Source organism: Neltuma alba, unplaced genomic scaffold (assembly GCF_004799145.2).
Source record: "Neltuma alba isolate B1F8T4 unplaced genomic scaffold, ASM479914v2 tig00012981_pilon, whole genome shotgun sequence".
Lineage (NCBI taxonomy): Eukaryota > Viridiplantae > Streptophyta > Magnoliopsida > Fabales > Fabaceae > Neltuma > Neltuma alba.
In genome coordinates this window covers 232134-304222 of record NW_021637338.1, presented here as the reverse complement: position 1 = coordinate 304222, position 72089 = coordinate 232134, and the positions used below count along the sequence as shown (strand labels likewise).

At 32.7% G+C, this 72089-nt stretch overlaps 4 protein-coding genes and 1 pseudogene across 6 annotated transcripts; 4 read left to right on the top strand and 1 right to left on the bottom strand.

Annotated features, from left to right (window-relative positions):
- The first annotated feature begins 12799 nt into the window (after nucleotides 1-12799).
- Nucleotides 12800-16456, top strand: LOC114733191 (putative calcium-transporting ATPase 13, plasma membrane-type). The gene has a single exon (XM_028920602.1). The coding sequence runs from the start codon at nucleotides 13197-13199 to the stop codon at nucleotides 16278-16280; it is 3084 nt and encodes a 1027-aa protein (XP_028776435.1). The 5' UTR covers nucleotides 12800-13196; the 3' UTR covers nucleotides 16281-16456.
- Nucleotides 16457-30069: 13613 nt separating this feature from the next.
- On the top strand, nucleotides 30070-33319 carry LOC114733190 (putative calcium-transporting ATPase 13, plasma membrane-type). The gene has a single exon (XM_028920601.1). It carries the CDS (start codon nucleotides 30089-30091, stop codon nucleotides 33161-33163), a length of 3075 nt encoding a protein of 1024 aa, XP_028776434.1. The 5' UTR covers nucleotides 30070-30088; the 3' UTR covers nucleotides 33164-33319.
- A 9712-nt stretch (nucleotides 33320-43031) lies between these two features.
- LOC114733186 (putative calcium-transporting ATPase 13, plasma membrane-type) lies at nucleotides 43032-46484 on the top strand (annotated as a pseudogene).
- A 507-nt stretch (nucleotides 46485-46991) lies between these two features.
- On the bottom strand, nucleotides 46992-51601 carry LOC114733193 (ATP sulfurylase 1, chloroplastic). The gene is made up of 5 exons (XM_028920604.1): nucleotides 50951-51601; nucleotides 49131-49536; nucleotides 48334-48594; nucleotides 48169-48255; nucleotides 46992-47515 (listed from the first exon to the last, which is right to left on the bottom strand). The coding sequence occupies exons 1-5, from the start codon at nucleotides 51454-51456 to the stop codon at nucleotides 47378-47380; spliced, it is 1398 nt and encodes a 465-aa protein (XP_028776437.1). The 5' UTR covers nucleotides 51457-51601; the 3' UTR covers nucleotides 46992-47377.
- Nucleotides 51602-63617: 12016 nt separating this feature from the next.
- LOC114733175 (cell division control protein 48 homolog C-like) lies at nucleotides 63618-70106 on the top strand. Of its 3 annotated transcripts, XM_028920582.1 has the most exons (11): nucleotides 63618-64114; nucleotides 64157-64648; nucleotides 65675-66279; nucleotides 66556-66708; nucleotides 67214-67330; nucleotides 67451-67555; nucleotides 68190-68255; nucleotides 68401-68465; nucleotides 68771-68972; nucleotides 69364-69492; nucleotides 69604-70106. In XM_028920582.1, the coding sequence occupies exons 1-11, from the start codon at nucleotides 63679-63681 to the stop codon at nucleotides 69652-69654; spliced, it is 2421 nt and encodes an 806-aa protein (XP_028776415.1). In that variant the 5' UTR covers nucleotides 63618-63678; the 3' UTR covers nucleotides 69655-70106. The 3 variants fall into 3 exon arrangements, with proteins under 3 accessions (XP_028776415.1, XP_028776414.1, XP_028776413.1); XM_028920581.1 differs by having other exon boundaries at nucleotides 63618-64648; nucleotides 69607-70106; XM_028920580.1 differs by having other exon boundaries at nucleotides 63618-64648.
- Nucleotides 70107-72089: the final 1983 nt, after the last annotated feature.

The following is a 72089-nucleotide window of genomic DNA, read 5'->3' as shown; positions in this document are numbered from 1 at the left end:
AGCCTTTTCATAATATGGGTTATTTTTTATGTAAGTTTATTTCTTTTAACCATGATAAGAATTTTACGCTTTTAAGATTTCTTCTTTTCTATTATGACCAATCTTTCATTCTTTGATTTAATATAAATGGGTTTTGGAAGAACAGTCTTCACAAGTTCAAATGTTAATGACACTTTGATACACTTGTGTTATGTAAAGTGTTCAATGAGTTCAATACGAGGAAGCTGGAGAAGAAGAATGTGTTTGAAGGGATTCACATGAACAAATTGTTTCTGGGGATCATAAGAATATCCATTGTGCTTCAGGTGGAGTTTCTAAAGAAATTTGTAGATACTGAGAGGTTGAATTGAGAGCAGTGAGGTGCGTGTATTACAATTGCAGTTATTTCTTGACTTATTGGTTGGGTGGTGAAGTTCATTCCTGTCCCAAAGAGGCCATTGCTAAGTTTCTTGAACGTGAAAAAGCAATGAATAGTGAATACTTGATTGGCGATATTAATTTGATGGGTCTAATAATTGTTGTTTATAACCTTTTTCATTTTTTTAATGTTTTCTCCCTTGTAAAAAAAATTGCTTGACTTTAAGAGGCTGGTTTTTTTTAATAATATTATTTCTTCTAGTGTGGGTTTTTATTCACAGTTTTTTTTTTCCCTAGTGTGGCTTTTTGTTTACTGTTAGGTTTTCGTGGGAAAGAGAGATTAAATCCTTGAACAATGAATACCCTTTTCAGGTTCTGGCAAAAAAAAAAAAAAAAAACACCTTTGAATTCTTCCCTCCTACGAGAATAAATTCGAATGCGAAAGTGATAATCATAAACGTGGTTTCGCTTAATTTAGTTTTCAAACTAAAGAAAAATCCAAAATTATAATTTTTTTCAGCTAAAAAAAGCCCATTTTGTTAATTAATCACCATGAAATTATTACACTGACTAATCCCCTAAAAAAAAGTGATATGTTGTAGATGATTTTGTGCCCTTTTTTCCTTATCTTACATAGCAAAACTTGTAGTTTTCTACAATCTTAATAAGATAGGCAACTTGAAGAATTTTGAATAAAAAAGATTTTTTGTACTAAATAAATTTATTTTTTTGTTATACTATTAAAATAATCTATATTATTATTTTATTTATATCCTAATGTTAGTATTTATTTTATTATCTTTATTCTATGGGTATCATAACAATTTACTCTTCTTTTACTTCGCATGAACTCAATATTTTCAACCAATCATACAGAAACTTTACATGCCAAATGTCACTTCTTTTCTTTCATGTTCATTTGGTTGAATTTTTTTTTCTTTATTTTCTGCTCATTTATAATGTGTAAACCAAATAAGCCCGAATTTGTCCCCAAAAAAAAGTGTATAAACATGGGATGATTGACAGCCAACCAGGCCCTTTGTTTCAAAATTAACAACACAAAAGGTCCTCAAATTTCCAAAAGAAATATACGTTTCAAAATATTTGACCATTGAAATAAAAAACCGTATATGTGAAAATGACTTTAGTCACTCAGTTGGCATATTTACATCCCACAAGCTTATTTTTATTGGACAATTAATTAAGGACCTTGAATCAGATTTTTTAATTGCTTGGAAGTATTTTTCTTAAAATAAGATTCAGTCTTTGGAATTATCTTCCAAAAACCCAAAACATTCAATTAATTAGGGTTTGATTCTACTTGTAATCTTATGTCATTAATTTTTGCCCCTTTAAAGGAAAAAAGGATCTCATACTGAAAATAAAGTGGGTACTAACATGCAAAAACATTATTTTGAATCCTTGAAAATCTTAAGAGCATATGTAAAGTATGAAGAAGTTATCATTACATGAGGAACTTCAATTTTATTATATTGAATATTCTATAAAAGATATGATTTTTTTTATATTTTTAGTTAATGTTCTTGTATTAGCAAAAATTACGTTCATTTTGTCGAGGCACAAGACATATTTAAAAGCTTTTTCATTTTATATACTATTTTTCAAAATTTATTAAGCACTTGATATCCTTTTTTTCCCCTAAAAATCCTCTTAATGTGGATCTAGTTGAGTGATTACAGTGAAAATAAGGATTGAAAAAGATGAACAAGATTAAGTTAGAATTGTGTTATTGCTAAATGAATGAAGAGTTCATATTGTTGTTTAATGATATGATAGTTGTCATGGAGCGTTTTACACGTTGGAATTGGAAGAGGGATAAGAGAATCATACTCATCCATTAAATCCTTGACTTTCAAATCTTACATGTGATGGTTGAGAAGGATCTGCACTACTATGAGCTTTTATTTCTATTGAATTTAGTCACTCTTATGAGTTTAATTTTATGAGTTTAGGTAATAATCCTTGGGTAATTATGTGGATGGGTTTGAGACACTAAAATTGGTTCAACAGTATGACAAGCAGGGCTCTGTGCATAAATTTTGATTTCAAGGTAAACGTGGCACGTCATTATTCTAAGTTTTCATTCTTTGATGAAGTTTTTTTTTTTTTTTTGAGATTGAAATAGAAAATCATAAAGTTCTTTTTTTTTTTTTTAATTTTAAGAAGTTAGTCTCTCATAACGTCTTAAACTAAAGTTTAAATTTTCACTTAAACTAAAGTTTAAACTTTCACTGTGAGATGTACTCACATCTAATACCCAGTATCTTGAATAAAATTGTTTCTAATAAAAGAATACCTAAAACTCATATATTGATAAGAATACACTGAAAAATGATAATAACACCTTTCTAAGCCCTTAGGTGTTAATCATATACTCTTCTGGTCCTATTTATACGGCAGAGAGGGAAAACATTTTTTGATCCTATTTACAGAGTATTGAGAGAAATTTTTTGTATTGATATACAATTTTACCCTTCATTTATTATTGTCTTCACTTTATTTATATGAGATATAATATATATTAAATAAGGATAAAGTTAAAAAGTTATTAAATTTTAAATGAGAGTTATTAAAATTTAAGATTTTTCTTTATCTATATAAAATATGTTGAAAGTGATTTATAAATAAGATCAAAAGAGTATATATATTTAGGCTTGGATCTCATACCTGCCTTTTTTTTTTTTGACCGGAAAAGCTTAATATCATTAAAACAAGAACATAATACAGACACTTAAGCAGAAACAGAAAAGAAACGAAGGCCAAAGCCAAGCGACACCACAAAACTACAGAGACAAATCGAATAAAGACAACTAGCCTGAACTTGCAGGTTGAAGGTGAGGAGGCTAGGTTTTATTCCACCATGATCAACAGAAAGAGCAATAGAGGGTGGTTGTCCAAAGACATGCTCTCCCGAGCCCACCCTCTTTGATGCCAATGCTGCAAAAACAAAAGCAGCTTCAACAGACCCCTCTATGACAGAAGGGTGAAGAGACCTCTGGAATTTGAAAACAAATACCAAAGAAACAGTGATCATGGCAGAAGTAAACCAGCATCCAGCACAAACAAAAATAACCCACAAGAAAAGGTGAGCACAGATCAAACATGACAGCCACAAAAGGAAGAACAAAAACAAGTCACAGTACTTAATCCTAAAAACAAACAGGGGAGACCTAACCACCAAATGCACACCCAGAGATCCCCCCCACCCTTGGTAGCATTGAGGAAGAACCCTCATGGTGCTTGGGTGGCTGTGAACCAGCCACCAACCCTCAGAAAGCAAGTATCAGTAGGATGAGCTTCCGTCGATCCCAGCTTTAGACCGTTCCACGGTTTCAGTGTGGTAAACTTCAGATTCTTCAGAGTCTTGATTCCAACCTTTAATGAAGCTTCACCCAGCATTATCAACTCCTCAACTACCTTGCAAGCCTTGATCCCCACCCTCTCAAAGCCTCCGAGCTGATAAATGTTAAGATCCCTGCCAGCCTTCTGAATCATTGCCGCCAAACTCAGAGCTCCTTTTTCCCGAAGCATACACCCCTGCTCCATCTCATTGGAAAGCCAGCCCCAATCTCCTATCGCATCCTTAGCAAACACCTCCCATCCCTTCCCTGACGAAATCTCGAGCATGAAACTGCCGAAACCCCAAGACGCCATTACTAAAATCTCCCGCGATGGAGAGAACTCCAACGAAGACTCCGCTTCGACAAAACCCTAGGAGAGACCCTAGACTCTCCAACGAAGACTCCGCTTCGACGGGCAATAATAATGGATCTCATACCTGCCTGGCTCTCGTTATTTACAACAAAAAAATATCTTAATTAAATATCTACATACTCTTTTTGCCCTCTTTACGGGAAGATTTTCTCGGGCAATGAACAAAAATTTCCCTGCGGAACGTTGCACAATTTTTTCTCATGCTGTTGACCAGCTGTCAATTATTGATTGCCACATATTATACTACTTTTTTGGAGCAATTAGAAAGTTGACCCATTTTATTCCAAGTCTACACTTTTTCAATAATGTTTGGTCAATGCTCCGGTTTGGGTAATCTCACTCGTACTTTTTTTCCCCTCATTCGAATAGAAAATTCATAAGCAACTACTATGTCCTTTCAATGAATTAATGGATAAGGTTGCTGACAAAACAAAGAATAATGGATAAGGACATAAAGTACCAGCACTTTAATCCCTAGTTTTTTGGACCTCCACGTGCTGCCGCTGTAAATGTTATTAAAATTGTTAAGGGGAAAAAAGAAGTATCATCCTCAGATGTTAAATGTTACCTTGATAAAACATTTCCAATACTAGCTTTTACACATAATCATCATTTAAAATTAATAATTTTAAAATTAAAAAATAAAAACATATTTTTAAATTAAGAGATCAAATTAAAATCTTATATAATATTTTTTTTGCTATGTATAGGCCTCATCCTATTAAAAACAATCATATTCAAGATATTATCAGACCCTAAATATAAATACATATACTAGTAAGAATTCAAACATTGATTTAACACGTTGTAAGAAACTAATCTTTTTTTTGCTAGATTCAAGTTTATATAAGTTTTTAAGAGATCAAATTAAAATCTTATATAATATTTTTTTTGCTATGTATAGGCCTCATCCTATTAAAAACAATCATATTCAAGATATTATTAGACCCTAAATATAGATACATATACCAGTAAGAATTCAAACATTGATTTAACACATTGTAAGAAACTAATCTTTTTTTTGCTAGATTCAAGTCCTATTATTAAAACTTATATAAAATTAAATGACCAAATATATATTTTAGTCCTGATAATAATAACAATAATAATAATAATTGATATCCATTTCTCCAGAGAATTGCTGTAGAGGAAAAGTAAAATAAAATCAACGAATACTTTGACCATTGACCATATATATATCATGCTTGAAATTATTTCTCGGAAACTTAATGTAAATCACCCCTCACACGTGGCATACGTCGTCCCCATTTTTTATTTTTCCAACATGTTGTTTCTGTTTTTTTCTCGAAAAATAATTGTTGTCTCTTAATTGAGGCTGACTTAAGCAAATTCTAATCCCGTACTTCCCTCTCTCTCTCTCTCTCTATATATATATATATATATATTTGATTTTTGGTGGTTACAATCTTTATTTTATTCCTATATGAAATTCATTACTAATTAGTCCCTTCTTTCAACTTGTTAGCGCTGGCCAAAAAAAAAAACTTGTTAACGCATAAGGGACAACACTTTTTTTCTTGGTCAAATTGTCAACTTTTTATTAATTTATTTTTTTCTTTTGGAAGTCAAATTTAAATATTAACATATCTAAATAGCCAAATAGGTTGTTGTGCCAATATATTTTGCCTTAAAAGTTTGGACTCATGAATTTACTTAAAAAAATATTAAGCTCATTGCATTCATGAAAACATTTATCGCATACTACTCCAGTCCTTATTAAGTTGTTATAAGTTATTATAAGGACCAATTTAAATAAAATAAACACACGACAAAGAAGTAAATTAATTCATATTTTCAGTGTTCAAAGATAATCACATGAATTTTATATCATATTTTTGAGAGAAAAATTCTACATTTTTCGATCCTAAATATTAAAACTAGTTGATATGTTTGTTTTGATTTTAAATATAAAATCTTAATTTATTTTATCTTTAATTTAATAATTTTTTTTTCTAAACTATCGCAATGGAATGCATATGCCAATGAAAGTTTCCATCCTTAAGGCAATATAATAAAAATATTTTTTTAAAAATCAACACATCTGTCATAAATAATTAATTTTTTAAAATAATAAATTAATTATCTAACTCAGGATGAAAATATAAACAAAAAAATTTATGAAATTTATTCCAAAATAATAAGTTTCCATGGATGAGAATATAAAAAAGTTACTTGACGTCAGGTTAATTAGTCAGTTTTTATATATTTAATAATTATTTTCTAAAAGATATGCATCATTTAAAATTTTCCTCCATTGCTATGGGGTAACTTGTAGTTATTTTCAAAACGAAATTTTATATGTACATCTTTTAATCATGTGCAAAATAACTCATATTCATGACTCAAAATAGATTGTATCAATCATCCTTGCATAATTTTAATGAAATATTTTTCTCAAAACCATAAAATTTCACGACATTATTTTAAAAAGGGCTATGCGATTGATATTTTTATTTATTTATTGTTAAACCATATGCCTAGCAACGTGGGTACTAGGTAACGTGAAGGGAAATGTGAAGAACTGAAATTTCAATATAAAAGTCATTAAGAACTAAGATATTAATAAAATTTGTAGACGTCACTTTGCATAGACATTAATAAAGTGGCAAGCATTAGGTTATCAAAATTTGTAGATGGGATTAAGTTAAATTGGTCAACATTATCGGTTTGGTCAACTGAACTTGACCAATTTTAATTTATTCATCGCCAAATGCGATATTATAATATTTAACTTGCACTTCCTCAGGCAGTTTACAAAAGGCTAATTAATCAACTAATTTCTTATTAACAAAAGAGAATTTACTTTGGAAAAAGGACAGTAAAATACCCTCAAAATTACTAAATAACAAATTAGGGTAGATAAATTTCAAAATCCCAATTCAAACCCCAGCTACCATTTTGAAATTTTCAAATCTTGTAAAATGACAACATTGTTCTTACTGTCGGTGACTACTTCCATATAGCTATTGACTACTCTATTTTAACTATTAACAACTTTTGTTTTCAAAGTTCTAATAAATATTTTTATATAGCTATTGACTACACAAGAGTAGTAAATTGCATTACTGAAGTAGTCAATAACTTAGCAAGAGTAGTCATTAGAATTTAAAAATAAATGTAGTCAATAGCTAAAAAAGAGTAGTCAATACATAAATAAGAGTAGTCATTTGAATTTAAAAATAAATGTAGTCAATAGCTAAAAAAGAGTAGTCAATACATAAGAAATAGTAGTCACCGGAACTCCGACAACCGGTCACCGGAGCTCCGGTGGTTGGAATTGCTGATGTGACAGTATTTTAAAAAAAGTAAAAAAAACAAGTAAAGGGCATTTGTGTAATTTTACAACATTTGAAAATTCCAAAATGGTATTTGGGGTCTGAATTAGGATTTTGAAATTTACCTACCCTAATTTGTCATTTAGTAATTTTGAGGGTATTTTATTGTCTTTTTCCCATATACTTTGACCAATAATTTGTACATTTTCGTCCTGAGGTTCACTTTCATTGAGCTTTTTTAAATCATTAGATTGCGATTCAATGCTGTTGAGGAGGGAACAACAAGTTTATTTTAGGAAAAAAAAAAAAAGGTCATTATCTCCATGCTATTAAATCATAATTTGATAATTAATATTACTTTCCATACTTACTAATTGTTGGCGGGATACAAGAAGAGGAGATGAAGAAAAATGTAATCCACATTGCACGTTGTTTTCAAGGCCGGTGCGACATTTTTCTTGAGCTTTAATTCGTCTCCATGTATTCTTATTTTATAGGGTGTAAGTTAGATTGACCAGCTAATTTTTTTCGAACACAATCAAGACCCTTAAATATGGATTGCATTTTTAAAATTCAAGGCAAGATAATAATAACTTTTACAAAGTGATAATTTGATTATATCTCTGCGTACACTTAAAGATAAAGATAATGTGTTTGATCTTAATATGCTTGTGTTGTATTGTATTGTGTGCAAATGAAGTGATGGTGAGGGGTTTATATAGACCATAGAGTGATGCCTTGAAGATATGCCTTTTGAAGTGATACCTTATTAAATAAAAAGTCATAATCATATGTTGGTTCATAAACCAGCATAATTTAAATAAATAAAAGATACTTAATATGTGGTGTTTTTTAGTATTATAACTTTCTATATAACTCTTCGTATAAATATATTAATTTATATGAAAACACAACTCCTCAAATAAATTCATTAATTTACATAAAGACATAACAACTCATATAAATTTACTAATTTAATAAATTTACATAAAGACATGATTTTTCAAAAACACATCTTTTTATTTTAAAAATATTCTAACACTAATTATGGATCGAATTGTTGCTTTGTTTTTTTTTTTTGGTTTTATAAGTCAGATTTTTTTTTTAAAAAAAAAGTAACTTCACAATAATCTGTACATTTTGGTGCTGAAATTATATGATAAAAACATTGTGTGAATGTAAATTTCTCATTCTCGACAAAGAATCAAATTAGAAGTGTGAACGATCCTGTTTCAGGGAATCCAGACGGTTTCATGGGGAACAGAGAATTAATTCGTAATAGAAACTCGGTTTCCAAAACCCAGTTTAAGGGATAAGGTTATCATTTTGTTGATTTAACAAGCGTGTTTTAATGGCCCAAAAAAAAAAAGCGTGTTTAAGACGTGTAAGTTTGCCACTGCGTTCGCTCGCATGTCGATATACTTAATTTATTTTGAGCACAATTTTTCTAAACAAAAAATATTTAATATTTTATTTAGATTTTTATTTTTTAACCAAAATATTTCTATATCAAGAACGAAAAATTATGTCTAAAATGTGGTTAAATTGAGATCTACTCAATCATGCAAAAATAATACTCCTCCGGTCCTTATTATAAGACCCAATTTGACTTTTTATTTGGTCCTAATTATAAGACCCAATCCATTTTGTCTCTTATATTTATGCATTTTTTTCCAAGATAATCTTTCTAATAATGATAGTTTTAGCCAATATACTTAATTAGTAAGGATATTTTAGGAATGACAACACTTATTTATTATAAATAACCAACTTAACTTACTTCCTTAATCTCATCAAATAAGTCAATTGGGTCTTATAATTAGGACCGGAGGAGTAGTATTTTTTTTTTTTTTGGGGCTGGCAATAGCATGATTTAATTAAAATCTGAAAAATGATATTCATATATAATCTTGAAAAGAATAATATTTAAATTAAAATATATTAAAATAAATGTAGCATTCATATAAAAAGCATATGTAATCGAATAAAATATAGTTAGTAAAGCACAAATTTGATAAATAACTATTCTTTTAAAATCAAAACAACATCATTTCAAGTTAAAATATTTAGTCTTTTAATTTTATATAGGGTTTTGATTTGATGTATTTGCTTTAAAATGTATATTTTTAGTCTTTTGACATTGAAATTGTTAACAAAACATAATGACATTGAGATATTAAATGTTGATAAAACATTCTCAAATGCTAATATATTAAGTTTATTTTCAAAACAATCATGATTTTTATTAAAAAAATTATCCTTTAAGTCTAACGATTTTAGAACTAAATAGCTAAAAATATATTTTTTTAAGTTAAGAAACTAAATTAAAATTTTGTATAAAATTAAAAGATCAAATATATACTTTAGTCAAAAAATAAATCCCACCTAACTGATCCAATAAAAAATCTCAAAAAATAAAATAAAATAAAACTCTCAAAAATCAAATTTTACTTTTTAATGACGTTACCAGTAAACTTAAGGTTGGGTTTTTGTTGAACTTTGGATTTGGGCCTGCCATTAATAGGCCGGACTATTTGATTGGCAAATTAGAAAACATCCTAATTAAATAAAATAATAGAGTAAGATTATATTTCGGCTGACTAGCTCAGTCCATTAATTAAAATAATCACCCAATTAAATATAATATAAATTAAATAAGTGATTTAATTTATAATATTCAGATAATATATATGTTTATAATATCTAATGGATTAAATCAGAATTTAATCTCAAAGAAATTGATATGATAAAAACTTAATCATAGTCAAAATTCGGCTACTCAACAATGGAGCGGGGACCCGAGGTCCAACATTGTGATGGGATGCTTCTTGAACCTTACAAGTCAAACAAGGCCACTCGTTTCAGGTTCTCTACACACACGTGTTGACGACCAATTTGGATATATCTTCGTGTTCCCACTGCCGCGTCATGATTTTTAACGACGAAGCGCTATTAGCGGCTGTCGACAGCCCACACCCCGACAAAACAGAACAGATTCAGCACCTACGCTGACCCAAAAAAAAAAAAATGTACAATATACAAAATAAATACTACTACCTCCGGTCCTAATTATAAAACCCAGTTGACTAATTTGAGAGAATTAAGGAAAGAAGTTAAATTAATTATTTGTAATAAATAGGTGTTGTTTTTTCTAAAATATCCTTACTAATTAACTATATTAACTAAGACTACAATTATTAAAAGGACTATCTTGGAAAAAAATACCTAAATATGAGAGATAAAGTATATTGGGGTCTTATATTTAGGACCAAAATAAAAGTCAAACTAGGTCTTATATTAAGGACCGGAGGTAGTAGTATATAAAAGAGTTTATCTTAATTTATTAAAAAAATGCTTTTAAAAAAATGTAGTAATTCAAACATCCCTGGAATCTATACTCTTAAGATATAATTTTAATAGTTTAGATTTAAAATGATAAATTTTAAATTAAAAATTATTTTTTGGAATTCACTGTTACAGCAAAACGAATGCTTTTTATTCTTATGAGAAAATTGCATTCTCTGACGCGCAACAATTTGCACTTAAATCCCAACCAAATGCCTCTATACTTTTTTCGGCCAAAAACCAAATACCTCTATATGAAGATTAACTTTTGCTATGTTGACATTGACGGCATATATTCAATCTGCCCCACAAAAAATAATACTCTTCCTGTCCTTAATATAAAACCCATTTAAATAATTTGATTAGATTAAGGAAGTTAGGTAAGTTAGTTAATTATAAGAAAAGTGACACATTTTTCCTAAAACACCATAAACATATTTTATAATACCTCCTCTCCCTCTTCTACTTGATTATACTTGAGGGAGTATTCATAGGGGTAATTAAGAGAAAATTGATAAATATGAAAAATGGATCTTATATTTAGGACTAAAACCAACTCAAGAATTGAGTCCTGTATTAAAGATCGGAGGAGTATTAAATATGTACTCTTTCGGTCCTTATTATAAGACCCAATTTGACTTTTTATTTGGTCCTAATTATAAGACCCAATCCATTTTGTCTCTTATATTTATGCATTTTTTTCCAAGACAATCTTTTTAATAATGATAGTTTTAGCCAATATACTTAATTAGCAAGGATATTTTAGGAATGACAACACTTATTTATTATAAATAACCAACTTAACTTACTTCCTTAATCTCCTCAAATAAGTCAATTGGGTCTTATAATTAGGACCGGAGGAGTACTATTTATTAAAAAAATAATTATCTCATTTTTTATTTTTAAATCATAAAATATCTATTATCTGTTTATTACCATTTGTAATCGCAATTCTTTGCTATATTTTGAATTTTATTGATGTCTTATATTTTAATTTTTATTTCAATTTTTCATATTTAATTTAATTTTTTAAAAAACTTAACTGCGATTCCACGCAACTAAAAGGAGAATCCTATTTTTAAAAGGAAGTGACGTTCAAAGGATGCTTCTCCATCGAGCAATATTTTGGTTGTTCCGATATTATTTTTGACATGGGAATTTCATTTATTGTCATTTTAGTGCTGCATGAATCATTCTCTCTCTTTTCCACATCGATCCTACCTATAACACGCGTTCATGTCGTTTGTCGTGTATATGCAAGTAAAAATTTAGGTGTGAAATTTATAAATGAAAAACGTATACTAGTATTATTATAAAATTTACCAAATAATCATCGTGCGAAGAAACTCATGCAGAATGCAGATGATCGATAGTTACAAAAATTCAAATTAATTACACATAGCAATACGTAGTAAAATATTCCTCCGGTCTTTAATATAAGACCCATTTAACTAATTTGATTAGATTAAGGAAGTTAGGTAAGTTGGTTAATTATAAGAAAAGTGATATATTTTTCCTAAAACACCATAATCATTTTTCTTAATACTTCATCTCCCTATTCTATTTGATTATGGTTGAAGAAGTATCCATAGAGGTAGTTTAGAGAAAATTGATAAATATGAAAAATGGGTCTTATATTTAGAACCAAACCCAACTCAACAACGACTGGAGGAGTATTTCTTAATATATGGATATTTATGTGAATAATATTCTTACCTATAAACTTGAATTTGAAGTCAGAATACTTTGAACCTATTTTCGAAGCAAAGAGGGACGAAAAGAGACACGCAACTCTGAACCTTCCTGCGAAACCTCGTAATTGAAACTCTCAACGTTTCTTCCTTGTTTTGTTACAGCAAATCCAGAGATTCGTATCAAATACTGTTCCGCGTGTAATAATTATTTATTTGCAAAGAATTCTTCATTTCGACCTGACTTCGCCTACAGGGAAACTTATTGCCCACATATAAATACATATCGTCATCCCATTGTATATCATATATATCCACACCCTCCATTAAGCTTTCACTTCTTCAGCTTACTCTGCATTTCAAATTCTCTGCTATCTCTCCTTCTATTCTTCAGGTACAGAAACTCTCCTGTCTTCATATTTCATATATACAGCTTTATAGATACATATAATATTAGTTCTTTTGTTCATATATATATATATATATGTATATTTCATATATAGCATCCATAAATAAGGTCTTATAGACACACACGCTATTAAGCCCTCAAGAAGCTTTCTGCATATTCACCATCCTGCTATTCATTCTTCAGTTTCAGAAACGTTACACTTTGCATTCCTCTATTTCATTGCTATACACACACACACACACAGAGCCTGAGACGTCATCTCTTAGATACATATATATGCATTTATATTATTAAGCTTCTAGATAGCCTCATAATAGCTCACTGCCCATACAGGTTTCTGAGTTTCTACCTATTAAAGCAAACATGTCAATGGCATTTTTGCCAGGTATGGAGACAATACAGACACTTCTGCCATCCGCAAAGAATCTTAGCAAATCCAACAAAAAATGGCGCTCTGCATTTGTTAGTATATATTGTTACAGAGCTCTCTTGTCTCACTTCAAATCCACTTTGCTTCCCTCCCCCACCACCATCAAGAACAAGCCTAAGCTGTCACCCTGTTCCTCCTATACTGTGATCGATTTAGACACAGATCATTCCTTCTTCAGTGTTAGCCAAAACACACTCACCAATCTCGTGAAGGAGAAAAATGAAGAGACCCTGCAAAATATTGGTGGGGTGCATGGCGTGGTCTCGGCTCTAAAAACCGACATTGAAAATGGAGTCAAAGGCGGTGATGATGATGATGATCCCAGTGACGTCATGCGACGGCGCGACGCGTTTGGATCTAACACCTATCCCAAACCACCTATAAGAGGCTTCTTTCATTTTGTGATTGAAGGCTTCAAGGACCCCACCATTCTCATTCTCTTGGTTTGTGCTGCTCTGTCTCTTGGCTTCGGCATCAAAGAGAATGGAATCAAGGAAGGCTGGTACGAAGGTGGAAGCATCTTCGTTGCTGTTTTTCTAGTTATTGCTGTATCTTCCATCAGTAACTTCAGACAGCGCAGACAATTCGACAAGCTGTCCCAGGTTAGCAATAACATCCAAGTCGATGTTGTACGAAGTGGTCGCCGACAACAAGTTTCCATATACGACATCGTGGTGGGCGATGTTGTGTGGCTGAAGATTGGAGACCAAGTTCCTGCTGATGGCTTATTCCTGGATGGCCATTCTCTGCAAGTTGATGAGTCAAGCATGACAGGTGAGAGCGACCACGTAGAGATTAATGGTGGAAAAAACCCATTTTTGTTTTCGGGGACAAAGGTGGCTGATGGGTTTGCCAAGATGCTCGTCACTTCCGTTGGTACCAACACAACATGGGGTCAAATGATGGGTTCCATAAGCAGAGACAATAATGAAGAAACTCCTCTGCAAGAACGCCTCAATAAGCTTACTTCTGCCATTGGCAAGGTTGGTTTGGCAGTGGCTTTTCTTGTTCTTGTTGTTATGTTAGTTCGCTACTTCACAGGAAACACAACTGATGAGAATGGGAATAAGGAGTTCAACGAAAGCAGCGCTAAGTTTGATGACATAATGAATGGAGTTGTGGGAATCGTTGCTGCTGCCGTTACTATTGTCGTGGTCGCGATTCCAGAAGGGCTTCCTTTGGCTGTGACATTGACACTTGCTTATTCCATGAAGAAGATGATGGCTGATATGGCTATGGTGAGGAAGCTCTCTGCCTGCGAGACAATGGGATCAGCCACAACCATTTGTACCGATAAGACTGGCACACTCACGCTTAATGAGATGAAAGTGACGAAGTTCTGGCTTGGACAACAACCTGTGGAAGAGGAACCTCATCAATCATCAGTTCATTCGGATGTCCTACAACTAATCAAAGAAGGGGTTGCCCTTAACACCACAGGTAGTGTTTACAAGTCTAAAACAAAAAATTCTGAATATGAATTTTCAGGTAGTCCAACAGAAAAGGCCATTCTTTCATGGGCTGTTCTTGATTTGGGCATGAACATGGAGGAATTGACACAAAGTTTTACCATCCTTCATGTGGAGGCCTTCAATTCAAAGAAGAAAAGGAGTGGGGTTTTGATTAAAAGGAAGGCAGACGACAAAATCCATGCACATTGGAAAGGAGCAGCTGAGATGGTGCTCAGGTTGTGTTCAAAGTACTACGATGCTTCTGGCAATATGAAAGATCTTGACGATGACAAAAAGCTAGTCTTTGAGCAAATCATTCAAGGGATGGCGGCCAGCAGCCTTAGGTGTATTGCTTTTGCACATACAGAAGTAGCTGAAGAAGATGATAGAGGAATCAAAGATGTAAGAGAAGAAGGGCTCACCCTCTTAGGACTTGTTGGTATTAAGGATCCATGTCGTCCAGGAGTCAAGAACGCTGTAAACAATTGCCAACAAGCGGGAGTGAATGTCAAAATGATCACAGGAGACAATATTTTCACAGCCAAAGCCATAGCCACAGAATGCGGCATCCTTCAACCTAATCAAGACACATCTGAAGCAGTCATCGAAGGTGAGGTTTTTCGAAACTTGTCTCTCAAGGAAAGACTAAACAAAGTGGAGAAAATTTGTGTTATGGCAAGATCCTCTCCCTTTGACAAGCTCCTTATGGTTCAATGCCTCAAACAGAAAGGTCATGTAGTTGCAGTCACAGGAGATGGCACCAATGATGCTCCGGCATTAAAGGAAGCTGATATAGGACTTTCGATGGGGATTCAAGGCACTGAAGTCGCAAAGGAAAGCTCAGACATTGTTATCTTGGATGATAATTTCGCCTCAATTGTCACAGTTCTTAAATGGGGAAGATGTGTTTATAACAACATCCAAAAGTTCATTCAATTTCAGCTTACGGTAAATGTTGCAGCTCTTGCAATTAACTTTGTGGCAGCAGTATCAGCAGGAGAAGTGCCATTAACTGCAGTGCAGCTATTGTGGGTGAACCTAATAATGGATACTTTGGGTGCTCTTGCTTTAGGAACAGAGAAGCCTACAAGGGAGTTATTGGGCAATCTCCCAGTGGGTAGAACTGAGCCTCTCATCACCAACATCATGTGGAGAAATCTCTTAGCCCAAGCTTTATACCAGATCACAATTCTATTGACGTTACAGTTCAAGGGTGAGGCCATATTTGAGGTGAGTTCAAGGGTAAATGACACTTTGATTTTCAACACATTTGTGTTATGCCAAGTGTTCAATGAGTTTAACGCAAGGAAGTTGGAGAAGAAGAATGTGTTTCAAGGGATTCACAAGAACAAGTTGTTTTTGGGGATTATAGGGATAACCATTGTGCTTCAGGTGTTGATGGTGGAGTTTCTGAAGAAATTTGCAAATACTGAGAGATTGAACTGGGGGCAGTGGGGTGCATGCATTATAATTGCAGCTATTTCTTGGCCTATTGGTTGGCTCGTCAAGTTCATTCCTGTGCCAAAGAGACCATTGCTTGGTTTCCTAAACCTGAAGAAGCAATGAATACTTTCTAGTAGATCATTATGTGGTGTAGTGATGGTCCCTTGGATTTGCATTTTAAATTTTTAACATTTGATTCATTGTAAAGAAAATATTCATTGCTTATTTTTCTTTTGCTATTATTTCGATTATTGTAATATAATAAGCATTTGACGTGAATAAGCAGATTCATATCTTGGTCAATTACAACTATGTCCTTTATGTATACTTTGCTCTTGCATCGTCTTTATTCTTTTAATACGTGTTGCTAAAAAAGAAAAAGAAAAACGTAGATTCAGCTTCTTTGCCCTGTGTTGTTCAATTTGTAGTTATTTTCTTCATTTATACTGTATATATAGGCATTTTCTTATGTAACTGAGGTACAGTACAATGTGCTAATAATATCATGACATTCAGCTTCCACATGATACAAATAACATTTTTTCAAATAACTATTCATTAGATGAACTCTATAGCAAAATGTTGTAAGCTTTGCTTTTTTTTTTTTTTTAAAAATAAACTCTAAACATCAAATTTTGAAGATAATATATGCTTCCAAGATTATGAAATACTGCTTCCAAAGTTTTCAAATAAACGCCGTCATATGTAGGAGAGTTGGGTTTTGTGTGTACGCTAAGGCATGAAGCTTGGTCAAAAGGTGGCATTTCATTAAGGGACCTTATTAATTTGGTTTTTTTTATTTCCTGAAAAGATTATGCTTTTCGTGGGGAAGAGATATGAAATCTTTGAATAATGAATACCCTTTTGAGGTTCTGGCCAAAAAGAAGGGAATAGCTTTTGAGGTCTTCCCTCAAATGAGAATAAATTCGAATGAAAGCGATAATCATAAGGGTAGTTTTGGCTAATTTAGTTTTCAAACTAAAGAAAAATCCAAAAGTACATTTTTTTCAGCTAAAAAAAAAGCCCATTTTGTTAATTAATCAACAAAAACTATTATATCTAATCCTTAATATAAAAACTATTTGGTTAATTTGAGTAGAATAAGAAAATTATTTAAGTTAGTTATCTGTAATAAATATGTGTTGTTTTTCTTAAAATACCCTTACTAATTATGTGTATCAGCTAAAATTACTATTTGATGAAAATTTTGATATGTATAATTACTAAACTCATTAAGTACTGGAGGCAGTATCATTCTCACTAATCACATAAAAATAGTGACATGCTTAAAGTGATGTTAGCAACACTTGTAGTTTTTTTTTCCCAAGATAGGCAGGTTGAAAAATGTTGGATAAAAAATAAATTTTGTAACCAAATAAATTTATTTTATTTTTTGTTATACAATTAAAATTATCTATGTTAATATTTTATTTATACTTTAGTGTTAGTATCTATTTTATTATCTTTATTCTATGGGTATCCAAAAAATTTCGTCTTTTTCTTTGCAAGAACTCAGTATTTTCAACCAATCAAACAGGAACTTGCAGTGTGTGTGTGTGTGTTTCAAAATCTTTAACCGTTGAAATAAAATATTTGAAAGTGACTTTGCTTACTCAGTTGGCATATTTACACATCCAACAATCCTATTTTTATTTGACAATTAATTAAGGACCTTGAATCAAATTTTCTAAATGCCCTGTAATCATGTTTCTTAAAATAAGGTTCGATCTTTGGAGTTATCATCCAAAAGACCAAAACATTCAAGGAAAAACATGCAATAAATAGTGAAAATTTATAATTTTTTGAAAATGAAATTTCATCTTATGAAAATTATATGATACACGCACAAATTATTATGTCCAAGTATACAAAGAAACAATTCTTTTAGGGAAAAAGCCAGTAAAATACCCTAAAAATTATTAAACGACAAATTAAGATAGATAAATTTTAAAATCCCAATTCAGGTCCCAGGTATCAATTTGGAATTTTTAAATTTGATAAAATGACAACATTGTCCTTACTGTCAGTGACTACTTCCATATAGCTATTGACTACTTTATTTTAACTATTGACTACCTTTGTTTTCAAAGTTCCGGTGACTACTTTTATATAGTTATTGACTATACAAGAGTTGTAAATCACATTACTAGAGTAGTCAATAACTTAACAAGAATAGTCATCAGAGTTTAAAAGTAAATGTAGTTAATAGCTAAAAAAGAGTAATCAATACATAAGAAAGAGTAGCCATCGGAACTTTGGTGACCGATCACTGAAGTTTCGATAACATGTCATGAGAGTTTTAAAATAAATATAGTCAATAGCCAAAAAAGAATAGTTAATATATAAGAAAGAGTGGTCACCGGAGTTCCGGCGACAAGTAACATGTTATTAGAGTTTAAAAGTAAATATAGTCAATAGCTAAAAAAGAATAGTCAATATATAAGAAAGAGTAGTCACCAGAGCTCGGTGGTTGGTCACTGGTAGGGTCGTCGGCATTGGACCTCTGGTAGACAGAATTGTTGAGGTGGTAGTATTTAAAAAAAAAAAAGTGAATGGCATTTATGTAATTTTAGAAGATTTAAAAATTCTAAAAAAAATACTAGGGTCTAAATTGGGATTTTGAAACTCAGATACCCTCATTTGTCATTTAGTTTTGGGGTATTTTAGTGTCTTTTTCCCATTCTTTTATAGATGATCAATTTCTAAGTCAATATCTATTATTTTATTTTAAGCTTCGTACGTTTAATTTTTTAAATTCATATCAAATTTAAATACTAACAAAGCATGTACTAAATATAAAAATATTATATTCAAAAAATAAAATTTAGAGCACCAAATAATTGCAAAGTTATAACACCAGATAATTACAGATTTATCATTTAAATTTAGCGCATCAAAATTTTTCATTAAGTGATACTAACGATATTAAGACTAAGAAAAAAAAAACACTTGATATACTTGAGATTAAACTAAAATTCAATGTAACCTTGGTTTAGAAGACTAAACATTTATATTTGAATTAAACAGGCATACTTGAGATTAAACATATATTTTAACCTTCACTTAGATTAAAACTACAGTCACTTTTGTTTGCTGCACAAAATTCCAGAAACAAGTTGCAATAGCTCATGATTAGTACAATTTTTGAATTTTTTATTCTTGACACACTATTTTGTATGCGGTAAAATGATTAAAAGAATTATTTTTTCTAAAAATAATAAAACCAAAGATTCAATATGAGCATTCGCGCACAATATTCCAGTAAAGCTATGTGTAATCGCTTACCAAACTTAACACGTAATTTCAAAGTCCTTTCTCATTAACTACTGCAACACTGAGGAGTGTAATTTTCTTAACTATTTGGGATTCCATACTATTCCTCCAATTTTTAATATAAAATATATTTAACTATTTTGATTGGATAAAAAAGATGATTAAGTTAGGTAATAATAATAAATATGGCACATTTTATTATGGGACTTTATTAATTAGGTTGTTTTGATTTCCTGAAAAGACTATGCTTTTCGCGGGGGAGAGATATGAAATCTTTGAATAATGAATACCCTTCTGAGGTTCTGGCCCAAAAAAAAAAAATTGAATACCCTTTGAGGTCTTCCCTAAAGTAAGGATAAATTCGAATGAAAGTGATAATTATAAGGGTAGTATCGGCTAATTCAGTTTTCAAACTAAAGAAAAATCCAAAAGTATACTTTTTCAGCTAAGAAAAGCCCATTTTGTTAATTAATAAAAAAAGTATTGCAATCATTAATCCCTTAAAAATAGTGACGGGGTTAAAGTGATGCTATAGAGGATTTTGTTTTTTTTTTTTTTTAACTTACGTAGCAAAACTTGAAGCTTTCTACTATCTTAGGGTGTGTTTAAATTAGTAGTGGTAAAACTAACTTTCATTTCATTTGATTTTTGTAAAAGTAAGTTAGTGTAATATAATTTATATCATAAGGAAAACAAATTATTATATGATTTATGTTTGGATTGATTCTTATAAAAGTCAGCTTGATAAATTGTAGCTTGTTCAGATAAGTAATGAAAAGATAAGTTTAAATGTAAAATAATTAAAAAAATACATGAGTTTTATAATATATATATATATATATAATTTGATAAGTTTAAGAAAAATAATAAACAAAAATAAAAGGAGTTAATATATTATTAAAAGCATTTAATCAAATGCATCGAATAAATTAAAATTAAAATATATGTAAATATAAAATAGATAATACTTATATCAAGTTTCTTATATTTATTATGTCAAATTGTCTAATTATACGTAATCATATATACTATTTTTAAAATATTAGCATTTAATAGTATTTAATTATAAACCCACATAAAAAAAATTTGGAACACATGTTCACTAAGAGTTTGACAAAATAGATATAAAAAACTTGACCTAAATATTTTCTATGTAAAGTTGTTTAATTTTATTAGTTAATTTTTTTTCTTCTTCTTAGAATGTGTTCATAAACATTAAATGATTACTAAAACAATCAAAATATTGGATCAAGATATAATCCACTTGAATACCTTTCTTTTTCTTTGCAACCTCTTTTTTTTTTCCTCTCCACGTTGAAAACTGAAAAGTTCAAGTTTTTGGCTTTTGATTATATTAAACAGAGAATAATATGGAATATATTTCTTGTATATTCATGATCATAAAGGGGAATTTATACACAAGAGAGGAGCTTGGGGCATTAATGGCTCATTATTAGGAGATAATATCCTATCCTATCATATCTGATTTGATCCTATATTAATTACAATATATTTACATATCTTTACACTCCCCTTCAAGTTGGAGCATAGATGTCAATCATGCCCAACTTGTTACAAAGATAGTCAACCCGAACCCCATTCAAAGCTTTAGTAAGGAGATCACCCAATTGATCACTGAATCTCACATATCCTGTTGAGATGAAGTTTTTCTTGATCTTATCTCGAACAAAATGACAATCAATCTCAATGTGTTTTGCGTGCTCATGAAACATTGGATTAGAAGCTATATGTAAGGCTGTTTTATTGTCGCGCCACAGTTTTGCTGGTAATGAGGTTTTAAGACCAACCTCCTTCAGTAATTAATGTATCTAGACTATTTCGCACACAGATTGTGCCATAGCTCTATATTCTGCCTCTGCACTTCATCATGACACCACATTCTGCTTCTTGCTCCTCTAGGACACCAAATTTCCTCCCACAAAGACACAATATCGTGTAGTAGATCTTCTTGTGACCTTTGAACCACCATGATCAGCATCACAAAAGCACTCAATATCTGTATGACCATGATTTCTACATAATATCCCACGACCTAGAGACTCGTTCACGTAATGAAGCACGTGCTCTAAAGCTTCTCACTGTCTGATAGTAGGTGAGACCATAAACTGGCTAAATACACTGACTGGATAGGTGATATCAGGACGGGTAACAGTAAGATAATTCAATTTTCCAATCAATCTTCGATACCTCTCTGGGTTCTCAAACGGCTTGCTCTTAGCAGCATCAACAGGGATTCTTAGATGGTATGCTTCCATCGGCATCAAGGAGTGGATTATAAATCATAGGAAAACTGTTTGGCATAGCTCCTAACTTTCCAGTTTCCTTCAACAGATCAAGAACATACTTTCTTTGAGTCAATAAGATTCCTTTCTTACTTCTCAAGACCTCAATTCCGAGAAAGTACTTTAACAGGCCCAGATCTTTTGTTTGCAAATGAGAATTAAGAACGGACTTAAGTGAAGAGATACCCGACATATTTCTCCCTGTAATCACAATATCATCTACATACACAACCAATAGAATCATGCCAGTATCTATGCTCTGGTAGAACATAGAGTGATCACACTAACTTTGACAGATGCCAAATTTCTGTGCAACTATATTGAACCTATCAAACCATGCATGGGGACTCTGCTTTAGGCCATATAATGATCTCTTGAGGCGACATACTTTTCCACGCTCCCCCCGAGCAACAAAGCCTGGTGGTTGCTCCATATAGACTTCTTCAAGAAGATCACCATGTAAAAAGGAATTCTTGATATCCAATTGATGGAGATCCCAGCCATAGGTTGCTGCCATAGAGATGAAAAAATGAACGGAGGAAAGTTTCGCAACAGGGGAGAAAGTTTCAAAGTAATCAACAGGTCTGAGCATAGCCTTTAGCAACCAAGCAAGTTTTAAGATGGTCAAGGGTATCATCAGCTCGAGTTTTAGGGGTTAAGACCCACTTACACCCAATAGCCTTCTTTCCTATTGGTAGGTCCACTAAGGTCCAAGTGCCAGCCCGATCAAGGGCCGCCATCTCCTCTTCCATAGTAGCACGCCAACCTGGGTGGGTTAAAGCTTCATAAAGGGTCTTAGGTATGGAAATAAGGTCTAAAGAGGAGATGAAGGCATGAGAGGTAGGGAAAAGGTAGTTATAAGAAACAAATGAGGAAATAGGATGGGTGCAAGTGCGTTTACCTTTGCGAAGAGCAATGGGCAAGTCAAGTGAAGGATCTGGATTAGGAACAAGAGGTGTCTCAGAGTTGGAGAGAGGTGTAGGCTCAGGATGAGAGATGCTCAACCAAGGATCCGATGACAAAGTAGACACTGGAGGGCCGGAATCTGGGATGGTGACATTGGTCTCCTTGGAACGTCTTGTGTAGACACGAGACAAGGGTGGTGGCACAGGTGCCAGAGTAGGAGCTGGAGCTAGAGGTAGTAGAGTGGGTGGCAGGAGAAAAGGGTACACCAGATGGAGGAGGGATAGGTGAAATGGACAAAGAAAAGTATGGAATCGATTCCTGAAAGGTGACATCTGCAGAAACGAGATAACGATTAAGAGTAGGAGAGATTTGAACCTGAGAGTAGCCAAGAAAGATACACTTAAGAGACTTCAAATCTAATTTAGAGATAAATGGTTGTACATCCCGGACAAAGCAAACACATCTGAAGATCCTAGGATCAATAGGAAACAAAGGTTTTGAAGGGAAAAGAGTAGTATAGGCAATGTTACCATCAAGAACCGAAGAGGGCATGCGGTTAATGAGGAAGCAAGCAGTGGAGACAGCATCAGCCCAGAAAGTTTTAGGAACCTTCATTTGAAACAGAAGTACTCGTGCCACCTCTAGTAAGTGGTGATTTTTACATTTTGCAACACCATTTTGAGCTGGTGTATCAACACAAGAAGATTGATGAAGGACACCATTTTGAAGCATATAGAATTAAAACGTGGTAGAAAAATATTCTTTAGCGTTATCACCACATAGAGTGCGAATCGAAGTATGAAATTGAGTTTTAATTTAAGCAAAAAAGGCACAAAAATGAGAGAATAATTTAGAATGACTTTTCATTAAATACAACCAAGTTGTACGAGAATAATCATCAACAAATGTAACAAAATATTTGAAACTCGCTGTTGACTCAACAAGACACAGACCCCAAACATCAGAATGAACTAGCTCAAAAGGGGACGAAGCCCATTTATTGACTCGAGAAACTACAGGAAGATGATGATGTTTGGCAAACTGACATGACTCACAATCTAAAGATGACAAATGTTGAAACTGAGGATAAACCCTTTTTAAAGAAGACAAAGACAAATGACCCAAACAATAATGTGCTTCAAAAGGAGTGAGACCACTAGCCCAGGCCACAGCACGTGACCCTTGCTCATCAAGGAAATAATGTCCACCAGATTCATAGCCCCTACCAATAATCTTCTTCGTCAAAAGATCTTGTATCAAGCAATGATCAAGAAAGAGTGAGACTCAACAGTTTAATTGATGAGTAAGTTTGCTAGGGAAAAGCAGATTAAATGCAAGGTCAGGTACATCTAGCATAGATAACAAATGAATGGAGGGGGTAGGTTTAACAATGCCTGATCCGAGGACTCGGGAATGGGAGTCATTGGTAATAGTGATAGTTGAAGGATTGGCATAAGAATTATATGTGGAGAAGAGATGGTGGTTACCTGTCATGTGGTCAGTAGCACCAGAATCTATGATCTATTTGGAGGAAGAAGAGACAAGAGCAGTAGCCTGATTACCTGTAGTAGCAGGAGCACTCACGGGTGGTGTGAGAGATTTTAATTGAGCATATTCAGCAGCTAACCTCATCATCAGCTAGTGTTGCCACATGTGCAGAGTTATTATGTTGTTGTTTGTTTTGCAACTTACGACAAGTGCGCTTCGTATGGCCCTGTTCTTTACAGTAGTACCATATCACCCCATTTGAATCTGGAGGGGTTCCCCTTGCTTAAAACCACCACGGTTAGTTGTCTGACAATTCTCATTTTATCCCCGACTGATTAAAGCACTAACAAGAGCATTGGTAACTGGTGATGAAAGATTCTTAGTCCTCATCACACGAGAGAACACCTCCTAAAGGGTAGGAATTTTAGATCCAGATAGAATTTGAGATCGAACAGTCTCATACTCAGACAGAAGACTCGTGGGAAAACTCATGATGGCCATGTGCTCCCGTTGGGCCTGCTGAACTTTCAGATCAGTAGTGAGGGGTATTAGAACATTCAATTCTTCATACATTCATTTAAAATCCATGAAGTAGGTTTTGAGAGGGCGATCTTGCTTCTCTACACGATAGAAAGCTTTGCAAACCTCATAAACATGAGAGATATTTCCCTTGCCTGAGTATAAAAACTCTAAGTAATTCATTAGTTCTTTAACAAATTCACAGTGAGTAACAGAAGGAATAATATCATTGTCAATAGAGTTGTGAATCTGTAAGAAGAGTCGTGCATCGTCCCTTAACCATGATTGACGAGAGTCAGTGGTCGGAGGGTCTTCAGTTAAATGATTCTGCTTCTCAATGCTTTGTAAGTAGATATGAATAGTCTTACTCCAATCTAGATAATTTGTCTAGTTTAATTTGCGCTCAGTAATCTTAACGACTATCTGAACCACTTTAGAGGTAACTGTAGACTTAGTATCACCCATGAGAGATAAACAGAAAAGAGATAATAATTCTAGTGGCGGTAAGGAAGAATAAGTAGCCACAAATGATAACACCAGGGACCAAATAGCACCTCTTATGGTCTATATAAGGCAGGAACAGCAATACCAGATTTGAACGTTACTGTTCAAGAGGCACAGTAACCAAACAGCTCTAAAGCAACACAATGGGGGAGACCCAGATCTGAAAAACACCAGGGATTCGCTGGAAAAGGGAAGACGAAGCCGAAGAAGAGCTCAGACGGTGAAAACCACGGCGGCGCGTGAACAGTACCGCCGCAAGCGACGACGTGTGAGGCTCACGCGCTGCTCCCACCAAACTCCTGACACAGAAGCCCTAACCTGAACACAAGAGCTGACAGCAGAGACCCACTGTACAGCATAGACAGAGTGAAACTAGACGAAAAACCTAACCCTAAATAGCCTACTCTGATACCATATTAAACAGAGAATAATATAGAATATATTTCTTATATATTCATGATCAGAAAGGGGAATTTATACATAAGAGAGGAGCCTAGGCCATTAATGGCTTATTATTAGGAGATAATATCCTATCCTATCATATCTGCTTTGATCCTATATTAATTAAAATATATTTACATATCTTTACAGATTACATCGTGCTTTTGCTCTAAAAGCTCGTTGGAGGAAAAGCTAATTGAAACAAACATGAATATTAAAACAATCATCTAACTCCTGTTTCACATTACCCAAGACATGTTTGGTGGCTTCAGTAATCCAAATGCATGTAGCACTGCACATGGGTAGGGCTAGGCAAAGCAGGACCCTTGCCTAATGCCCAGCCCAAAAAATGAATAGGCTGGAGAATGCAGCCCATTGCCCGACTCTGCCCATGAAAAGCCCTAGTAAGTTCGGATTGGGCAAATGCGGGTTGGGCAGGACAGGCTTCCATGCTCAACAAATCAATATATTGTATTAATTAACTAATTATTTATATTCCTCTAAATAATCTAATGTAACTTTATATTAAAATGGCAACTTGGCCTTAATTTAGTTACTACTAATTAAGATACTATGAAACTACATTTTATAGTAGCTAAGAGGAATGAACTATGACAAACAAAAATGTTGTTAGTATATTTTATCAAACTTGATTGTTTTTCTAGTTTCTAAAATTTCTTAACCAAATATGAATATTTTTTTTTCATAAATTCCAAATACTCATAAAAGGATGGATCAATTATACAAATTGCCAATGGTTATAATGTTTGCATTAAAAAAGAGAATGGTTATACAAATCACAATAAATGATAACACGTTTAACTCTCAAAATCATTTGAAAATAAATAAGTATAATGAACACTGAATATTGATGTAACAGTACGTTTGATTCAGCAGATAAATATGAGGTGAATAAAATATATATAAATACAATTATATATATTTTTACGGGTAGGGCCAAATGAGCTAGGCAGCATACAGTGCCCGATACCCAGTCCTGCCCGACAATTTGTCTGGCCCGAACATGCCCAATATTTCTTTCAGGCCATTTTTTTAGGATGGGCTGGGCATTTTTTTGCTGGCTTGGGCAGACATAGCGGGCAACTGGGCTCCATGAATATCCCTAAACACATGCTTGATGAGATAGGCAAGTTGAAAAATGTTAAATAAAAAATAAAATTTTTTGTACTAAATAAATTTATTTTATTTTTTGTTATACAATTAAAATTATCTATATTATTATTCTATTTATATTTTGCTGTTAGTATCTATTTTATTATCTTTATTCTATGGGTATAAAAAAAATCGTGTTCTTTTTCTTCGCATGAACTCAGTATTTTCAACTAATTAAACAGAAACTTGCCCCTCAAACTTTTTATTCTTTACAGACCAAATGTTACCTCTTTTCTTTCATTTTGATTTGGTAGAATTCTTTTTCTTTATTTTGCGCTCATTTATAATGGGTAAACTGAAAAAGCCCAATTTGTCCCCTAAAAAGTGGATAAAAATGGGGTGAATGACAACCAACGAGGCTCTTTGTTTGAAATTAATAACATGAAAGTTCCTCAAATTTGCAATACACACACATATATATATATATGTTTCAAAATCTTTAACCGTTGATATTAAAAAAAAAATTATATTTGAAAGTGACTTTACTCACTCAGTTGGCATATTTACACATCCAACGATCTTATTTTTATTTGACAATTAATTAAGGACCTTGAATCAAATTTTCTGAATGCCATGCAAGTATTTTTCTTAAAATAAGATTCAGTCCTTGGAGTTATCATTCAAAAGACCAAAACATTCAAGGAAAAACATGCAATAAATAGTGAAATTTTTTAATTTTTTGAGAATGAAATTTCACATTATGAAAATTATATGATGCACACAAATTATTATGGCCAAGTATACAAAGAAACAATTATTTTATGTTGATGATCAATGTCTGAGTCCATACTTATTTTAGGTTGAACTATACGTTTCGTTTTTTAAATTTATATACATCAAGTGTTGATTTAGTTTCTTTTATTTATAAAGTGTATTTTTGCTCCCTTAATTTTAAAAATATTAATCTCATCTAATAAAAAATATTGATTCAATTCATTTGAATTGCGACTCTACCATTAAATACTGATAAAACATGCAATAAATATAAAATACTATATTAAAAACTTAAAATTTAAAATATGTTATGACAACAATTAATTGCATTGTCACCATTTAAATTTATCAAGTCAAAATTTTTCATTAAATGAGGCGAGGTAATGATGTGAAGATTAAAGAAGTAAAAACACACTTAATAAACTCAAAATTAAACTGAAATTTAATGTAACTTTAAAGACCAAACATATGTTTTAACCTTCACTTTGATTAAAACTACAGTCACTCTTGTGTGCTGCACAAAATTAAAAAAAATAATAAAATCAAAGATTCAATATGAGCTTTTGCACACAAAATTCTAGTAAAGCTATGTGTAATCACTTACAAAACTTAACACGTAATTTCAAAGTTCTTTCTGATTAACTACTGCAATATTGAGGAATGTAATTTTCTTAATAACTATTTGGGATTTCAAACTAACAGCTAATTTACTGATTTAAAAAAACTAACAGCTGATTTAGATTTAAACATTATCGAATTTAAATAAAAATAACTCTTTAACATAATTCTTTCAACTATCTATGATATTATAACTTACCATTTTATTTAATTAAACTTATGTCACTTAAACCCAACCAATCCTTTTAGTTTTTAGTCTTCTGAAAGTTGGTATCTTTATCATATGACTGAACAAGAATAATTTTAGTTATTTTAATTTTCATTTTCTTAAATCATGCCTAACATGAAATATAGAAAAGAACAAGAATCTGTGAAAGAAGCTTCATCATCGCCGATGCCATATGTTTGGGTTCGGCTCATTGGATCTAAATGGGTTTAGCACAGATAGACACTAGCTAGCATTTGTCATCTGTGCATTTTTGTTGTTGTTAATTTTATAGAATATTTTAGTCTGATTAGAATCTTCTGACTGTTAGTAAATGATATTTTTTGCAATAGATATTATCATTTAAAAATTAAACATAATATATTAATAATTAAAAATATTTTATTAACATTTAAAATTTCAATGTTTGTACTTTTTGTATTAATATTGTTAGGATTAAACGACTTTAAAACACTTATATTCAAGAGTTCAATGTGACTAAGATCACTTAGACTAACACAGATGAGACTCTACCACTACGGAGTGGGATTTTTTTTTTTGGTGGAAAAGATGGAGTGGAAGGGGATACAGTAAGAAATATTAGAAAAACAAAACATAAATAATTTGCTCGCCCTTAAAATTAAGAAACTAAAATAAAATCATGATAAAATTAAAGAATTAAAACTACACTTTGCCGATACAAAACTATTGTTCTCAAGTAATACTCTCATTTCTCTGAATCTTCAATGCGTTTTAGTGCACGGTTCTAATTCTCTATTTTGCCTTTTTTGACAACGCACGTATTAAAGCATGAAATGCATAAATTAAAACTATTATTATTATAAAGACTACCTTAAAAAATCGATAAATATGAAAGATAAAGTAAATTAGAGTCTTATATTTAAGACCAAAATAAAAGTCAAAGAAGCTCTCATATTAAAATCTGGAGTTAATAAATACTAAATACATGTTAGGTAGTGGGGAAAAAGCATGTAAATTTAAAATCAATGAGCACATATCACACAACGCGTACAGTAATTTAACGAGTATGTCATCAAAATACAAGTTAAACTTTCATTTTATTTACGGAAACGTGCAAGGTGAAAATGGATGGTGGATGTTTGGATATATTTTTAAACATAAATCGTTATGACCGTGTTGTATTTACTTTTTTTTGTTTCCAGATTTCAATGGACTATTTTCGTCCATTAATTATTTTACATATAAATCATTAATCACACAATTAATTTAGACCTGAAGAATCATTAGTGAACTAGAATTAGGTAATAATCACAATTAGGAAAAGTTGGATAATAAATACTAATAATTTATATTCCCTACTCGTTTACTTGGGCTTGAAGTCAACTGGATCCCAACTCCCAAGCATCATTATACTATAAAAAAAGCCCATTTCAGCGAACCCTCCAGCTTTTTCTCGTCAAATTGAAAAGGAAATGCCCAATGAACTGAGTAAGTTTCCGCGTCCCATGCGTCTGGTTTCCATAGAAACCTCTTTCCTTTCCTCTGGTCCTCCGCCTACGCATTCCCCTCTCCCTTTCCCTCTTCCTCTCTCTCTCCATATATATATATATATATATATATTCTTCAGTCACAGAAACTCCATACTCTCGAATCCATCGTTCAGGCAGTTTTGATATGTCTTCTTAAGCTTTCCGTTCTTTAGCTCACTGCGTGTTCACAATCTTCATAATCCTTCATTCATATCTATATATATATATATATATATATATAATTCATATTCTGAGTTTCTTGCTTTCAAAGCAAACATGTCTATGCCCTTCGTCACCAATTTGGAGCGTATACAGACGCTATTCAATGTCCCTCACAATCTTAGCAAACCGAACAAAAAATGGCATTCTGCTTTTGTTACAATTTATTGTTCCAGAGCCCTCTTGTCTCACTTCGAATCCACAGTGCCTCTCACCAAGAGCAACAATAGGTCTAAGTTATCACCATCTTCCTCCTACACTGTTATCGATTTAGATACAGATCATTCCTTCAGTGTTAGCCAAACAACTCTCACCAGTCTCGTGAAGGAGAAAAATGAAGAGACCCTGCAAAATCTTGGTGGGGTTCACGGCGTGGTCTCTGCTCTGAAAGCCGACATAGATCATGGAGTCCCAGGTGGTGATGATGATGATCCTAATGACGTCAAGCGACGGCGCGACGCCTTTGGTTCTAACACCTATCCCAAACCACCTACGAGAGGTTTCTTTCATTTTGTGATTGAAGGCTTCAAGGACCCCACCATTCTCATTCTCTTGGTTTGTGCTGCTCTGTCTCTTGGCTTCGGCATCAAAGAGAATGGAATTAAAGAAGGCTGGTACGAAGGTGGAAGCATCTTCATTGCTGTTTATCTCGTCATTGCTGTATCTTCCATCAGTAACTTCAGACAGAGCAGACAGTTCGACAAGCTGTCCCAGGTTAGCAATAACATCCTAGTAGATGTTGTACGAAGTGGTCGCCGGCAACAAGTTTCCATATACGACATCGTGGTGGGTGATGTCGTTTGGCTGAAGATCGGAGACCAAGTTCCTGCTGATGGCTTGTTCCTGGAAGGCCATTCTCTGCAAGTTGATGAGTCTAGCATGACAGGTGAGAGCGACCACGTAGAGATTAACGGCGACAAAAACCCATTTTTGTTTTCTGGGACTAAGGTGGCTGACGGTTTTGGCAAGATGCTCGTCACTTCCGTTGGTACGAACACAACATGGGGTCAAATGATGGGTTCCATAAGCAGAGACAACAATGAAGAAACTCCTCTGCAAGAACGCCTCAATAAGCTTACTTCTGCTATTGGCAAGGTTGGCTTGGCAGTGGCTCTTCTTGTTCTTGTTGTTATGTTGGTTCGCTACTTCACAGGCAACACAACTGATGAGCATGGGAATAAGGAGTTCAAGGGAAGCAGCACTAAGTTTGATGACATAATGAATGGAGTTGTGGGAATTGTCGCCGCTGCTGTTACTATTGTCGTGGTCGCGATTCCAGAAGGGCTTCCTTTGGCTGTGACATTGACGCTTGCTTATTCCATGAATAAGATGATGGCTGATATGGCTATGGTGAGGAAGCTCTCTGCCTGTGAGACAATGGGGTCGGCCACAACCATTTGTACTGATAAGACTGGCACGCTCACGCTTAATGAGATGAAAGTGACGAAGTTCTGGCTTGGACAGCAACCTGTGGAAGAGGAACCTCATCAATCATCAGTTCATTCAGATGTCCTACAATTAATCAAAGAAGGGGTTGCCCTTAACACCACAGGTAGTGTTTACAAGTCTAAAACAAAAAATTCTGAATATGAATTTTCAGGTAGTCCAACGGAAAAGGCCATTCTTTCATGGGCTGTTCTTGATTTGGGCATGAACATGGACGAATTGACACAAAGTTCTACCATCCTTCATGTGGAAGCCTTCAATTCAAAAAAGAAAAGAAGTGGGGTTTCGATTAAAAGGAAAGGAAACAACAAAATCCATGTGCATTGGAAAGGAGCAGCAGAGATGGTGCTGAGGCTGTGTTCAAAGTACTACGATGATGCTTCTGGCAATATAAAGGATCTTGATGACGACAAAAAGTTGGCGTTTGAGCACATCATTCAAGGAATGGCAGCTAGCAGTCTTAGGTGTATTGCTTTTGCACATACAGAAGTAGCTAAAGAAGATGATGCAGGAAGCAAAAAGGTAAGAAAAGAAGGGCTCACCCTCTTAGGACTTGTTGGTATTAAGGATCCATGTCGTCTAGGTGTCAAGAAGGCCGTAAACGATTGCCAACAAGCTGGAGTCAGTGTCAAAATGATCACAGGAGACAATGTTTTCACAGCCAAAGCCATAGCCACAGAATGTGGCATCCTCCAGCCTAATCAAGACACATCAGAAGCAGTCATCGAAGGTGAGGTGTTTCGAAACTTGTCCATTGAGGAAAGACTCAATAGAGTGGAGAAAATTTGTGTGATGGCGAGATCCTCTCCCTTTGACAAGCTCCTTATGGTTCAATGCCTCAAACAGAAAGGCCATGTGGTAGCAGTCACAGGAGATGGCACCAATGATGCTCCGGCATTAAAGGAAGCTGATATAGGACTTTCCATGGGGATTCAAGGCACTGAAGTTGCAAAGGAAAGCTCTGACATTGTTATCTTGGATGATAATTTCGCCTCAATTGCCACAGTTCTTAAATGGGGAAGATGTGTTTATAACAACATCCAAAAGTTCATTCAATTTCAGCTTACAGTAAATGTTGCAGCTCTTGCAATTAACTTTGTGGCTACAGTATCAGCAGGAGAAGTGCCATTAACTGCAGTCCAGCTATTGTGGGTGAACCTAATAATGGATACGTTGGGTGCTCTCGCTTTAGCAACAGAGAAGCCTACAAGGGATTTATTGGACAAACCCCCAGTGGGTAGAACTGAGCCTCTCATCACCAACATCATGTGGAGAAATCTCTTAGCCCAAGCTTTATACCAGCTCACAATTCTATTGACCTTACAGTTCAAGGGTGAGGCCATATTTGGGGTGAGTTCAAGGGTAAATGACACTTTGATTTTCAACTCATTTGTGTTATGCCAAGTGTTCAATGAGTTTAATGCAAGGAAGTTGGAGAAGAAGAATGTGTTCCAAGGGATTCACAAGAACAGATTGTTTCTGGGAATCATAGGGATAACCATTGTGCTTCAGGTGTTGATGGTGGAGTTTCTAAAGAAATTTGCAGATACTAAGAGATTGGATTGGGGGCAATGGGGTGCATGCATTCTAATTGCAGCTATTTCTTGGCCTATTGGTTGGGTTGTCAAGTTCATTCCCGTTCCAAAGAGACCACTGCTTAGTTTCCTGAACATGAAGAAGCAATGAATACTTGACTGGGGATATTATAATTTGATGGGGTCTCATATTTGTTGTTTATAACCTTTTTCTTTTTCTTTTTCTCTTTTCATTTTTTTCTTTTTGAGTTTTCTACCTTGTCAAGAAACCCCTTCATTGTTTATTAAGTGCATTGTTTGCTTGAGTTTGAGAGGCTGATGTGTTTTATAATATTATTATTATTTCTTCTAGCGTGGCTTTTTGTTCGCTGCTGTCAAGTTTTCACATGAAACTATATATTCATTAGATGAACTCTATAGCAAAATGTTGTATGCTTTGCTTGTTTTTTTTTTTGCCCAAATAAACTCTAAATATCAAAGTTTTGAAGATAATATATGCTTCCAAAATTGTGAAATCCTGCTTCCAAGGTTTTCAAATAAAGTTCGTCATATATAAGAGAGTTGGGTTTTGCGTGTGCCCCAAGTCATGAAGCATTGCCAAAAGGCAACATTCTATCAAGGGACCTTATTAATTAGGCTGTTTTGATTTCCTGAAAAGACTATGCTTTTCGTGGGGAAGAGAGATTAAATCTTTGAGTAATGAATACCCTTTTTCGTGGGGAAGAGAGATTAAATCTTTGAGTAATGAATACCCTCTTGGGTCTTCCCTCAAATGAGAATAAATTCGAATGAAAGTGATAATCATAACGATGGTTTCGATTAATTTAGTTTCAAACTAGGAAAAATCCAAAAGTATATTTTTTTAGCTTAAAAAAGCCTATTTTGTTGATTAATCAACAAAAAAAAATAGTTATCATCCTTAATATAAGAGCTAGTTGACTTATTTATTTATTTTTGGTTGGCCATCCAGTTCACCGGAGCTTTGCTCCGATTACATCTGGATCTGACCCGCGTTGCGCACCTGGCTGTGGTGGGTGAGTCTCCCAATGGAAATTTCTGCATACGCTAAGGCTCGAACTCGAGACCTCGCTAGTTGACTTATTTAAATAGATTAAGAAAATTGGTTAAATTTATTATTTGTAATAAAGAGGTTTTATTTTTTTCAAAATATTCTCACTAATCATGTATATTAATTAGAATTATGTACGATTACAATGCTCACTAATCCATTAAATTGCTTTTTATATTAAATACGGGGCTAGTATTATACTCACTAACCCCTTAAAAATAGTGACATGTTTAAAGTAATGTTATAGAGGAATTTGTTCCTTTTTCTTTTTTTTTGCAAACTTACCTAGCAAAACTTGTAGTTTTCTACTATCTTAATAAGGCAGGCAAGTTGAAAAATGTTGAATAAAAAATAAAATTTTTGGTCCTAAATAAATTTATTTTATTTTTTGTTATACAATTTTATTAATATAATTTTAAGTCGTTCAAATTTAAACTCATTTTGATATTGATTCTTAAAATTTTAAATTTATGATTTTGGTTCTTAGAATTTAATCTAAACAACATTAATCCCTAACTGATAGGTTTTGCTGAAATGGTAGAAACGGTGTCAGTTCGGATGAGCCGATAAGGTGGGTTTTGATTTTGCAACATGATCTCATTACGCGGAATGACAAGCTGACTTGGACACATAGTTAAAGGAAAAATAATAATAAAAAACGAGCCTTGGTCGCACAAACATGACAAATTTGAAAGAAAGACCTGAAAAATGACGCTGAAGACTGACTAAGAAAAGAGGAAGGGGCTAGGTTGGAGGAGGAGGACCCACGTCAACACGAAGAGTGATGTGGCCATCGCCAGACGTCAACAAAGCAGTGGGCTTGCCGGCGGCCGCCGAGTGAAGAACTTGTACCCAGAAATTTACACAACTCACTAGTATTTACAAAGAATAGGGTACAGTGAAAAAATGTGTTCCCATACTTATGAAAGAATATGCAAGAACAACATGATAGATCACGCAGAATCACATTCAAAAACAAGAAGAGGGAAAACAAGAAGAGGGAAACATATTAAGGCATATTAACTAATGTCCAAGAATACTCTGTTTACCTCTGTTCTTTTAACAAAAAACAGAGGTAAACACCATGCTTTTACTGAGGAAACTAGAAAGCAATAAGTTAAGAATCTAATACCAAGCTTTATGACTTCTCCACCAAGCGCATAGATTAAATATGTTAAGTGCAAATTTTGTGGAACGATTTTTCTAAAATTAACTTCTTTTTTTGGTAATCTTACAACTTTATTTCCTCAATTATTTTTGTTCATGAATTTCTTGTGACCACCAATGATAAGTTTCTCGTAGTATGACTATCAACAAACGAATATATTTGATGTCTATGTTCTGTTGTCATTGCAAAAAATCTTCAACAAAGAAATCATCAATAAATTAGATAAAAATTCTGCACCAGTGTATTTCTTCTGACTCAACCTCTCTTGCTCGGCTTGGATTTCAATGTCCAAAACTCTGGCCATATCCGTAGCCACTTGCTTTGTGTTTCCATCTATGTGAGCAGTGTAACCACCCGTCTCCGGCATCTTCATTCGCCAATAGAATTTCAGCGCCGCCGGGATGGCTCCGCCCATGAGAACTACTCATTCGGCCATGCCAGCGATCACGATGGTCGTAACATGAAGAAGCTCTTTTCTTTTCTTTTCTTTTTTAAATTGTCCCTTTAACTATATGTCCATGTCAGCTCATTTTGCCATCAAGTCATGTGATCCAAGTTAACACCATTTATGACATGTCAGCAAAACTTAATAGCCTTTTTTTTTTTTAAAAATCAGGGACTAACGTTTGCTAGCATACTGATAGAATGAATGTTTGGATGAAATCAAATCATAGTTTAGAAAATAGATGTTGTGAAGAATAGATTTTGTCAAAAAATAATTATGATAAAGTGAGAGTATTTGGATAGTTATTATCAGAAACACTTTTTATATATACAAATTACTAGGAAGTGCATAAGTTAATATGGTAATTATATAAAAAATAGATTTTATAATATATTTTAATTTGAAGGAATAAAATTGTTAATAATATATTTTTTACCAATATAATTAATAATATATAAGATAATGTAATTAATAAATAATTAATATATGTATATATTTATAAAATATAAGATTAAATATGTTTATAGAAAAATAATTGAGGGGTGTTAAAGTTATATTACTATTGGGATCTACTCTAACAGGTACAATCATATTCTTCAATATGAGTCAGAAGCAGAATGGATTCACTTCTTTTGAAACTATGGTTTTGAGCCCAAAACCATGGTTTGCTGATTTTTCTCCCTGTTTGGCAAATTTTTGACCCAAACTATGGTTTTAGCTATTTGCCAAACAGGCCCTTAAAAGTCTGAAATTTTAAGGACTAATACCAAAATGAATCAAAATTTGAAGAATCAAAGATTATATTAATCCTTATTTTATTTATATTTTATTGTTACTATTTATTTTATTATCTTTATTCTATGAGCATCACAACAATTTACTCTCTTTTTTCCTTCGCATGAACTCAATATTTTCAGCCAATCAAACAGAAGCTTGCCCCTCCAACTTCTTATTCTTTACATACCAAATGTTACTTCTTTTCTTTCATTTTCATTTGGTAGAATTCTTTTTCTTTATTTTCTGCTCATTCCCGATTTGTCCTCCGAAAAAGTGTATGAAAATGGGGTGAATGACAACCAACGATATATTTGAAAATTAATAAAATAAAAGTTCCTCAAATTTGCAAACAATATATATATACACACACACGTTTCAAGATCTTTAACCATTGAAATTTAAAAAAGAAAATTATGTGTGAAAGTGACTTTTTTTTTAGTGAAAAGCATGTGAAAGTGACTTTACTCACTCAGTTGGCATATTTACATCCAACAAGCTTATTTTTGTTTGTCAATTAATTCAGGAACTTGAATCAAATTTTCTACGTGTAAGTATTTTTCTTAAAATAACATTCAGTCTTTGGAGTTATCATCCAAAAGACCAAATGATTCAAGCAAAAACATACAATAAATAATCAAACTTTGTAATTTTTTGAGAATGAAATTTCACATTATTATGTCCAAGGATAAAAAAAGACAATTCTTTTATAGACTGTTAGTGTCTGAGTCAATATTTATCTTAAGCTAAAGTATATGTTTAGTTTTTTAAATTTATATCAAATTTCAATCTAGTTTCTCAAACTTATAAAGTGTATTTTGATCTTAATTTTAACGATGTTAATCTCATCTAATAAAAAATACTGATTCAACTCATTTAAATTGTGGCTCTACCATTAAATACTAATAAAACATGCACTAAACATAAAAATATTATATTAAAAAAATTTAGAATATGTTGTGACAACAGTTAATTGCAAAGTTACCATTTAAATTTTTCAAGCCAAAATTTTTCATTAAATGGGACTAATGATTTTAAGATTAAAAAAGTGAAAACACTCTTGATAAACTTAAAATTAAACTGAAATTTAATGTAACGTTAGCTTAGGAGACTAAATATATATTTTGACCTTTATTTTGATTAAAACTACAGTCACTCTCACATACTTTTCTAGTCTTATTTATAAGGTAAAGAGAGACAATTTTTCTTATTTTTATTTATAAGTCACTTCATTAAATTTTTAATATAAGTATACTATTTTTTTATTTACTAAACTTTGTAGATAGTTACTTTTTTAAATAGGTATATATTAAATAGGTGTAAAATTAAAAAGTTGCTATATTTTAATAAAAAATTAATGTAATTTAAAGTTTTTCTTAATTTGTATGAAATACATTGAAAATACCTTATAAATAGGATAGTAAGTTGCAATAGCTAAAAACAAAAAACACAAAAAAAAAAAAAGCCTACTGTCACAAGTCCTTAATATAAGACCTAATTATTGAATTATTTTGGTTATAAATATAAGATCTATTTCTCATATTTATCTTTTTTTTCTAAATTATCCCTATGGATACTCCTTCAACTATAATCAAGTAAAAAAAAGATAGAGGATATTAAGAAAGATGATTATAGTATTTTAGAAAAAACATGTCATATTTCTTATAATTAACTAACTTACCTAATTTTTTTAATCTAATTAAATAGGTTTTATGTTAAAAATCAGGAGTATTTTTTTCTGAAAAAACAGATTCAATATGAGGATTCGCACAGAATATCCTAGTAAAGCTATGTGTAATCACTTGCCGAACTGAACACGTAATTTCAAAGTCCTTTCTGAATAACTACTGCAATATTGAGGAATGTAATTTTCTTAATAACTATTTGGGTTTCCAAACTAACAGCTAATTTAGATTTATCGAATTTAAATGAAAAAAACTCTTTTGACATAATTCTTTCAACTATCTATGATATTTTAGCTTAACATTTTATTTAATATCAAACTTATTTCACTTAAGCCCAACCAATCATTTTAGTTTTTAGTCTTTTGAAAGTTGGTATCTTTATCATGTAATTGAATAAGAATAATTTTAATTTCTTAAATCATACCTAACTTGAAATAAAGAAAGAACAAGAAGCTTCAAAAGAAGCATCATCATCGCCAATGCTATATATTTGGGTTTAGCTCAATGGATCTAAATGGGTTTAAAACAAATAGGCACTAGCTAGCATTTGTCATCTGTGCATTTTTTTTTTAATTTTATAGAATATTTTAGTTTGATTTTTAATCTTCTGACGGTTAGTAAATGATCTTTCTTGCAATAAATATTATCATTTTAAAAATTAAACATAATATATTAATATTTAAAAATAATTTATCAACATGTAAAATTTCAATTTTTGTATTTTTTGTATTAATATTGTTAGGATTAAATGACTTAAAAGCGCTTATATTAAAGATGAGAATCTGCTGCCATGGAGTGGCTTTTTCCTTTTGTTTTTTTTTTTTTTTTGAAAAGATGGAGTGAAAGGGAACACAGGAAGAGATGGTGGAAAAACAAAATATACCGCACATAAAAACCCTGAAAATTATAAAATTTTAATCTAGATGCTTGAATTAACAAACTGCTAGTAAAATCAGGTCTTGAATATGAAATGTTAAGTAAAAGACTAAAATACCCTTCTCTTCTACTCTTCCTCTCCCTCTCTTCCTAGCTCCTTCCCTTTCCTCTTCCTCTCCTTCTTCCTTCTCCTCCCCCAACAACACCCCCTTCCACCCCGTTCCCCCGCCCCCTCCTGTTCGTCTCCTTCTTCTTCACTCCCATTTCCTCCGTAATTTTCTATGGTGTCGGTGTAGCAGTGTATGCTTTCGAAGGAATTGGAATGATTTTGCCTTTGGAATCATCAGCTAAAAACAGAGAGAATTTTGGAAGTCCTAGGTTCGGGTATGACAGTGATTTCTCTTCTATTTGGAGCATTTGGCGCTCTTGGTTACTTTGCTTTTGGGAACGAAACCAAAGATATCATCAAGATTATGGTGTTCTGAAAATGACAGTATCTAGTAGGTGGGTATAACAATATCACTATTTTGTGTGTGTGTGTGTTACTGTTGATGATAACGATGCGGATGCGTTACTTATTCTAAAGTGTATGAGAAAGTTGTTGTCATCAACTTACTGATTTTTTTGTCATTAGTAATAACATTGTTATTATTTTTTAATGATGACTTGTTAGTGGTAAATAAAATATAAAAATAATATCATTTTTGGATTAAGTTAAGTTATTTCAGTAGTAATAAATTTTGGTAATGAAGAATTTAGATAGGAAAAGAAAGAAATTAGAGGTGAATTCCTCATTATAGATTAAAAAAAGCTTTTTAATTTATTTTTACACAAGGAAAAATTAGAGATAAGGTCCGCACTATCAAATAAATTTCTTTTGCATTACATAAAGTTTAAAACTATTTATATTATTCCTAAATGCTAAGTTAGAAATAGTTCAACTTGCTATAAATTTCGTGACATATATTGATACAAATACAGAGTATTTACATTTTATTATGAATAAGTTAATAATGAACACGTATTTAAATGTTGTCCCATAAATCTGACGGCCTTGAGATTGAGGGAAACGCCGGGGTCAGCTCCAATAGATTGGCTTGATACATGTAGCTTTTGGGATGTGGGTCCTGGGGAAAAAGGACAAGAACAAACGAGGGATATAAAAGTCATCCTGGGAAAGAAAATTTAAGTCAAGGACAGGACCCCATGCTGTGATGCTTATAGAAGGAAATCCTCTATTCTGTGGGCAACATGTGGCCCCAGTAAAATCGAAGACCCAATCCCAAATGATGAAACGAAATCGAACTTCGAATTCCGTAGTTAACTCGTTATTTCGCAGACTAAAGTTGTTATTTTTAAGGGGCAATGTGTTTTTTAAATCAATTTGTAATTTTTTATTTCAGACTTATAATTCTCTGTTCATAATAATTTAAATTTTAACAAAAATTGATATTATTTTAATAATTTAGTTGTCAATAACAAGTTTAGTATGAAAAATAACAAGTCTTAAAAAATTATTAATAATAACTTAAATTTTAATAGAAATTGATATTATTTGCACAATTTAATTGTCAATAACAAGTCTAGTACAAAAAATAATAATTGTTAAAAGCCATTCAAAATAACTTAAATTTTAACAGAAATTAGTATTAGTTCTACAATTTAGTTACTAATAACAAGTCTAGTGTGAAAAATAACAAGTGTTGAAAAACTACTCATAATAACTTAAATTTTAGTAAAAGTTGGCACTGCTCAATCGTTTTTTATAACAAGGTTAAATGTCTAACCTGTTCATATTTGTTCTGCTGATTTTTTTTTTTCAACTTTTTACGAGCGTATCATATCCTTTACAGATAGGATCCTGGGCTGTATGATGACGTGTACGTCGGTTTAACCCTTGACTTGATTTCTTCATTTTTGCATCCATAGTTCTTTTTTTCGATCTCCAGGGATTGACCAAAAGGGTATCAAGTTTGATTTTGAGACATTCTATGAAAAGATCTGCCCAAAGCGTAAGGTGCTTTGTTTTTATTGAGTAATTACTTTAAACCGTACTTTTCATGTTTCCATGGATACAGGAAGTCAATAATGGAATTTGAATGCAACCAAAGGAAAAATAATAATGGAACGTGAATCCTAGGGCATCCAGGAAATTTGTTTGCTTATTTCCGATCACAAACGACAGCATCAGTTTTGCATCAAACTTTACGTAAAAGCACACTCAATTTGGGGTTTCAAACCTGGGGAAGAGAATCACGAAAATGAAATGAAGAGCATGAAAGGGGAGGTGGGGCAGGGAGGAGAAAGGAGGGAGAGGAAGGGAAGATTGAAAGAGGGCTTCTTTTATTTTTAAAACAAACAAGGGTATTTTGGTTTTTTTCTTTTAGTACTCCTCCTGTCCTTAATATAGAACCCAATTCTTGAGTTGGTTTTAGTTCTAAATATAAGACCCATTTCTCATATTTATTAATTTTTCCTAAATTACCCCTATGAATACTCCATCAATTATAATCAAGTAGAAGAGGGAGACTGAGTATTAAAAAAGATGATTATAGTGTTTTAGGAAAAATGTGTCATTTTTCTTATAATTAACTAACTTACCTAACTTCCTTAATCTAATCAAATTAGTTAAATGGGTCTTATATTAAGGATCGGAGGAGTATTTCATAATTCATATTTAAGATCTGGTCTCTAACATTAATTTTATGAATTCAAGTGCCTATTTTATAATTTTGTAATTTTAAGGGTTTTTTTTTTTTGCGATTCTCCCTGTACATAATTTGCTTGCCGTTAAAATTGAGACTAAAATAAAATCTTATATAAAATTAAAGAGTTAAAATTATACTTTGCTGTTTCTCAAATAATACTCTCATTTCTGGGAATCTAGGATGGGTTTTGGCGTGCAATTCTAGTTCTCTTTTTTCTTTTTTGACCAACGCACAATCTAATCCTCATATTAAAATGTGAAACGCACAAATTAATTATATTAAAACAAGTTAGGTAGTGGGGGAAAAAGCATGTAAATTTAAATTTAATAAGCATGTGTCATACGACGCGTATCATAATTTAACGAGTATATCATCAGAATCCAGCTTAAACTTTCTTTTTTTTTTTTTTTTTAAGGTACACGTTAAACTTTCGTTTTATTTACGAAAACGTGTAAGGTAAAAACGGATGATGAATTTCTGGTTTAAAAAAAAAAACGGATGATGAATATTCGGATATATTTTTAATCGTAAATCGTTATGACCGCGTGGTATTTACTTTTTTGCTTTTTCGTTTTCCAAATTTCAATGGACTATTTTTGTCCGTTAATTATTTTACATATAAATCAGTAATCACACAATTAATTTCGATCTGAAGAATCATTAGTGAATTAGAATTTAGGTAATAGTCACAATTCGGACAAGTTGGATAATAAACGCTAATAATTTATACTACCTCCGATTCTTAATATAAGATTCTGTTTGACTTTTATTTTGGTCCTAAATATAAGATTCTAATCCACTTTGTCTCTTATATTTATACATTGTTTTTCTAAAGTAGCCCTTCTAATAATAATAGTTCTAGTCAATACACTTGATTAGCAAGGATGTTTTAGGAAAGACAACACCTATTTAGGACAAATAACTAACTCAACTTACTTTTTTAACCTTCTCAAATTAGTCAACTGGCTCTTATAATTAAGATTTGTTTGCTTGGGCTGGAAGTAAACTGGGTCCCAGCGTTAGCTTACGAAAAGCCCATTTCTGCGAACCCTCGGGCTTTGGGCATTTTCTCATCGAATTGGCAAGCAAATGCCTGATGAACCGAATCACGTTTCCGCGTCCCAGATGTTGACTTTCCGTTGAAACCTTTTTCCTTTCCTCTGTCCCCAGGACATTCGACGTCAGCTTTCCCACCATTTCCGTCAGCCTCCGCGTCCCCCCCATGTATATATTCTCACACTTATAGAAACTCCATACTCTCGAATATTCATCGTTCACGTAGTTTTGATACGTCTTCTTAAGCTTTCCGCTCTTTAGCTGACTGCATTTTCACGAATTTCTCATATTGCTCGCATTTGTACTCTTCAGTTACAGCATCTTCATAATCCTTCATTCATATATATATCATTCATACTGAGTTTCTTGCTTTCAAAGCAAACATGTCTATGCCCTTCGTCACCAATTTGGAGCGTATACAGACACTGTTCAATGCCCCTCACAATCTTAGCGAACCAAACCAAAAATGGCATTCTGCTTTTGTTAGCATCTATTGTTCCAGAGCCCTCTTGTCTTACTTCGCACCCACAGTGCCTTTCACCGGGAAGAAAAATAGGTCTAAGTTATCACCTTCTTCCTCCTACACTGTTATCGATGTAGATACAGATCATTCCTTCAGTGTTAGGCAAACAACTCTCACCAGTCTCGTGAAGGAGAAAAATGAAGAGACCCTGCAAAATCTTGGTGGGGTTCACGGCGTGGTCTCTGCTCTGAAAGCCGACATAGATCATGGAGTCAAAGGTGGTGATGACGATGATCCCAACGACGTCAAGCGCCGGCGTGACGCGTTTGGTTCTAACACCTATCCCAAACCACCTACGAGAGGTTTCTTTCATTTTGTTATCGAAGGCTTGAAGGACCCCACCATTCTCATTCTCTTGGTTTGTGCTGCTCTGTCTCTTGGCTTCGGCATCAAAGAGAGTGGAATCAAGGAAGGCTGGTACGAGGGTGGAAGCATCTTCGTTGCTGTTTTTCTAGTCATTGCTGTATCTTCCATTAGTAACTTCAGACAGAGCAGACAATTCGACAAGCTGTCCCAGGTTAGCAAAAACATCCAAGTCGATGTTGTACGAAGTGGTCGCCGGCAACAAGTTTCCATATACGACATCGTGGTGGGTGATGTTGTGTGGCTGAAGATTGGAGACCAAGTTCCTGCTGATGGCTTATTCTTGGATGGCCATTCTCTGCAAGTTGATGAGTCAAGCATGACAGGTGAGAGCGACCACGTAGAGATTAACGGTGACAAAAACCCATTTTTGTTTTCTGGGACAAAGGTGGCTGATGGGTTTGCCAAAATGCTCGTCACTTCCGTTGGTACGAACACCACTTGGGGTCAAATGATGGGTTCCATAAGCAGAGACAACAATGAACAAACCCCTTTGCAAGAACGCCTCAATAAGCTTACTTCTGCCATTGGCAAGGTTGGTTTGGCTGTGGCTTTTCTTGTTCTTGTTGTTTTGTTAGTTCGCTACTTCACAGGGAACACGACTGATGAGAATGGGAATAAGGAGTTCAACGGAAGCAGCACCAAGTTTGATGACATAATGAATGGAGTTGTGGGAATCGTTGCTGCTGCTGTTACTATTGTTGTCGTCGCGATTCCAGAAGGGCTTCCTTTGGCTGTGACTCTGACGCTTGCTTATTCCATGAAGAAGATGATGGCTGATATGGCTATGGTGAGGAAGCTCTCTGCCTGCGAGACAATGGGGTCTGCCACAACCATTTGCACTGATAAGACTGGTACACTCACGCTTAATGAGATGAAAGTGACGAAGTTCTGGCTTGGACAACAACCTATGGAGGGGGAATCTCATAAACCATCAATTCATTCAGATGTCCTTGGACTGATCAGAGAAGGGATTGCCCTTAACACCACAGGTAGTGTTACAAGTCTAAATCAAAAAATTCTAAATATGAATTTTCAGGTAGTCCAACAGAAAAGGCCATTCTTTCATGGGCTGTTCTTGATTTGGGCATGAACATGGAGGAATTGACACAAAGTTCTACCACCCTTCATGTGGAAGCCTTCAATTCAAAGAAGAAAAGAAGTGGGGTTTTGATTAAAAGGAAAGCAGACAACAAAATCCATGCTCATTGGAAAGGAGCGGCAGAGATGGTACTGCGACTGTGTTCAAAGTACTATGATGCTTCTGGTAACATTAAAGATTTTGATGATGACAAAAAGTTGGTGTTTGAGCAAATCATTCAAGGGATGGCGGCCAGCAGCCTTAGGTGTATTGCTTTTGCACATACAGAAGTAGTTGAAGAAGATGATAAAGGAATCAAAGATATAAGAGAAGAAGGGCTCACCCTCTTAGGACTTGTTGGTATTAAGGATCCATGTCGTCCTGGAGTCAAGAATGCTGTAAACAATTGCCAACAAGCTGGAGTGAATGTCAAAATGATCACAGGAGATAATATTTTCACAGCCAAAGCCATAGCCACAGAATGCGGCATCCTCCAGCCTAATCAAGACACATCTGAAGCAGTCATCGAAGGTGAGGTATTTCGAAACTTGTCTCCCAAGGAAAGACTAAACAAAGTGGAGAAAATTTGTGTGATGGCAAGATCCTCTCCCTTTGACAAGCTCCTTATGGTTCAATGCCTCAAACAGAAAGGTCACGTAGTTGCAGTCACAGGAGATGGCACCAATGATGCTCCGGCATTAAAGGAAGCCGATATAGGACTTTCTATGGGGATTCAAGGCACTGAAGTTGCAAAGGAAAGCTCAGACATTGTTATCTTGGATGATAATTTCGCCTCAGTTGCCACAGTTCTCAAATGGGGAAGATGTGTTTACAACAACATCCAAAAATTCATTCAATTTCAGCTTACAGTAAATGTTGCAGCTCTTGCAATTAACTTTGTGGCTGCAGTATCAGCAGGAGAGGTGCCATTAACAGCAGTTCAACTATTGTGGGTGAACCTAATAATGGACACCTTGGGTGCTCTTGCTTTAGCAACAGAGAAGCCTACAAAGGAGTTATTGGACAAACCCCCAGTGGGTAGAACTGAGCCTCTCATCACCAACATCATGTGGCGAAATCTCTTAGCCCAAGCTTTATATCAAATCACAATTCTATTAACGTTACAATTTAAGGGTGAAGTCATATTTAGGGTGAGTTCAAGGATAAATGACACTTTGATTTTCAATACATTTGTGCTCTGTCAGGTGTTCAATGAATTCAATGCAAGAAATCTGGAGAAGAAGAATGTGTTCCAGGGGATTCACAAGAACAAGTTGTTTCTAGGGATCATAGGGATAACCATTGTGCTTCAGGTATTGATGGTGGAATTTCTAAAGAAATTTGCAGATACTGAGAGGTTGAATTGGGGGCAATGGGGTGCATGCATTATAATTGCAGCTATTTCTTGGCCTATTGGCTGGGTGGTGAAGTTCATTCCCGTCCCAAAGAGACCATTGCTTAGTTTCTTGAACATGAAGAAACAATGAATACTTTCTAGTAGATGGTTATGGGGTCTTGTGATGGGATCAGGTCTCCTTCGCTCCACCTTTTGGGTTTTTAACATTTGATTCATTGTAACGAAAATATTTGTTGTTTATTTTTCTTTTGCTATTATTTTGAGTATTGTAATTTAATAAGCATTTGACGTTAATAAGCAGATTAATACCTTGGTCATTGCAACTATGCCCTTTCATGTATATTTTGCTCGTGTCGTCTTTATTATTTTAGTGTGTGTTGCGAAAAAAGAAAAATAAAAACGTAGATTCATGGGGTTGAATGTTTTATGTTGTTCAATTTGTACTTATTTTCTTCATTTATACCGTATAGGCATTTTCTTACGTAATTGAGATACAATAAAATACAATGAGGTGATAATATGACATTCAGCATCCACATAATAGAAATAACATTTATAATTTCGCATTAAAAAAAAACTCATCATTAAAAAGTCTAGTTAGATCCTTTCCATTTTCATTCTCGGAATTAAAATTCATATTTGGACAGAAACTGACAAGTCAATGCCTTGTGCATATCTCTGGAACGAAAAACATTGAGCTGTTGGGTTAAACTTGTTTCCCGCCAAACCACTGTAGCTTGTAGGCAGCAATTGTTTTGCTTCACTAACATCAGTTGCCTACATTTAACAATGGAACTACCATTATTACATTTTAGTGAGACCTAGAAATTCATTCGTAGTCAAAAATGACGGAACCAAATGGAAGTGGTCACAATTGCAAGACGAAAACAGAAAAGATCTTTCCATTTCTCAATAACTTGTGCACTTTGTACAAAAATGCAAGATCAATACAGGAAAGATCTGTGAACAGAAACTCCACAATCCAAACTAACCTTGAAAAGGCCACAATATGATACAAGGGGAAATATCTAACAGTTAAAGAGGCATAATTATTCCTTATAATACATGGCAGCACCCTACTTCTCACAGGCGGAGGCATAGTATGAGTCTCTCTCAGCCAATGCCTCCCTGAACTTCTCTTTTATTAAGAAGTAGGGCCAGAGAATGTTCAGAAACTTGGACACTAAAAGGAGAAATCAAGAAGGCTTTAAGGTTTCTCCCAATCAGGCTTGCAAATATTGTACAACAGTTCCGAATAAATTAAGCAGGAGCAGCCTCATGGACTCTTCCATCGCTTGAGAGAGCCAAACTATCATAGTACTCAACCAGCACGTTCCACCCACCAGGACACATGAATCCATCGGGAGGACTTTCTTTGCTCCTTGCAAGTGTTCGCATCTGTAAAACGAGGTGGTCTCAATAGAGCCTCAAGATAGCAGAGTTATGTGAAGAAACAAACAGGCAAGAAAAAGACATCATCACATTAACATCATTCTTGCAATGCATGCTTGGCTTTGATTTCAATTTCTGCTCATTTTAAAACTGCTTTTCTCCATGCTTTATCCAAAGCATTTGAACACAGTAGTTTAATGTTCGTCAATTCATTTAAGAAGTGTTTCGCCCAATGTGGTTAGTGAATGACAATCTTCCAATTAAATATATATATATTCTTTGCTGTCACAATACTAAAAAGTACAAGTTTAGAGGAAGGATGAAGCCGGATTATATATTTGTAATTTTTAATTTAGACCGTGGTGGTGTTGTCTTTTTTTTTTTTTTTTTTTTTTGGGGGGGGGGGGAGTAAATAAGGATTCTGGCACTAGCTCGAAAGAGAAGCATTTGAATACAGTATTATGCCTTGAGCAAACAGTTTCAAAATAAGAAAATATTGTTTAATAGACTAAGCAACAATATTCCTCAATCAGGTGTCCAGGTGTTAGTCTTAACTCTTAAGATAACAACCATTTGATTAAAAAAACAAAAGGGGAAAACTGCCAGACAGTTATTATCAATAATTTTGACCTCAATCACAGAGCAAACACTCTGCATACCTTGGTGCCAGAAATGAAGAGGAAATCTTGAGCTCTTGAGGGTTCAAAGAATGCCATTTTACCCTGAGACTTGTCATAAGCAGCAACCTGCAAAAGAATTCATCAGCATATCACGTCAAGACACCACCAAACCTTATTGGTTTTGAAGGCAAACTTTTAAAATACCTTGAAAGGAAGGATGTTTAGACGCTCCAGTCCAGGTGCCATGCCCAGCACTTTCTTTCCATGGTCGGCATCATACAGATCTCTTTTCTCAACCGGGTGGCCCATGCCTGCCGGGTCCCGGCCAACAATGTAGAAGTTAGCCCCTGCATTAATCCTAGCCTTTGCATGCCACTGTACCTCGGTTGGTCCGGCATAGTGCATTGGAGAAGGGAAAATGGATACCACAGTTGTCTCGGGGTCAAGAACACCATCCTCAAGCACCTTTAGAAAGATAAAGGCAATGTAAGTTTTTATGTCAAAGAACCTTAACCTAACAATTTGCTGGAGATCAAATTAATTTTCCAGTAAACATATAAGCTACTCTCTCTAAGCAAGTACCATTGTAGAGCAATATAGGTTATGAGTGATGGGCATCTTTCGAAACAAATAGAGAAGATATATTGCCAAATTAAAATCAAACAGGAAAAGCAAAGAAGTGACATAACACAGCTTAAAAAGCCTCACTAATAATATCTACCAAAACAATTTGAGCAAACTATGTCAATTTAGCTTACGACAACAACAAACTTTATCACATTTGGTAAAGTTTGCTACATGAATTTCATGACGCTATTGTGCCCTATCAACAACCAAATCTTGTGAACCAATTTAGGTTAAATCTCTGAAAAGTATTGGGAACATGATTTGTTATTACTAAAGACTAACGCATGTTCACACTAATTTTCAGAAGCTAGAGTTAAAAAGACTTAACAATTCAGGGACTAATTTATTAGTTTATGAGTTTTTAGCACACAAACCTTCTCATGTTGTCTCATCCGCCATTCAAGTGGGACATCATCTGCCTTGGTATAGCCTCCCAGTGGATGAAGAAGAAGGACAGGATTCTTGTAACCCATATCAAGCAGCCGCCTACGAGTATCAGTCATCAGCAAAGCATGACCATTGTGCACAGGATTTCGGAGCTGGAAAGCAAACACAGCATCAGCATTGCGGCTAGTGAACTCTTCACGGAGCTCTGCTGGAGATAGCCGAAAGTGATCAAGGCCATCACGGTACTTGATAGGTTCAATAACCTCTAGGTCACCCCCAATAAGCCAATTTCCAGCAGGTGTTATAGCTTCTTCAACATAAGGCAGGCCAGGGGCAGTTGTTCCCCAAGTTCGGGCAATTCTTTCTTCCTTTGGGTGCTTATAAATTTCAATACTAAGACAGATAAAACAACAAATATGTAAGCCATAGAAAAGAAAGGCAGCTAAACAATCAAAAAGAAAGACTGCATTATAATTCAGAAATGATGGATAAAAGGTGTGTTTCAAGGAATGATTAACATTTCCTCCCTTAAACCATGCAGTGTTCAATATAGTAGACAACGAGACACATCACAGTACAGACATAAACACATTCAAATACCAGTTCTCCCCATATTTTGTGAGGAAAAACAGAAGGGATGCAACGTTCACCCGCACTGCAGGTTGTAACAATAATTAAATAGGGCAGGATGATTCAACAATTTATTCTAATGCTTTTGAGATAGCCGCCAACATGAAAATAGAGTTCTATTATGCATTGGTCAACTCATATTATCCAAGTAAACAATGAAGCGTGTCGTTGATTCCTATCTGAGTTTATCTGTGTTAGGTCAACATGACGATGAAACAATTTATCTTTCATGTTTACGTGTCCCATGCCCAAATGCCCTTTTGCTGATAAAACATGGTCAAACAGGTCAAGTTGGCAATATATCTATAATGAGAATGTCAAGGACGATCTAATTATCCTGTGGGACCAAATGGATGAAATAAATTACATACGACACGCGCAATATGACACGTAGAAACTACAAATAAATCATATTGCCATCAGGCAATGTTTTTTACAGACAATATTTTCTTCCACTCGTTCTTTTTCTTCCTTATTTTTTGAGGAAAATTGCATGAGAGAAAGTACTAAGAAGAACTTGATTTGTGTCAATAGAACTTGAAAAAACATAATGATTTCCATAATGGTTAAGCAAAAAGAGCAGCAAGAAGAAGCCGGTTGGGTTCAAAAGCAAATGCAATGCATGCTAATTTAGCAGCAGTCATATCATGATAACCTTTACTCCAATCATGGAGTCGTTCCTACAGCTCCGAGTGGGCATAAGATGGTTGTCTTGTTTCACACCCTTTAGAGGAGAACATGCAATTATGATATTGAATTGAGCGATTGAATATCAAACGATAAATCATATCATTAAAAGGCGTAAAGGAAAAGAATTCGGGAAAGAAACCCAAAAGGAAAAAAAAAATCATGTCCAGTGTCCACGTAGCTTTTCTTTAGACGCTCTCAAGAAAACCAAGCATAAGAAGTCTTTAAACTTCATTGACGACTCTTAAAACTTCAAAAATTATTGTAATTGGAAGATGTCAATAAGAGCTGTACAAGTGAAAATAACACCATACAGTCATGCCACAAGAACTCAATTATTTACATATGAAGAGAAAAACCACTCAGATCAGGAAAAAAAAAATCCTGATTTTGTAATAAAGAATCAAAGCGTGATCTGACGAACATGTTAATTAAGATAGAATTCAACTCATATTTCAAGAGAGAAGGAAACAAGAGGCAGAAGCATTACTCATTCAAGATAGCAACCGGGTTGCCCTGCTGATCAAACAGAGCCACCTTCTTCGACTCGCCAATACGTAGCTTCTGCGCATCGTCAATGGCAAGCACGATCGGAAGTGACATATTCACGACCGACCCGCCATCGAGTCGGAGCGAATTGAAATGAAGCGTTTGGAGGAACTCAGATTCTCTCATGAACCCGCGAAGCGGTGAAGCCCAGCCTTCGCTGAGCACATGAACCCACTCAACATCGATCCGGGAGAGCTTAACCCTAGGCAAAGACAAAGCCTCCCTCTTCTTCAAATCCCTCTGGGGCTCCTCCACAAGGAGTTCCACCAGCTTCCCGCCATCGGGTTCGATCAACCCGCAAGAAACTCTCAGCCTCCGGTGGGCCCACGGCTTCGGGTTAAGACCAAGCTTGACTTTGAAGGCGGGAACGAAATGGGAATTGAAGGTTTTTGAAACAGTATGAGAAGGAAACGAGGGTTTGGTGAATAGGGTCGCCATGGACGCCATTGCAGGTGGAGACGAAGGCGTCGCCTTACCAACAGGATAGATTCATGTCATGCTATATAAACAAATGGAAGAAAAGATGCAGTGGAGAAGGGCAAAAGCGTAAGGACGGGGGGAAAAAATGATTTTGAAACTTACGATAATCACATACAGGCACAAAGGAGGAAGGAATAGAGTTACACAGGTTATTTTGACAGTCGAAGTCACGAAGACAAAGGTGGAAGCCAAGGAAGTGGAGTGAAGAGAATGGTGATGGCGACGCCAAAATGAATCTGGACACCTTTTTCTGTGCGGTAATTTGATCCTCTGAAGGTTTTTTTTTTTGCCCTTTTATTTGTATCAATTCTTGTTGGTATCTTCTAAAATTTTGGTACAAGGGAAACATGACATTTTATTTGGAAAAAAAATATAATTCGCCTTTTGTTTTTAAATACTCCATCAGTTTTTTTTATAAGAAATAATCCTTCACATAATGGTGTCCTTAAATATAATAAATAAGTCCCTTTATTTTAAACTTTAAAGTGTCTTTTTATTTTCACTCTATCAAATATATGCTACTTATTATCTCCTTAAAATAAATTTTCACTCACTATCTCTCATGTACACTCTTTACAAATAAGGATATAATTAAAAATATATATATCTTAAGTATTTATTACTTTTAATCAAATTTAACTAATATTTTCAATCGCCTAATTTTAGTGGTTGTTTTTCATAATGAGAAATATAGGGAATATCACTTTTAAAAAAGGATTTCCAGAAGAAGAATGACAAATAAGGATGTTTGGAATATTGAATAAGCCATGGATATTTATCATATACTTATATTGACATTGTGAACAAAGATGACTTAAAAATATTAATGGTCAATGTCACTATTTTAAAAGTTAACAATAGTTTTTTAATAATAGGGTAAAATTGCTACAATTTTAAATTTTTGGGATAAATCTGTACTCAGAAAATTTTTTGAATACCAAACACTCTTGGATAAAAATTTTCAGAACAAGTTTGTAACTTACCTCAATTTTTAATTCATGTGTATATTTTACATTATTTGTTTGTTTACTATTGTAGTATTAATATCGTATTCTTTTGCTAAATGTCAATAAACTTTTATAATTTTGTCGTGTAAATAATTTTTCAAAATATTCATGCATAAATATACTTTTCAAGCTGAATATTACTGGCAAACACTGGCCTTGTCCAAATAAATAAACAGTGAACATAACGGGTCCGGATATAAATGCTTGGGAGTTGGGAGCGCTGAAAGTCTAAATAAATAAAATTGTTTTTTTTGGTAAAATGTATTTTTAGTTTTCCGAACAAAAAGAAATCATCAAAGAAAGGTGAAAGAACACGGTATGAGATTAATTTATGTGGTCGTTGTTGGGTGAGGAATGGATAGTCAAAGTCCAACTTGGATTTTAATACGGATTGGTTTAATATCAAAAAAATGTTTAATCATATTGATATATGCTGTGATTAACATCCTTAAATCAGGGTTAATATTGAATTTTTTTTATAATTTTCCTTTAAAATGTAAAAAGATTATAATTAATTGAGCGTCTTGTTTCTTTGTAACCGACTCCACGAATTAAAATAATACAAGATGGAGACCCACATATAACATTATTGTTCTCGTAACAATTAAGGTACAATACACACGTTTTCGGACGTTGTGACGACATAGAAAAGATTAACATACCCCGTGCACAAAGATGACATTTAGAAATCGAAAAAGTACAGCATGTACTCATTGGGCCCAAAAAAAAATTCTCATGATATATAATATACTCCCTCGAAGTTGATAACTAATTTATATAAAATGGTGTATTAATTTTTTTAAAAAATATTCTCTTAGATCATTTATATTTGAAGACACCCTACAAGGTCAAAAAAAAGAAAAGAAAAAGACACCCTCATTAATGTAAAGTCATTTTAATATATACAATCACTGTGAATGGTTTGAAAGAAAATTATAAATTTAAAAGACAAATTCATTAATTAATAAAAAAAATTAGCCCTTATATGTCAAGGATGAGGAATAACGTAAAAATAAGAATAATTCGTGGTCTACAAAAGTAGTGGAGGTTAGAATCCTACAAAATATTTTTACTGATAAAAAGTTTAGAAGTAATCTTCAAAAACGTTCTGCAAGTGATGAATTTTGTTTTGATTATTTGACGAGTTTTTTTAAAAATTAAATGTCTCACCTCAATAGCTTGCTTTTTTTTCCGAAACACAGAAAGAGAGGATAAAACAATGTGTTATCTTACATGATTGATTATTCAATGGTAGGTTTGATTCATGGGATCCATCATTTCGTTTAATTTAAACGATAAAAATGTCATTGCATATGCATGGTATGGGCCATTTTTATTAAATAATTGCTTCTGCCAAGGGTTTGATCGGTAGTATCATTAATTAGAATTAAGAAAAATGTTAGGATCCATCTTTGTTATGTACTTTTACCGTTCTTATGCCTAAGTTACTCCTAGAAGAAAAGTTTGTTCTCAAATCTATGTCACTTATAATGTACTCTTTCGGTCATTAATATATGATCTGATTTGAAAGTTAATGTTGGTTTTATATCTAAGACTTATTTCATATGTTTATAAATTTTTTCTAAATTAATTTTATTGATATTTTCTTAATAATAATCAAATGGAAGAGAAAGGAAGGGAATTAAAAAAGATGATTAGAGTGTTTTAAAAAATATATATTGTATTAATTAATTTAACTAACATCCTTAATATATTAAAATTAGTTAATTAAATCTTACATTAAAGACCGGAAAAGTAATTAATAATATTTTTTCAATTTAACTCCTATTGAATACAATAAAAAAAATAAGTGAGTGAAAATGTAAAGTATCTTTTAATCTCAATATGGATAGCTTGAAAAAAAATTTATAATTTGGGAGATAAAATGAGTTTGGGCCTATATTTAAAACTAAAATAAATTCTCTAAGCAACTATTCTGTTTAGGATAGAATGGAGTACCTTACAGTATATTAAATGATGATATTGATGATAATTAGATGTGTGGGTCCGTTGCCTTATGTAAAATTCGATGAGTTATGATGTATGATTTATAAATAATGTGAGAATTTACTTTTATATTTCCTACTCTTCTATTTATAGGATAGAGACCAGATATTTTTTGGTCCTACTTATAGGATATTAAGAAATTTTTTTGTATTGATGTACAATTTTTCCTTCTATTTATTATTGGGTTAATTTTATTTACATGATATATAATATATATTAAATATGACTAAAATTGAAAAGTTGTTAAATTTTAAATGAGAGTTAATGAAGTTTAAAATTTTTATTTGTTTGTGTGAAACATGTTAAAAATAATTTAAAAATAGGACCAGATGAGTATAATATAAAGAATTAATGATAATAACAAAGTTACTTGTGTTTGTGGTAACATCCTCAAAGTCATAATTCATTGTAAGTTGTAGCATTCCCGTGTCGATGTTATTTTGTACTTGTTTTATTTTCAAAAGGTTTTCTTATTTTTATAATGTCCATTAAAATGAAGATGGATTCATTAATTAATATACAACTTTATGAAGGAATTCTTTCTAAAGAGTGAGGAAATCATAATCATATTCTCTTTACCAAATCTTTGGAAGATACAACTATTCTGACTTTCATGAGATTTTAAAAACACGCCCGCTTCACATAACTACCACAAATCCGATAGTTATTATTATTTTCAGTCTTAATTATAAGACCTCGTTTATATATAACTTATTTGTAATTTATTTTTATACATTAAAAAATATATTAAATTAAGAAAAAATTTTAAATTTACTTTTATTAAAATATTCTCTTTCTGTATTTATAACTTATTTTCACATTTCTTTCATGCTTTTCTTTTCTTTCAATAAAGATCAAATAAGAATAAAATTAAAAAATAATTATCAAATATTTTATAAGTAACTTATATTTAGAATTAAAATTTTCTTCTTTAAGCCACTTATTAGTAGAACTAAAGTAATGCTTTTCTAATTCTATTTATAAAACACTTTAAGTATACTTTACACAAATTAAAAAAAATCTTAAATTGTATTAAATATTCATCAAAACATAACAATTTTTTAACTTTACCTTCATTTAATATATACACATTTTCAAAAAATCAATTATTCATACTATAATAAATAAAGAATAAAATAATATATTTATGCTTAAAATTTAATAAAATAACCTATAAATATGATTAAGAAAAATATCCTCTCTGTATCTCTGAGGACTAGAGAAGTATTTTTTTTAGTAAAAAAATATAGAAAGAGAGGGTAAAGCAATGGGTATTTCTGTCAATTTACAGGCAGATAAGACTAAAAAGATTCAAAGGAGTCTGCGAGCTGCCATCGCATAGGATCACGGCACACCTCGTGCACTTTTATGCGATGCCGATGGATGCATTTACGTGTCCGACCAGATCTCTCCAAGAAAAAACTATTCTCTCTGTTTTTTTTTTTTTTCCTCCTCAGGAGACAAGACTTTTTGTCCTTTTTTTTTCAAGGAGGGACACATGAACCTGCAATGGGGATTTCTTTTCTTTTTCTTTTTTTTCTTGTGTTGAAAGAGTTTAAATCCTTAATTTCTTCTTACATCCATCATACACTTCTTAAGCATGTTTGTTATGATGGTCAGAAATCGAATTCCCGTTGACTTACTTAAATAATGTGAGTGATTATTTCTTTTGTTTCCCTTATAAATAATGCAGAGAGATTTGTTTAGAAAAAATAACAAATAAAAACCTGGTCTCATATTACAAATATGAAATATTGGTGAAATGTCTAAAATGCCTATCAACCAAGTGACAAATTGACTATGGGAAATGACAAGTTCACTTTAGCAAATAATAATTTCAGTAGACCAAATCATAACTTGGTTGAGGGTATGTTAAATGATAAGTTGACTATAGGAAATAACAAGTTCACTTTAGCGAATGACAACTTCAGTAGACCAAATCACAACTTGGCTAAAAAGCATTTCAGATATTTTACTAAGATTTCATATTTGTAATATGAGATCAGGTCTTTTTTTGTGATTTTTCAAATTGAGGATCTCAAATCACAATTTCACATATTAAGGGGCTTTATTTGCCCTTTTCTCTTTTTTTATTATATCTTTTAATTTTATTGTATGAAATTTCGATTGTCGGCACTAAAGGTCTGACCTCCAAAACTTATTTTCATTTTGATTTAAAAAAATATTGTTCTTTCTATCCGAATTATAAAACCTAGTTTATAAACTATAAACATAGTAGTCCTAATTATAATTTATAAGATGTTGTGTAATTAGGACCGGAGTTAGTAGCAAAATTTTAGAATTTTGTGAGGTTGTTGAAAATTAAGTGGTTATTATAACTTATGGGGGCTAATGAAATTCTCCAGAAACAAGAAGAACTTGGACGAAGAGAAGTTTAAAAAAAAAAAAACAAGAAAGGGAAATAGAAAAGGAGAGCTCTGACGGCAAAATGATTGATGCTCCAGCATTTTTAATCAGCACTTAAAAATGAGAGAAAAATCGGGATCAAGTGAAATGAACAGAAGAAAAAAGTTAATAAAAACATGCTTTCTCTTGAATGAACACAAAAAAAAATACTCCGGTTTTTAATGTAAGATTTAATTATTGAGTTGATTTTTCCTAAATATAAAACTTATTTCTCATATTTATCAGTTTTTCTTAAATTACTCTTATTAATACTTCCTCCAGCATAATTAAGTAAAAGAGGGAGAGAATATTAAAGAAGATGATTATGGTATTTTAGAAAAAATATATCGATGATTATGGTATTTTAAAAAAAAAACATGTCATATTTTTTATAAATAATTAACTTACCTAACTTTCTTAATATAATTAAAGGACCGGAGGAATAAATAAAGATAGTGCCCGATGGATCTAGACGCGTCGGTGGCTGATTTCCTTTTAGAAACACTAATAGATGCCCATATTATTTTTTTTATGTTTAATATTCCTTTTGTCCTTAATATATGACCCAATTGGTGAGTTGGTTTTGATCCTAAATATAAGACCCATTTCTCATATTTATCAATTATCTCTAAATTACCCATATGGATACTCTTTCAACCATAATCAAGTAGAAGAGAAAGATGGGGTATTAAGAAATATGATTATGGTATTTTAGAAAAAACGTGTCATATTTCTTATAATTAACTAACTTATCTAATTTTTTCAATCTAATCAAATTAATTAAATGGGTTTTATATTAAGAACCAGAAAAATATTTATTATATAAATTTTAAAAAACTTTACACGAAAAAAAATGGTATTAGAATTAGATTACAAAGTATTTACAAGAAAATTATGTCAGATTTTCTAATCACATAATCATGTGTCTTAATTTTTAAATATTACTACATCTGATCTTTAATATAAGAGTCAGTTTATAATATCATTTAATTATGAATTCAGAATAATTGGAGAATAATAAATATGAAGAATTTGAACTTAATTTTTTTGTATTTTTTCTCAAACAAGTGTTGGCCACTAATGCGGAAAGGAGGAGGTTGGTCCCCACCTATCTGATCGAAAACTGAACCTGGCCGGCTTTCCATCCTCTTTCATTTGCCCCCCTTTTCCACGTCTTTTCCATCAGACAACTAAGAAGGACGGAGGGAAAACGATCTCTCTCTGTTTTTTTTTTTTAGTGACAAAAAAAAAAAAACTGATCTCTTCTATTCCATCTCATGTCTGTGGCATTTTCTAAACATGATTTTTTGTCTTAAATATAAGTCTCCATCTTTTTTTTTTTCATTTTATCTTGTTATTAACTGAAGTTTAAAATTAAAAAAAATCAATAAATCACATCATTTAAACAGAGAAAAATCTAAAAAAAGGTTTATCAATTTAAGAAAAATTCAATGATGGTCATATGAGAATTAGTTAAAAACACTTTATAATGAGTAACAATGGGAGCAGTTGAATGATAGCAAGCATATCTTTTATCTTTTAATTATACAAAATAAGAATAGGAAAAAAGATAAAGGAACACTATGATTGGAAAATGATTTATCTCATGTCATTGTCAATTTCTACTTTCACATATTCTTAATATAAGAATAAAATAACTAATTTATAAATATTAAAATATTATTAGATTACTTTTTTTAATAAATATGTATTGGTCTTTTTTTAAAATACTATTTTCTAATCATATGCATTATAACTACTATCTAATGAAAACTCGTTTACTATGAGAAATCAATAGAGATATTATTTGAAAAAATTGTCAATTCAAAAAATAAAATAGATCAATATCTTATATTTAATATCAAAATAAATTTGTTGTCTAGTTCCTATATTTAAAACTAGAAGTAATAATTTATTACTATTTACTAGACTAAATTAAATTTAAATAGATTAAGAAAATTAACAAAGGTGATTTAATCCTCTCAAAAGTTATGACTTATGAGCCAATATATTATTAATTAAACAAAACAGAAACTTTACAAGTCCAAGCTAAGTAGTAATCATTAAAAAAAATTAATTGTAAATTAGAGTTTTTGTCATTAAGAATTGCGTTTAACAATTTATAATTAAACTTCTATATTTTAAAACTAAAATACCATATGAATTTTAAAATGGGACAAATATAATTTTTTTGTGTGGTTATAACTCAGGCATAAACTATATCCTCTATTAAAATTTAAACTCACAATCTCAGCATTAAAAAAAATTCAAAAATTTACTTAGTGTTTGTTAAGTTATAAAACACTGACAAATCAACATATGTGATTAAGGCTCTCTAATAATAATGCATAGTGGGACTTGCCTTTGATTACCACTAATCTTTTTTTTTAATTTAATGTCCAATCACACTCCATTATCTTTTCTTAATTCCCAGTTAACCACAAATAACAACAAAACGCAACATGTAATGGCGAATCTTTTCCCCCAACTAATCCATCCTTTTCCTTTTGATTTTTTCCCCTTCATTATCTCTATTATATTTACCATATGATAAAGTAATCTTCCATAATTTTCATTAAACAAATATATGGCGTTTTTTATATTCTTGTCGGGAGAAATCCTCATTTTATATTCCAAGCACGCAATTATTGAAAAAAAAATACTGAAGTACAAAAAGTAATGTAACTACTGTATTACATTTTTTTAACAATTTGCTAGTATTGTCACCAAATCTTTTCTCTTCTTTTTTTTTTTTTTGCAGGATAGAATTTGTGGGGTATAACTTTTCTGTAGTGTTGTAAAATAAATATGTATCAGCTTTATCTACCACGTTTTTTTTTTTTTCAGAAAAGGAAAGCTGGAATAGATGAAAATGCCACACAAAGGTCTATTTGACATTTTGTATTACGTAAAATTACTTGACAGTATTAAATCTTAGGAGGAATTACAATCAGTTCCAAAAAAAGAATTTAATTACCTTAAAATCTATTAACAAGTGAAGAACAAGCATTGATAAGTTTCAAAGTAAAAAGTGATAACAGGTTCAAGCTAGTTATTTGTCATTAAAACTTTTTAATAATTAAATTTTTTTTAAGAGCTGTTGGTAATTTCCTGTTAAATCTTAAAAGATTTCGATATTGTTTTTGTATTTAGTGTGACGCTCTATAAAATACTATATAATGTAAGATGGAAATGGGTAACTTTCGGCCAGGCAGTATTTATAGCATTATAGTTTTTTTTTTTAAAAATTAAACAAAACTTATGTCATATGTAAATAAGCTCCCTAACTTTTGAAATTTTACAATAAATCTTTCTAAATTTTTATATTTATACAGATAACTCACAAGGTATTAGTTTTGTTTATTGTTTATCTGCAAATGACTTAAAATTTTAGGGGTTTATTTAAATATAACTCAAAGTTTTATGCATACAAAATAAAGTTTGAGACTGTAAAATTGTTTAGATCGAGCTTATTGAATATTTTTAAAAGTTTAGAGGGGTTTATTATTAAGATTTGAAGATTAAGAATGTTATTTCTACATAGTTATATAGTACTACCTCTGGTCCTAATTATAGGACCTTGTTTGTAAATTATAAACGAAGCCTTATAATTAGAACTAGAGGTAGTATATGTAATTCAGACTTGTCCTGAAAATCTTTTTCTCCTTTTGTCTCTAAGTGATCAGAGAATCCTTCAAAAGGTTGCGGTGAAAATATTTCTGTTCTTATGTGTCCATAACTACAAGTAGAAAATGGATTTTGTATTTACAATTGAAAGTAGCATTTTATTATTAAGCTGTATGCTTAAATTAATTTGCTATAAGGAAATATCCATATAAGGCATGTCGTAAATTTCAAGAAAGAGCATGGAGATTTAATTTTAAATTTTGTTTTGTTTTTGTCATCTTTCACTCGATAGAAAGAACTAATGCGCCCATCACATCCAGATTCATAAAGAGTCAAACATATAACAAGACTTAAAGAAGATACTAAGGTCCCATTTGACACGAAGTATTGAAAATAAGAGATAGGAAATAGGATTGTAATTAAAAAAATTATTAAAAAAGTCTTTAGTATAAATAATTACTTGTTACATAAAATTAGGCAAACCTATGAAAGTAAGATTGGGAAACACCACCTTCTCCCATGGTATTTCTCAATCTCACATTATGGGTTTTTCTAATTCCATAAAACAATCAATCTCTCATACTAAACACTATTTTCTCAATCTCAATTCTAATCCCTATCCCTATTTTTAATGCTTCATATCAAATGGTACTTAAATGTTGAATATTATAACATTTTCAGACACAAATTTATTATAATAGAATATTAGAATTTGAACATATCTTAAATTTGATTATATATCTTTAATTCTTAAAATTAAAAAAAAAATTGTATCAAAGGTCCCTTGGCCCTTTGATTTTCAAAATAAATCAAGCCCATATATGTTAACCTATGTCCCTGTATAATTGGATTGGGCTAAGGAGTATAAGCCCATTTAGAGTATGGGCATTGCGAGGATGATTTTGAGAAGTCATTGGCCTTGCATGACTGCTTTGATCCCATCTGCACCAGTTTTTTTTTTCTTTTTAGTGATAGACAATTTTATTAATTAAATAAAATGACTAAAATAAAACTCCAATAGCTAAGCTATCAAAATAAGTGAGGAGAATCCAAAAAAATACTTTTGAATTTCAAAATTATAAATCAGTCTTATTTACTACACTTTAATAACAATTAATAATATTTAAAAAAGTAAATAACAACATATTTTTATAGTCATTCTTGATTTGAGATTTTGAAATTTTAGAAGGATTTTTTTGGGATTTTTCCAAATAAGTAACTGTGAAGCTCAAAAACATAAAGTAACAAACGAACGAGGAAAAAAAATCAATAAATAAAAAATCAACTTCAAGTAAGCGCCCAAAAGTAGAAAGAATGGTAACAATGATCACTACGAACCTCGAGAAAAATGACCAAACAAACTAGTGTCAAAAATATGGGCCAGTACAGCTATGCCAAACCCAACAAGCGGAAAATATAAAAACAAATTTAAAAGCTACCAACAGGGGTTGGATCTAGCAGAAAGGATTAATTCCTCACAACGTGACGAACCAAGATTCGAATCCCCGCTAGGAGAGGTGCCCACATTTAGTGCCCAACAGTACTTCGAATAGGATCGTCTCCAATAAGAGGATAGCTATGCTTTAACAAAAAAAACAAATTTAAAAGTTAAATTGATATGAATGATGAAAGAATCTGACAAAAATTATACTAGTTGGCAAAATAAAACAGAGGAACCTGTGGTAGTTGTTAACAATAAAATCCAAATCATTAACTTTGTTAAGAATATTCTAAAAATTATATTTTTTAATTAAAATTTATGTTGAACTATTTTTTATTTACTGATTTACCCTTCATAATACTAAATTCCTAAATTTTGGTTCAAATTATTTTAAAAAATTTAACAATTTTTTTCTTTACCTTAATTTTATTTTTTATTTTCATAAATAGTTATTTTTTTTAATTTTTTTATTATATTAGGACAGAAAATTAAGTAATTTAGTTAATATAACCATAAAAAAATTGAATGAAAAATTGATTAATTCTTTGGATAAATATATAATCAATGAAAATTTTTGTCTTAAAATTTTGAATTATAAATTTAAAGGATTTATATAATGTCACAAACTTAGATAATTTATGTTACATGATGAACAAATATATATTTAAAATATTTTCTAACCATTTAAAAAATCTAAATAAATAAGGTTCAATATGTCACGAAGTATTAAAATTATATAATTTTATAATATAATTAAAATTTATAAGTTTTATAACATATTAAGAAGTTTGAAAATACATGTATTATAATTATATTTTTTTATCAAAAATTATTTTTTTGATGTATATAAATGTTTAAATAATATTTAGGTTAAGGAGAGATATTTTAGTCAAAATAAAAATTTGAAAGTCAAATTTAACAGCCAATTAAAGATTGGATAGATAAAAATTTAAATTTAAATATATAAATAAGGTTTGTGTAATATGCATTTTAATTTCAAGTTAAGTTTATATATATTTTCAAAATAAAGAGGAGATTTCTGTAATTTAAATAAAACAGAAGAATAGACAATATATTTTACTCTAAAAAGAAACCCCAGATTATTAAAATGATACTACCTCCGTTTCTATTTATAAGAGCCAATTGACTAATTTGAGGAAATTAAAAAAAAAGTTAAGTTAGTTATTTGTAATAAATATGTGTTGTCTTTTCTAAAATATCCTTACTAATCAAATATGTTGACTAAAACTATAATTATTAGAAAGACTATCTTAAAAAAAATTGAGTAAATATGAGAGACAAAATGGATTAGAATATTATATTTAGAACTAACATAAAAGTCAATAGAGTCTTATATTAAAAATCGAAGATAGTACTTGGTTTTTGCCGTCATATTTAAGAATTCAACGTTAATTCGAATTAAATGAGAGAGCACAAAAAATTAGAAAAATTATTAACATTAAACATTAAAAAAATACTTGTCAAGCCACTAAAGCACTAAACTACTTTAATAATAACAACAACAACAATAATAATAATCACGGCTCACGTTGAAACGCATGAATCCCTGCGTTTCAATCGCAACAAGTTCCGTTTTCATCGCCTCGGTTTTTCATTCTGTCCCTTGCGCGCCCTGGCCCTTCCTTCTGTTCTGCTTGATTTCGTGGAGCTTCACTTTTATTTGAGTTGGCGCTTCACAAAATGATGAAGATGGGTAGGAATCATATAATTCTTCGCCGTCGTGTTGAGTCTTGCAAATCCAGGTATTCAACTCTCGATGAAATCGTGAGCCATCTTCGCTCAAATTACCCCGATTATCGGCGAACAAAGCAGCAAATTTTGACTCGATCTGTTCAAGAAGCTTTGGAGTCATTTAAGCATGGGAGCAAGCAATTGAACAAAAAGCCTAGTGCTTCCGTATTTAAGTTTGACACCTCAGAAGATGACAAGGACGATGAAGAAGAGGGTTGGAGTGCATCTCGAAAGAGGCGCAAGAAAATTGATGAGAGTGAAGAGAATTTGCAAAAAATGGAGAATTTACACCTTAAAAAGTTGCAGAGGGATCAGGGTCATACATCGACCTCTTCTGCTTCAACTTCTAGTCCATCATTGTCATCAGAATCTAAAGAGAGTGATGGTGAAGACGGGGCTCTGTCCACATCAGAGGATGCAATTTATGGTGAGAAAGTGGAGCCAGCTGTTGACTTGATGAAGACAATGTTGCGGGCTTCATATTCAGAATCAAAGAAAGTAAAATCTAAAATGGAAGAGAAAAATGTAGAATTCGAGGTGGCCAATAATAGTAAAGCAACTAAAATTGATGCTATGGATGGGACTGGAGGTGGGATGAGATCGGATTTGGAATCCAAAAGGCAATTGAAGGATTCGTTTTCAAATGGCAGTGGTGATCTTGAGGTTAAGGGGAAGGGTGGACCTAGATTCAAAGATTTGGGTGGGATGAAGAAGGTACTGGAGGAGTTGAAAATGGAAGTTATTGTGCCACTTTATCATCCACAGTTGCCAAGAAGGTTAGGTGTGAGGCCAATAGCTGGGATTTTGTTGCATGGACCACCAGGATGTGGGAAGACTACACTGGCTCATGCTATAGCTAATGAGACTGGTTTTCCGTTCTATCAGATATCGGCTACAGAGTTAGTTTCTGGAGTTTCAGGTATGAATATTACTCTTGCAATCTTTTGTATTGACATTTTGTTTTTGTTCTGTTGTAATCCTGATATGTGCCATGCTTGCCTCCAGTAGCTTATATCTATATTCTTACTTGTTAAGAGAGACGTAAAAGCTTATATTGATTGGAATCGTCTATGATAGTTGATATTAGGAGTAAAAAAAAGAAAAACTGTAGCTGATGGTGCTTCATAGTTGCTAATAATGGATGACACTGATTGGAATAAGATGAGTCAGGCATGACGTTAATTCTAGACTCCATTTTTTTCCCTCACTGGAGAATGGAGAAGACGTTTTAAACTCTTTGAACTCCCACTGGCAACTTTATGTTATTAGGATATTACAGCTTGGTGTTATTTCAGTAATGCTGAATCCTAATATTGAGATGGAAATTTAGAATGAGTTGTTATTTCCTGGATGTTTGACATCAGGCAGTTAAAGTTGTGGATTTTTAGGGCTCTTTGATTCCTGGTTTTAAAAACCTTTTTTGAAGAACAAATGACCAAAAAACTTGTTTGGATAGCTATTTTTTATTTACTCGTTTCCAAAACTTGTTCCCATTTTTTGGTTTTTATATAAAACAATAATAATTTTTGGCCTGTTTTTCATTAAAAAAAAATCTATTTGGTAGCATTAATTTGAAAACAGTTTTAGAGGTGAGAAAACAAAAAACTTGCTTAGTAAAATTTGTTTTGAGAAAATGTTTTGAAAGAACAAAATAGAAAAAGAAAACTCATTTGAATCTCTTGAATCAAATGGAAGGACTTAGACATACGTTCTGTTTTTCAAATTATTATGCCCAGGACTAAAGTCAATGTTATTACAAACTTTTTTTAATAACTTGTTTGAAAATAAACGCAAAATAATATTTTAGGATGAGTATAATTGCAACTTAATCAATAAAATAAGGTATATTATTATGAAAAGTTGAATTGATTTAACTAGCAATTTTGTTTGTTAAACTAATTTCTTTGATTCTTTTAACTACTCATTTGGCGTGTAAATTCTTTAGGAGCATCAGAAGAAAATATTAGAGAGCTTTTCTCTAAAGCATATAGGACCGCCCCATCAATTGTCTTTATTGATGAGATTGATGCAATTGCTTCAAAAAGAGAGAATTTACAGCGTGAGATGGAGAAACGAATTGTGACCCAATTAATGACTTCGATGGATCAATCAAACAGGCTTCTTCAACCAGCTGATAGTTCAGAAAGTTCTGATGCCCATCCTGGCTATATTCTTGTTATTGGAGCTACAAATAGGCCTGATGCTGTTGACCCTGCCCTAAGAAGGCCTGGGCGGTTTGATCGTGAAATTGTCCTTGGTGTTCCTGATGAACATGGGAGGGAGGAGATCTTGTTTGTGCTTACTCGCAATCTAAAACTAGAGGGCTCCTTTGATCTTAGGAAAATAGCCAGGTCTACACCAGGTTTTGTTGGAGCAGATTTAGCAGCTCTGGTTAACAAGGCAGGTAACCTGGCAATGAGAAGAATTATTGTTGAAAGGAAATGTGAGTTATCCCAAGATCCTTTAGATGAGCGTTCTGAAGAATGGTGGAGGGAACCTTGGTCACCTGAAGAGATGGATAAGCTTCTGATCGAAATGTCTGATTTTGAGGTGTGTTAGATTTATCTATTTGTTAATACCAATTGTTATAGTCAGGATTCTTTCACTGGATGTCTTTGCATGTTTCCATTTGTTTGTGGTTGTGAACAATATATCAGCTGTTTGATCAAAATAAGTTTACTCTTTTTTTTTCAGATTTTCCATGCCAATGTTTCTTTTCCCTTTCCAGTTTCAATGCATTAACCATTGATGCTGATAAAGATTTTCCTTAATGGCATATCTGTGAAGATTATGGAAAGCACTATATTCATCTGGGTATTTTTGCAGGAAGCAGTTAAGTTGGTGCAACCTTCATCAAGAAGAGAAGGATTTTCTTCCATTCCTAATGTAAAATGGGAAGATATTGGTGGGCTTGATCTTCTAAGACGAGAGTTTGAGCGTTATATAGTTAGACGCATAAAATATCCAGAGGATTATGAGGTAGTTTATAACTGAAACCATCCTATTAAATTGTTGCATTGATTAGGTTAATATAAATTTGTGAATTAAGCAGCTTTGAGCAGAGGAACTTTATGTACTTTTTTCCCCTTTAGGATGATATTAGTTTTATCTGTCTTTTCCACCGTAAGACTTTGGGCTAGTTATTTTCTGTGATATGAGCTTCCATAAGCAAGTAATAGTGTTTATAAAACACTGATTGTATGACCGCTTAATAATTCACATTGTCTTCCTTTCCTCTTTCAGAGCTTCACTTTACTAATCCTTCAATTAGTAATAGGATAAACATATATCAAAAGTTCAGTGTGAAATTGGAATGAGATAGATTGTTTAAAATGCAAATAATTAGGAATTGAAATAGGTACTTAGTACTTGAGATTATACAAATATTATGTGTGAATTTCTTCTCTTTCATGCCATTTCATGGAGTTCATTGTAGGCTGCACATTTCACAGGATAGTTAATTTCTTGCAATCATATTTTTCAGGAATTTGGGGTGAATCTTGAGACCGGATTTTTGCTTTATGGACCACCTGGGTGTGGTAAAACGCTGATAGCCAAAGCTGTTGCCCATGAAGCAGGAGCTAATTTTATTCATATCAAGGTCTGTCCAACTATAGCACCACTATCTCTCCAATTCCGATTTAGTACTTGAGTTTTACGGGATTCTCCTCTGTCTGAAATAATGTATCTTGATGAATTGTTTCAATCGCTTCCGTGACAGGGCCCTGAACTCTTAAATAAATACGTTGGAGAAAGTGAGCTGGCAGTACGGACATTATTTAGTCGTGCAAGAACATGTTCGCCTTGCATTCTTTTCTTTGATGAGGTAGGTGACCCTCACCTTTGAATAATGTTTATTATGAACCCATTTTCCGTCCTTCTGAGGGGAGCAGTAGAGGAACATTTCAACTCTGGATGGTCTGGATTTTTAATTTTTTTTTTTTTTAAATTTAGATCATCATTTTTAAGTCAGCTTTTAGAGGTCTATCTTCATTCTGCAATCCGCTTCTTTTAAAAGTTTTTAAAAAATGAAATCAATTTTTTGAAAAAAGATAAGAAAAGAGATCTGGTTCGGATCAGGAAAAGCACCATTATCACTTCAAGAAAAGTGAACTTGAGGATAGGTTCACATTTACCACCAACTGTTCAAATGGCAAAGATGTCTGTATGGACTTTTCTTTTTTAATTTGAAGAATTACACCGTACTACCACAATTGCAAGCCTTTTTGTTGTCTTTTCTCTCTAGATCCTGGTCCTTGGCAAATATATTGTATACCCTTCTCAGCAAGTCAAAAATGCAGAAGGCTTATGTATTTATTCTTTGTTAGTTTTCTTCTTGGCCTAGAAAGAGAATATACGATGTGTTTTCTAATTAAACTGAATTTGTTCTAGAAAAGTAACCTTTTAATCTATCTGCGATGTGTAAGGCTCATCTTTGCTATGTTTCGAATCATCTTTAGGTGGATGCTTTGACGACTAAACGGGGTAAAGAAGGTGGATGGGTTGTTGAACGGCTATTAAACCAGGTCAAATAGTTTTTTGATTCTTTTTTTTTTTTAAATGTAAAATTTCTTGGAATCTTTGGAAAAAAAGAATTTAATGCTGCCATGTTATATTGGAAAATCTTTCTTTCAGCGAGGATATTAAATTGACAATTAATTGCAATTGCAGTTGCTTATTGAATTAGACGGTGCAGAGCAAAGGCAAGGTGTTTTTGTTATTGGTGCTACAAATAGGTAAGTTGTCCTCCATATCTAATAAGTTATGTTAATATATTCCATCACATTTCATTTAAAACCCACTTGGATGGTTGAACGAAAAGGAATTAGAAAATGAAAGCACAAAGAACAATATTACTACTTTTTTAAAGTAATGTTTTTTTCTTCTTATTTTAGTTGTTTAATTTATTTATGTCTCTCTTTTTTCAATTATTTTTCTAGTAAAAATACAAATTATTTTCATTTACATCCTCATTTCCTTTCTATCTCTATACCAAATAATTCTATTTACCAAATAAGTGTTTTAAGTTTCTCTTATGCAGACCTGAGGTGATGGACCGTGCTCTCCTTCGGCCCGGTCGGCTTGGCAAACTTCTCTATGTTCCTCTTCCAAGCCCTGATGAGCGAGGTCTGATCTTAAAAGCTCTTGCAAGGAAGAAGCCAATTGATGAAACTGTGGATTTGTGTGCCATTGGAAGAATGGAAGCTTGTGAAAACCTCAGCGGTGCTGATCTTGCTGCAGTGGTATGTCTGCACTTTCATGTTCATGCTTATCCCAGCTAAAAGCTGACATGAAATGTTTCTTAAAAGCGTCCATGCCTTTCGTCTTAGCACATTGCGTGTGGGTCTATCATGCACATGTGTACTTGCACGTGTGCGCACATTCTCAGTCACGGACTTGCATGCATTTACACGTGTGCAACAACAATAACAAGAAGTCTTATCCTATTAAGCGGGGTCATCTATATGAATCATATTATGTCATTATGTTTTATCAACAACTAAAGTTTTGGATAAATTATTAATAAAAAAATCCTGCTTAATAATGCCATTGTGCTCTCTGTGTGCGCACATGCGCGCTGAGAAAAATGTGGGAATTAATCTAGGGAGTTTGCTGACTATCATTAACATGCAGATGAACGAAGCAGCAGTGGCTGCAGCTGAAGAGAAATGGACAACAGAGAGCACTTGCAACGCATCGACCATCAAGTTCAGCCATTTTGAGATGGCATTGAGAAAAATCTCTCCATCAGTGTCAGACATGGTAAGATGAATTGTCATCAGTTGAATCCCCCCCCCCCTCTCTAAATGCAACATGATACGAGAATAGTTTATATTTTTTAGCTTAGATACTGATTTTTTTTCCCCGTTTGAGCAGCAAAAGCTATACTATCAACGATTGTCAGAGAGTTTTAAAGCTGCATGAGAGAAGTGGTGATGGCGGTTTGGGAAGTAGGCGGTCACATTCATTTTCCAGGAAAGGACCCAAAGAAAGAAGTCTTCAATTTTATTTTTTTTCATATATTTTTTTAACCAACGGTCACACAAAGAAATCTTGATTTCTTTTTATATATTTTGATTTTGACCAAACGACCCTTCATATTTTTCACTTCATAATAATTGTGCCAACTACGGTATGAATTTTGGTCAGTTTATTTATTCATCTGTAGATTTTTCCGATTACTTTTGCTTGGTCCTGAAAGAGAGAGGAAAAAGGGTATCTTCAACATGTCTTTTTAGCATTAATGGATCTGAGGTTTTTTTTTTTTTTCCTCCTTTGGTTGGGGACTAGAAAGATCTCTGAGGTCAAGAGTTACTGTAATGTAATGGAATGTAACATTTAAGAAGGCCTAAGGTATTATTTACGTTTCATCAAAAGTTTATCCTTGTTCATTTATCTGATTTATATGGTTTCATGCTAACGTTGCATGCAACTAATATAGGACACGTTTGGAAACATGTTCATTAATGCTAAAATTATGCTTCTGTATTTTTGCATGCTATGTATCTTGCTTCTTATTCCCCCTTCTTTTTCGAGATTATGTTTGCTCTGTTTTATATTTAATGGAAGTAGCCGTTTCAAACCGAAAGAAAAATTATTCAAGATATTCAAACATGAAAATTAAATGTTTTTTTTTTTTTAATCATCAGTAAACAACTATACAAAGCATGTCAAAACTTCTTTGTTGAAAAAAAAAATGAAAATCTCTATTTATGTCTTATATAATTAATTATTAAAAATGTTTTTAAAAAAACTTTACATGTATTTTGAGCAATTTAATTTTATATATATCTTGACAAATATGATGTGAGAAAAATATAAAATACTTCAATCAAATGCCCACATAACTCTTGATTTTCCAGTTGGAAAAAACACCCCTGTATTGTCAAACTGGAGTGAGCCCATGTATGCAGGTTAACCCAGTTTTTTTATGCAGGGTGTGGATTGGGCCTATATTTGAGTATGAACAGACCCAAAAACATACACAAATTGCTTAAGGTTGCAAATCAGATTGAAACCGTGGTTTTCCACTTGCAAAGGAGAATCCATCCCACTAGGTTTACAAAGCCTTTTATGTAAAATCTTCCCTGCAGATTAAGAGTTATTAGATTTAGGTAGGAACAGACCGAGTCTCAAATGAGACACCTTTACAGAGAAGGGAAGTCACAGATCCTGAATCAGATTAGCCAAATGATAAAATATATATAAAAACAAAAGAGTAAAAATTAAACCCATAACTTCTCACTTACAAGACTTTCACCAAAGAAGAATGATTCCGCATAAAATCCTCGCTGCAGACAAACCAACATCTTCCCCCATCTAAATACCATAACATTCCACACCTCACAGTTCCATTTTATGATTCAGCTCATTTATTACAATTTTTTTTTCTTGAAGAACGACCTGGAAACAATTCTTCTGAACGTGATCCTTTAGGAGTGAAGAAACGCATACAGCGAAAAAGGTCCTTAAAAAAGAACTGATATTTTTTAAAAAAAATCATAAAATATGCAAAACTATTAAATTTCATAATCGTATCATAATATGTCTTGTTTTTATGTATAAACTAATAGTAAAAAGAATTAAAAAGATGGGACATTCGAAAAAACATTATTAGATCCAAACCCAAATTTCAACCACCGAAATATACTTTAAAACATTAGAGTAGTGTGACATAAAAGTAGTTACCAAATATTTTGTTTGGAATTATGACTAGAGGCTTCAAAGGCAGTTTTTCAAGTACAATTTTCAAAATACAAAATAAATATGTGAAAAAAATTTGCCGTGTCTTATTTAAAGTGCTTATATTAAGTAACCCCAGACTAGTACTTGATTTCTTTTCGCACTTAAGCAGGGCAAAAAAAAAATCTTTGAAATGACAAAGCCAAAACAATTTCCAACACGACAACATGTACGTGTGTGCGTGTATCAACATTACCAATGAGAGCTGTGTCACAAACTTTCTTTAAATGAAAAATCGACACCTTTCTCATTCTCATTATGATCAAAAAAATTTTGACAGTAACGAGCGAGATTCTTCCTCATGATTGTTCTTCTTGTTCTTGTTCTTGTTCTTTTTTTTTTTTTGGCCTAAATAATGAATTCTTACTCGGGTGAATAACTTTTTCAGAAAGTTGGAGCTATTTTTCTGAATAGATGAATGATAAAAGCAAAAAATATTTATGAAAGCAATGATGCATAAATTGGACATTATTAGTTAGTGGTTCAATAATAACAATAGTAATATATGGATTCTGTGACTACACAGTAATTGCATGATGAGGAAGAAAGCCACTTACTCATCATGTTTCATTTTCTCATTAACCACATAAACTGCAGAACCTCCAGTGACCAATCAT

What these genes read in the sequence shown, in the direction of transcription:
- LOC114733193 (XM_028920604.1), bottom strand. Translation starts at nt 51,456, where the DNA reads ATGGCGTCCATGGCGACCCTATTCACCAAACCCTCGTTTCCTTCTCAT. An exon ending in GGATGAGACAACATGAGAAG is followed by an intron (nt 48,595 to 49,130) that starts GTTTGTGTGCTA and finishes ATCTTTCTAAAG; the next exon opens with GTGCTTGAGGATGGTGTTCT. An exon ending in TAAACATCCTTCCTTTCAAG is followed by an intron (nt 48,256 to 48,333) that starts GTATTTTAAAAG and finishes ATTCTTTTGCAG; the next exon opens with GTTGCTGCTTATGACAAGTC.
- LOC114733175 (XM_028920580.1), top strand. Translation starts at nt 63,679, where the DNA reads ATGATGAAGATGGGTAGGAATCATATAATTCTTCGCCGTCGTGTTGAG. An exon ending in TTGAACGGCTATTAAACCAG is followed by an intron (nt 68,256 to 68,400) that starts GTCAAATAGTTT and finishes TTGCAATTGCAG; the next exon opens with TTGCTTATTGAATTAGACGG. An exon ending in CTCCATCAGTGTCAGACATG is followed by an intron (nt 69,493 to 69,603) that starts GTAAGATGAATT and finishes TCCCCGTTTGAG; the next exon opens with CAGCAAAAGCTATACTATCA.
- LOC114733191 (XM_028920602.1), top strand. Translation starts at nt 13,197, where the DNA reads ATGTCAATGGCATTTTTGCCAGGTATGGAGACAATACAGACACTTCTG.
- LOC114733190 (XM_028920601.1), top strand. Translation starts at nt 30,089, where the DNA reads ATGTCTATGCCCTTCGTCACCAATTTGGAGCGTATACAGACGCTATTC.